Consider the following 51,701-nt stretch of genomic DNA (forward strand, 5'->3'; position numbering starts at 1 on the left):
GTTTGTCTCTATTTTACCCAGCACTGGGTTGTATTTAACCCAGCATTTTGAGTGTACTGACAACGATTCATGTTAAACTAAAGTATGCTTTAAAGTTATTTCTACTGAAATTTGCTTGTCATGCAAGTAAATATATTTGTAGTTACACATTTACTGTATAAATTATGTAGTGATGATGATTATTAACTGTAAATGTAATTTATTAATACACTGCAGTTAAAGTTATAATCAAGTGCTTTACATATGATTTAGTGTGTTTGTGAATGCATCAAAATAAGTGTACTATTAAAAATGGTTTGTTTAAATGTATTTACGTTATTTTAGTATTTTATTTTCCCTAACCCCAAGTTTTAAATAAAGATTATTGGAGTATGTTTTAAAAGAAAATACTATTTTGGTCTGTCTGCTTCAAAATCTCACATTTAATTCAGTGTGCTGCTCATACACATACACATACACACACACACACAGTGGGTACGGAAAGTATTCAGACCCCCTTAGAGGCAGCAAGCCCAGAGTGCAGCTGAGTGTCTGTAGCGGTTTTAGAGGCTGACTGTGAAATTTGATGTTTGAAATTATTTTCTGACCTCTTGATACACACTGTAAATGACAGCGTGGTGTCGCTGGCCTGTTCTTCACAACAGATGTTTGGCTTCTGTGTTTAGTGCCAATTAGAAACATCCTATTGACTCCCATTTGAATCAAAACATCAATTTGTCTTAAAATATGAAATTTTGTTTGCTCTAGCTCTGAAAACTCTTGCTGTAGCACTCTGGTCCTTCATCATCTCCTGAGGTATAATTTGCAGCTGTTTAGGTGATCATTATTTATGCAGAAAAGCATTATATGCAGATGATTTCACGTCACAGATGAAAATTACAGAGTTTTTCCCTATGTTTCTCGGGATAAGAGGTTGTGTTAAATGCAAATGTATATATATTTTTTGTTTACCAGACTCTGGTAACTAACTGGTATACATGGTATTTATTTCATAGGGGAAGATTTCTGTACACCTAAAAATAACCTAATTCATCTAGTTATTCCAAAAAATGACATTGTTCACATCACCTCATTTATTTTATTAAATATTTTCATTTCTATCTACAGTATTTGTTGCGCTTCTTGTTGCCAATACGGATCACAAATTATTCAGTGATGTTGTTTACCAGACTCTGGTAACTAACTGGTATACATGGTATTTATTTCATAGGGGAAGATTTCTGTACATAAGACAAATTTTCAAAAAAGAGAAAAAAAAATAAATAAAAAAGTTAATACTTCTCAGCTGTCGGATGAGTCAGCCTGGTTTTAAATATATGGAAATGGTTGTAAGTTGTTACAGATTCTGCTTGCCTCAAACTTTAAACTTGATCACACAAAATTTGACTTTATCCCATGATTACCCTAAAAATAACCTAATTCATCTAGTTATTCCAAAAAATGACATTGTTCACATCACCTCATTTATTTTATTAAATATTTTCATTTCTATCTACAGTATTTGTTGCGCTTCTTGTTGCCAATACGGATCACAAATTATTCAGTGATGCTTATCAAATTACTCTTCAAATATATGAATTCATTTTAAGGTTATTGCTGCTATTCAATGCCCTATTTATAACAACCCTCATTTTCAACCTTGTTTTTGTGGGGAAGCAGCGATGCTAAAGCTTTTAAAGACCTTTTTGTGGTCTATGTTTGCCACATTCAAGTCAGGCAGTTTTAGGCATTTTCTTTCCTTATCGTTGGTCTAATCCTGGAAAAGCTTGTTTAAAAATCAAATCAGCAAGGATTTATTTTGCAGTTATACAACATCACCTTGTTGCTTCATATTGTTCTCTATATCTACTGTTCGAAAGTCTGGGGTAAGTACGGTATTTATGGTTTTGACTAATTTTGTGAAATATTAATGCAATTTAAAAAGAATAAAGGTCACCAAATGACAAAATGGTTTGCTTTAGCTTTAAGGGTCAACCCAAAATTGACGTGTGACCGGTCAAGATCAAGGAGGAGTATAATGTCTGGGCAAAGCTATAGGTTTCTGTAATGAGTAGTCCACTGAACAGCAAGTTGAGGATGAACCCAAGTGCACCAAAGTGATCCAAAATTCAAACAATAAAAACAGACTTGAAGTAGCATGAAAAGACTAGACTCACCGACAGCAGGTACATACATTCAATACACAACGAGAGACAATGGCAACATGATGGCTACTTATAGCAAACAATACAGGTCACATGACAAGAACCAACCAATGAGAGACAGGACACATGACTAGGATAACCAATCAGAACATGACACAATGAACAGAGGAACCAATAACAAACCCCAAAACCCCACGTTACAGTTAGCATTCAAGGTCATCTCAATCGAAGTTGCTTGACTGATGCATGACCCTAGAAGAATGCAATTTGAAAAGTTCCCTCTTTGCTCATGTGCACGTAATTTACAGTAAGCAAATTTCACACTTGTAAAAACCATGTGAAAAAGAATTGGGGACTGTCTGATAATTTACTCACTCCCGTGTCATCCAAGATGATCATGTCTTTCTTTTTTCAGTCACAAAGAAATTTAGGTTTTTGAGGAAAACATTCCAGGATTTTTACTCAATATAATGGACTTCAATGGTGGCCAACGGGCTGAAGGTCCAAACTGCAGTTTCAATGCAGCTTCAAAGGGCTCTACACGATCCCAGCCAAGGAATAAGTGTCTTATCTAGCGGAACGATCATCTTTTTCTTTAAAAAAATAAAAATAAAATAAAATAAATAAAAATTCACATACTTTTTAACCACAAATGCTGGTCTTGTTGAAAAAAGAAATGACAAAAAGCATCCCATCTGTAAAACCGCCATATTGTGCACATTAAATATTAATATTCTCTACATATAATAATTTATAAAATAAATAACAGCAATTGGCCAATCAGAGCTCTGCGAGCGAGCTCACGCATATTTTCGTCATTTTTCACGCAAAATGTTTCAAGCGCAACTTCTGACGTTCTTTAAAAAGAAGACAACATAATAAGGTATAATATGATTAGAGTTTAAAGACGTTCACCTGACGTAACGTTATTATGCTGCTGTACGTGTAACTGTGAGGACGAGGGACGACACTGAGGGGAAGCGTTCATTCAGAAACTATGACCCTGTTCTAATTCACGCTACCTGACATTATCAAGTAGCCTATGCTATATCAGTGACTTTGCAAAAAAAAAAAAAAGCATTCATTACATGAAGCCTAATAGAATGCAGTTAGAATGCCTCTATAATTCAAATAATGAAAGAAAAAATATCCCTGTTTGAGTTATTGTTTTTTTTTTATCTTTATAGTTAAGATATAATGTAACTGTGAGGACGAGGGACGACACTGAGGGGAAGCGTTCATTCAGAAACTATGACCCTGTTCTAATTCACGCTACCTGACATTATCAAGTAGCCTATGCTATATCAGTGACTTTGCAAAAAAAAAAAAAGCATTCATTACATGAAGCCTAATAGAATGCAGTTAGAATGCCTCTATAATTCAAATAATGAAAGAAAAAATATCCCTGTTTGAGTTATTGTTTTTTTTTTATCTTTATAGTTAAGATATAGTTAAGTTGATATAGTTAATATCACACAGGAATCAGCACGTGCGTGATCGCTAATGTCAAATTAATTTTATACAGCAGTTCAACAGACAAGAAGTTAATTGAGTGAGTTATATTTTAGACACATTTTGTATTTTTTCCTGTTTTGCAAATGAAATAGATCAAAACAAAGCTGAGCTGTTGTGCGTCTCAGAGCAATACTGTTTCTTTCCTGAATTAAGTGAGCCAATTATTCAATGATCCATTCATAAAGACGATTCAATCGATCAATCGATTCTAATTGAATCAGCCATTTTGAACGAATCGTTTGATTGAAGGATTCAATAAATCATTCATTAAAGCAGACACTTGCCGCCACCTACTGGCGGTTTTAGTGTCATACTTATTTATACATGACAAGCCTAAACCAGCACAAAAACACACTCTGCAAAATATTAATTATCGTTATTGACAAAAATCCCCCCAGAAATATAATAGAATTTTTGTCAATATCGCACACTCATAAATAAGGGGCATCATTTAGGTCATCTGGCACACAGACAGAGAGAGAGTGAGTGTGTGTGTATGTGTGTGTGTGCATGTGTGTGTGAGCACGGTTTGATTTAACCATTGTGTGAACCAAATGCACCCCCCCCCCAAAACCATTTTACATTGTGGGGCCTGAAATGGAAAATAGCTCATAGACCATAGTTCATTTACTATAGCTTACTTTTGGTAAATAAAAACGTCTTTAAAAATCATGTGTAATCTGTCACCGTGTGTTCATCCTCATGTTGTTTTAGATAAAACCTTTATGAGTTTCCCATGTATATCAAATATATAAAGATATGTTTTTATAAAGAGATATATAAATATATAACTCTCTGAAGATATATTGTTTCTTAATGTCTGCAATTTTAATTCTCAAGGGTAGTAAATGGCACGAAAAAAATGCAAATTTTTGGATGAAATATCCATTAGCTTTGCACCATGCTGTAGGTTATTGTTTGCATGTTTCAATGCACAGCAGCGGTATATAACTGGAGGCCACAGAGGTTTGGTTGAAGAGTCCCCGACACATCAGGGTCATTGCTAAACATCAACATGTATTGATGGTGTCAGTTGGTACCATTAATAAAGCTGGCCCCTATGTGTCAAGAATTTGAACTGTTCCAGTAAATTAGTAGAAAGGTGTTTTCTTCAGGTGTCATATCCCTGAAAACCCCTACTCATATTGATAATGGCTTGCTGGTATCTACTATACATCTCTAATTTCTTTACAGTTTTCTGTGAGAAAAACCCTGCATCCTGCCTAGTGAGTAATTTTTGTATCCAAGTCTGTCAAGTGTGTTGTTAAGGAAGTGACGTCACTTGAAGTTGACTGTCTTTTATGTTGTTGTTAAGCAGGTGTCTGGGGTTATTTTGAACTGCTAGGGAAATGGATTTACTGAAAGTCACTGCTTTTCTCATCAGCGCGCAGAGGATCATAACACAAATATTATTTCAAATAACAAATTATTTCTTTTTCAAAGTCTGATGCTATAATATCGGAAGATTTGTCATTTACACACTTGAATGAAGGAGCCTTTGCTACGATTGACTGAATCAGTACACTAAATAACATAGCAGTACCATGTTTTTTTCTCTTTTTTTTGCACTTTGGGTCATGGTATCCTTGGAGGTACCATGAAAATGCCATAGTGCAGAAATATGGTAATCATTTAGTGCTATATTATATATCATAACATCATTTTTTACCACTACAGGACATTTTTATAAAGATATGGCGAACATGAATTCAGTTTACCTTCTGCTTTACCTTCAGCTTTCCTTTAAATTGGAATGAACTGAAAATTCACACAAATATGTAAAAGTCATATGTTGTTTCAGAATAATGAATGGCAAATAATATTTAAAGCAGCTGATGACTCATGAATGTAAATCAAGTCAGGGCTTGAATTCCCTCGGTCGAACCCATGCCCTACTGACAGCCCTGTTTGCCTTCAATCAGCATGTGTGACGGGCAGAAAAAGAATGCTCAAACAAACGCATGATGAAAAGGTAGTTGCAGAGAAAGGAGACAGTGGGAAGTCTACCATCACAGATGCTATAGTGCTACTTGGATAGATGAGAGCAGAGGGCCAGACTCTACCACATGAGGGTCCTTTTAACAACAGGCCACTAACCATTCAGTTTGAAGCCACTTCTGCTCTTGGAGGAATGAAAGTGATCCGCTGAGGAACAAGCTCTTTTAGTACTGGAAAAAAATATGGATGTACTGGATGGTATTACCACATCAGTGTTCAAAGTCTTGTCTGTGGCAAAAGAACAGTCTGCTCAGATCTCCTCAAGATCTAATATTCAGAATTTAAGAATCAGCTTCCTGTCAGTTCATGAGTCTTAATTTACTGAATTGGCTACAACACACAGAAATTGAATGGGGGGTGGGGGGGGGGAATTGTAATTCAAAATTGCAAGCGCAAAAAGTAAACTGATAATAATAATAATAATAATAATAATAATAATTTATTATTATTATTATTATTGTTATTATCATTATTGTGCACACTTTTTATTTATGTTGATTAACTTCCAATATTATATAGTAGTCCAATACTGGCAATTAAAATAAAACAGATTTGAATTTAATTCAGGATTGAAATCCAGCACTATTATTATTATTATTATTCACATTTGTAAACTGATTAACTTATTCAATTTAACTCTGTTCTGATATTGACAATTAGCACAAAACAGATTTAAACCAAATTAAAAATTACAACATAAATAAAAGCAGCCACAACAAATAATAATAATATAATAATAATAATAATAATAATAATAATAATAATAATAATAATAATAATAATAATAATAATAATAATAATAATAATAATAATAATAATAATAATAATAATAATAATAATAATAATAATAATAATAATAATAATAATAATAATAATAATAATAATAATAATAATAATAATAATAATAATAATAATAATAATAATAATAATTTTTGGCAGTTTTAAAAAATGAATGAAATTTAATTTTAGACTATACACACACACACACACACACATATATATATATATATATATATATATATATGATGAAGAAAATGTATTATTTACAGCAGTTATATGAAATTCTTAGAATTTTAGAATTTCACATCTTACTTCCTTAAATTTAAATTGGAATGAATGCATCATTTTTGCTGGCTGAATCCAGATTCAGTTCAGGAAGTGAACTGGAATTTGAAAGGCATTTGAAAGAAATCCTGAAACTCCTAAACTTGATGAACTCACTGCAGTTGGAATGCAAATCAGGTGTCAAAGGGCATGTGTCGATGTCAGTACATGTGTTTTCGCCAGCGTTAAAGACAGGAAGTCGCTCTTCTCATCAGCACATTTCACTTTCAATTTCTGTCTGTCTCGTGTTCCCCTTTTTTGTCAAGAGCTTATGAGAATCTGATGGTTATAACAAATGATTCATGCTTGAGTAAAAGTAAAAAGTAGTCTCAAGCTACTACTTCGTCATAAAAACACATTACTTATGATAATACTCATTGACAGATTAAAATTGCTCATAACCTTGCCAATCAAGCCCCCAAAAGTGTGTGGGGGTTTTTTTATGCAAGTGTTCCATTTTTAATATATTTTCAATTTACATATATTTTTAGAGTCCCAAATGTAAAAAAAAATAATAATAATAATAATAATGCATTTTTGCATTTACCCAAGATGACAAAAAAAAAAGATAAAAAATATATATATTCGTTTTCTAGCTCTTTGAAGAACATTTTGTAATACATAGGCCTACCTATTAGCATTTAATTTATTGGCCTATCTATATATTTTCAATTTTAAAACATATTTCTGTAAGCTGTTCTGTTTCAGAAATGTTATATTTGAATATTCTTGACATTTATTTCGATGAATGAGCTGGCCTGGCCTAGAAGTAACTAAAGATGGCAGAAACTGTTCTATTTGTCAGCAAGTAAAGAGTGTTTAATTCTGCAAATGTGTGAATGGTTGATGTCTCTGTATGCAAATTGAAGAGTTTTACTAACTGCTGCCCAAATCCTTTAAAGGGGTCATATGATGTTGCTAAAAAGAACATTATTTTGTGTATTTGGTGTAATGAAATGTGTTTATGCGGTGTAAGGTTCAAAAAACACATTATTTTCAACATACTGTACATTATTGTTTCTCCTCTATGCCCCGCCTTTCTGAAACACTCGATTTTTACAAAGCTCATCGGTCTGAAAAGCTAGGTGTGCTCTGATTGGCCAGCAATCCAGTGCGTTGTGATTGGCCGAATACCTCAAGCGTGTGACGGAAATGTTACGCTCCTTACCATACTGTGATGCCGTGTCTGGCCGGAGCGTAACATAAAACCATGTCTGCATTTGTGATCGGAGAAATGACAAACAACAAGTGCTACTCTACACTGTCCAAAAAACTTGCGTTTGAATCATCAGTGGCAAATTCTTTAAATATAAAAAAACTTACTTACAGTCTGTGAGTCAGAACAGCCGGCATTGTAGTCTACTCTCCCAGGATCAGGAAACGGTCCTCCATGAAATGCGCTGCACACATCTGAATATTTGGGTTGAACTGTTCTGGAAGAACGGCACGGCCGGCGGATTCGACGAAGGAGTGGCCGGCGGGCTTGCGGCAACCACATGTGACGACCCCGGGCTGGACTCCGCTTCGTCCACGGTGAAAGCCGATCCGGCAATCCACAGCACGAAGTTGATGTATTCTTACATTGTAGTACCTTATCATATAATTACCTTATAATAATAATAAAAATAATTAGTATTATTGTTGTTGTTGTTGTTTATTATGCATATGTTTTATTTAAACTGATTAACTTCAAATACAAATTTCTATAGGTGCCATTCAGAACTGATTATTAAGATCATCTAAAATTCTGGAAATACACCATATGTTGCATGACAGCATGTTTATATGTATTTATATATATATATATATATATATATATATATATATATATATATATATAATGAAGAAAATGTATTATTTACAGCAGTTATATGAAATTCTTAGAATTTCACCCATTTTAATCTTACTTCCTTAAATTTAAATTGGAATGAATGCATCATTTTTGCTGGCTGAATCCAGATTCAGTTCAGGAAGTGAACTGGAATTTGAAAGGCATTTGAAAGAAATCCTGAAACTCCTAAACTTGATGAACTCACTGCAGTTGGAATGCAAATCAGGTGTCAAAGGGCATGTGTCGATGTCAGTACATGTGTTTTCGCCAGCGTTAAAGACAGGAAGTCGCTCTTCTCATCAGCACATTTCACTTTCAATTTCTGTCTGTCTCGTGTTCCCCTTTTTTGTCAAGAGCTTATGAGAATCTGATGGTTATAACAAATGATTCATGCTTGAGTAAAAGTAAAAAGTAGTCTCAAGCTACTACTTCGTCATAAAAACACATTACTTATGATAATACTCATTGACAGATTAAAATTGCTCATAACCTTGCCAATCAAGCCCCCAAAAGTGTGTGGGGGTTTTTTTATGCAAGTGTTCCATTTTTAATATATTTTCAATTTACATATATTTTTAGAGTCCCAAATGTAAAAAAAAATAATAATAATAATAATAATGCATTTTTGCATTTACCCAAGATGACAAAAAAAAAAGATAAAAAATATATATATTCGTTTTCTAGCTCTTTGAAGAACATTTTGTAATACATAGGCCTACCTATTAGCATTTAATTTATTGGCCTATCTATATATTTTCAATTTTAAAACATATTTCTGTAAGCTGTTCTGTTTCAGAAATGTTATATTTGAATATTCTTGACATTTATTTCGATGAATGAGCTGGCCTGGCCTAGAAGTAACTAAAGATGGCAGAAACGGTTCTATTTGTCAGCAAGTAAAGAGTGTTTAATTCTGCAAATGTGTGAATGGTTGATGTCTCTGTATGCAAATTGAAGAGTTTTACTAACTGCTGCCCAAATCCTTTAAAGGGGTCATATGATGTTGCTAAAAAGAACATTATTTTGTGTATTTGGTGTAATGAAATGTGTTTATGCGGTGTAAGGTTCAAAAAACACATTATTTTCAACATACTGTACATTATTGTTTCTCCTCTATGCCCCGCCTTTCTGAAACACTCGATTTTTACAAAGCTCATCGGTCTGAAAAGCTAGGTGTGCTCTGATTGGCCAGCAATCCAGTGCGTTGTGATTGGCCGAATACCTCAAGCGTGTGACGGAAATGTTACGCTCCTTACCATACTGTGATGCCGTGTCTGGCCGGAGCGTAACATAAAACCATGTCTGCATTTGTGATCGGAGAAATGACAAACAACAAGTGCTACTCTACACTGTCCAAAAAACTTGCGTTTGAATCATCAGTGGCAAATTCTTTAAATATAAAAAAACTTACTTACAGTCTGTGAGTCAGAACAGCCGGCATTGTAGTCTACTCTCCCAGGATCAGGAAACGGTCCTCCATGAAATGCGCTGCACACATCTGAATATTTGGGTTGAACTGTTCTGGAAGAACGGCACGGCCGGCGGATTCGACGAAGGAGTGGCCGGCGGGCTTGCGGCAACCACATGTGACGACCCCGGGCTGGACTCCGCTTCGTCCACGGTGAAAGCCGATCCGGCAATCCACAGCACGAAGTTGATGTATTTCCTCGGCGACCAGCACGGATCAGCTCCAGGCATGACGAAGCGGATATCGTCCTCTTTTGGAAGGCCAAACAAAGTAGTTTCGCTTTCACAACAAAACACATTGCCTTCTCAACATGGCGGCGGCGGCAACAACAATACTACAGCGAGAATAAAAGTTACGCCTTCTTTCTTTGCGTGAACATTTGGGCGGCGTTATGCAAATCTTCTCACATCATGACGTAGACATGTGGGGGCGTGTTAGAACGAGACGTTTTAGGTAGGCGTGGTTGACTCTTAACTTTTATAAAGAATATCTCTTTGGATTTGAGACTTTGGTCTTTGCAACTTTACAGATCTTCTTTAGGCACCAAGAGCTTGTAACACTCCAAAGAGAAAGGAAAAATTGAAATCGCATCATATGACCCCTTTAAGTGATGCACTTGAGATCCTGCCCTCAAAAGGACACTCTGAGGATTGTGTGGTTTTGTTTGTGAGCCTCTACGGCTGTTGATTAAATGAAGATGTCACCCTTGTCTCTGTCTGAGGACATTTCTATTCCCTCCTGTCATTTATTGTGCCGAAACGGATTTGTCCATCATTATAATGACTCTGCAGAGGCAACAGCCACAGTAGGTATACAGAGTGTGTCTTTCTCGACCGTTTCGTTGGTCTTTTAACTAACGCTAGGATTAGTTTCAGCCAACTCTGAAATCTTCAGAAGACCTCTCGAATATCTCGAAAAAATATAGTGATAATTCACATTATGTCTTGATAATTTATTAATAAAATCATTACAATTGCAACAGACTTACATAATTGTTGATGATAAAAATGACCAAAAATGTAAAAATGTATTGGTATAATATCATATCATATCATATTATATGTGACCCTGGACCACAAAACCAGTCTTAAGTGTAAATTTTTCGAAATTGAGATTTATACATCATCTGAATAAATAAGCGTACCATTGATGTATGGTTTGTTAGGATAGGGTAATATTTGGCCGAGATACAACTATTTGAAAATCTGGAATCTGAGGGTGCAAAAAAATCTAAATATTGAGAAAATCGCCTTTAAAGTTGTCCAAATGAAGTCCTTAGCAATGCATATTACTAATCAAAAATAAAGTTTTGATATATTTACAGTAGGAAATTTGCTAAATATCTTCATGGAACATGATCCTAATGATTTTTGGCATAAAAGAATATATGAATAAATATATGAATAAATAATTTTGACCCATACAATGTATTTTTGGCTATTGCTACAAATATACCCCAATGACTTAAGACTGGTTTTGTGGTCCAGGGTCACATATCATATCATATCATATCATATCATGTCATGTTATATCATATACAGAGAACACCCTGTAGCCATTCATTTTCACTTTTAGATTTTTTTATATTTCGATGCAAAAAAAAAAAACATGATATCTGATGATATATATATAAGTTTTCCTGGGTTATGCCATGTTAAAGTATTTATTTAAAAAAAATTGCAAGGTATATTTGATACGATTAAGATGTGTAAAAGCTTTTTTTTTGTACTTTATAATTGCACCACCTGGCATTTTAGTAATTAAATAAAACATTTGTTGAAGATTACTTGGATGAATACATGCATACAGTGCATTTCTAAGAACAGGAAAAGGATTTAGATTGTTTTCAGACATCCATACTTTTCATTCCCCTTTACATAAGTCATAGCAGAAGTCTGCTGATTAGTTGGAAAACCTAACACAGTCCTCACAGGGTCTTCAGACCTCCCTCTGAGTACTTCAGAAACCTCTGGCCACACACTGACAAGCCACCATCCTGTTGTCACTTAGAAGGAAGTAGGATGTTAAGTAAAACCTGCCTGAAGCATATTGCCTGAAAATAAATGTAAAAAGATGTAAACTGTGCTAGCAGATGGACGTCCTACAGCAAGGAAACCCAGGCAGTGAGATATTACAGTAAACGGCGGGTAGTTTCCCTGACAGGAAGTCATCTTAACAGGTATGGGAAATGACCTCTTAACACACTTAACACACAAATATGAGCTTCAGTGTTTGGTCGATTACATTAGACTGAGGACCTGCTGTGTTGATGTGTGAGTGTCAACAAGAGGGAAGAGCATGAAGATTTTTGTGTTTCTGTTTCCTCAGTTTAACTTCTCTGCCCCAAAGGAGGAAGCATATTTCAAAATGCTCAGTGAGGACGAGCTGCTCGCCTGCAGAATGAAAGAGACCCACTTGAGGTACAGTTTTCTCATATTAGCACTGAAAGCATTGGGGGGCGGGGGGTAGATGTTGTCTTGCGCATTCACCCTCTCGGGTTTGTGAACATTCTTTTAGCAAGTGCATTGAAATTAAGTTTGGGTAGTTTTCTCTTCGTTGTTTGAGACTTCCTTTATTTCTGGAGCTCATCGTTGTGACCAAACACGAATCAGTTTGTCTTTCATCTTTGTAATGTTGCACCTTTGGGATGTAGTAAAGCAACCTTTTATTCGATTCAGTGAAGAAGAAGAAAAAGGCTAAGAGAACAAATCGTCCTACACCAGAGAACATAAATCAGTGTACAATACACCTGCTGTTGTGTCTGCTTCACATGTTAGACTTACAGCATGTACCTTGTTTTATGAATATATCTTATATTAAGAACAATGGTAGTATCTCAGTGCTGAACCAGAGATATGTCTAAAACCTTTCTTTGCTAAGATGATTATAGTGAGAAACAAAAGTAAAACTATTGGTGTAAATAGAAATGCATGAGAGGTAAATATAAAAACAATAGACATTGTGTGTGTTTCACCAGAACTACCGTGTTGTTCTTATAACTGTTGATCAGACTGACTTTTGTGCTTCAGTACCTATAGCTAGCACTGTGTTAACACTTCCCCTTATAGCTGTCACGATTCTTTGGTTTAGTGCCTGGTTGAAGTAACACATGCAATTTAATGCATGCATATGTATACATTTATGCACAACGCAATATGATGCCATAGATCAGGGTTGGCGAACGTCGGTCCTGGAGAGCCGCAGCCCTGCAGAGTTTTGCTTCAACCCTAATCAAACACACCTGAACAAGCTAATCAAGGTCTGAACAGTTACTAGGAAGCGACAGGCAGGTGAGTTTTAATTAGGGTTGGAGCTGAACTCTGCAGGGCTGCGGCTCTCCAGGACCGGAGTTCGCCACCCCTGCCATAGATAGATAGATAGATAGATAGATAGATAGATAGATAGATAGATAGATAGATAGATAGATAGATAGATAGATAGATAGATAGACTGATTGATTGATTGATTGATTTTGCTTTTTCTCTTTGCAGGAATAAGGATAAAAAAAGTAGACTCAGTCTTCTTCTGGCAAAGTCTGGATCGCATGAAAATGTCAGTCCTGAAAAGAAGCCACCAGCTAAAACTAACCAGTAAGCTTTTAGCATGTATACACATACACATACACATTCACATACACATACACGATTCACTATTTTGTTTAATCAATAAAATGAGAAGTATTTATTGAACTGCAGTATTGTCAAAGTGTCACTGTTTAACATCGAGAGGACGATTCAGATAAATGTGACACTATTCATGAAGCACCTTTCCAACACTTAAAGTATTTACTGATGAATGTGATTTGAACAGCATCGCACCGGACGTGGCTCTGAGATGGGGTGATTCATTTGAGGAGCTGCTGAGTCACTCAGGTATGATCTCTTTGTCTTGGGAGTGTACTGTAGTTAGCATACTGGATGTTTCTCAATGTCATATTGAGCTGAAGTAGAAGTGTGCATCTCATTGTAACCATAGGATCATCACCTGCTTGTGACTACACAGGGTTCTGAAGATCAGACTGACTTTTGTGCTTCAGTACCTATAGCTAGCACTGTGGTAACACTTCCTCTTAAAGCTACACAGGGTTCTGAACTTTCTGGTTTGCATGTCATTCTAACCTATTGAACTCTATTGAATAGTTTGATTCAAAAAACATACACACACACACACACACACACTTTGATTTGTGCCACCTGGAATGTGCTTTGTCTGTCTGTGTTGATGTCTTTGTGCGTGTAAGTCTAGCATAGTTGTATAGATTAGATAATAATAAATATAGCTGCAAACAGCTATTATGGGCCCTCCGACTGGACATTGTAACGATGTGCGGATTTGGTCATTGCATTGCAGATGGTGAATTTAAGAAAAGTAGTTCAAATTTCCCAGTAACACTTTACAGTACGATTCCATTTGTTAACATTAGTTAACTAACATTAACAAAGATTAATAAAAACTGTAACAAAAATATTTCTCATTCCTAGTTAATGCATTACCAATTTACCACTATACAAAGTTGTATTATTTTGGACCAGTCGGTTGTACTGCAACCAAGTTTGCATTGTATTTACACTTTAATGTGGCTAAATGATTTTTAGAACAGTCTGTGTCAGTATACAAAAGTGTAATTACAGATATAATGCCTCACTTCCTGTTTGATGTCTTGGTGAGCAAACTTGTGAAGGTTTTTCTGGAGAATCATGTGGAACGCCAATAATTCCATATGTGACTGAACATTTTTGGTGATCTGAGACAATTTTACAGAAATTAGTTTTATGCTCTTTAGCCAGTATGTTTCATATATAACAACTGTAGGATGGGTTTGAAGAAGGAAGATCTAATGAGGCAGAAATTATATTATTGAAATCTGTATAATTCAAGTAACTGGACAAAGAAATGAATCACTTTAGGCTAGTCAGTTCAAAATGTATTAGCAGAAACGTGCAACCTTGCCTGTGGTTGCCGGAATTTTACCGTAAAAATTACGGTAGCAACGGTTTAGGTTTTACGGTTTGAACTTAAATTTACAATTAAATACCGTAATTTCATTAACTGATATAATGTTAATACACCAACCTTATGGAAGTACTGAAATCTGTTTTGTACCTTTGTAATACACTGATAACCACCAAAAGCAGGAGATGATGAGAAAGTCACATGATGAACCAAAGCCCATCACAAGCAGCTTTTAAATAATAACATATATAGAAGGTGCACAGTGTCATTCACACAAACACCAAACACCATCATGGTAACACACGTAAAACTGAAATAATGCAATAAACATTCATTTAACAACATTAGGTGTAGCACAAAACCCTAATATACAAAACTGATAAGAAAAAGCTAAGAAAAAACATAGTTATTTCAACAAAAAAACATCACATTTGAAATGTAACGCAGGGATTTCATGGAATGTCAATTTACAGTTATTCACTGTAAATTATACGGTCTTTTTCACTTCCAAAAATGGTATGTTACCGTAAAATTAATCTCCAATACATGTAATGTCCAATAAAGTTTTTCACCATATATAGTAGGGGAATTTACTGTTAACCATTTAACAGGTTTTTACTGTAGCATTTTTACAGTCTTTTACCGTTAAATTCACGGTCATTTTTTACAGTGTACAGCTGCTATAGTCTATTGCATAGATATTCCAATGCAAAAAAAGATGTGGAAGAACATGAAGAAGAATACTAACAGATACTTGCACAAATTGTTTTGTCCATTTAAATTTACTCATCTGTAACTCATTCATTTAGTGATTAATGTTTCATCTTGTTTCAGGTGGGGTAGAAGTCTTCACACAGTTTCTGCGCACTCAGTTCAGTGAGGAGAACATTGAGTTTTGGTTAGCCTGTGAAGACTTTAAGACCACCGAGTCTGCAACCAAACTGCAGTCTAAAGCCAAACAGATACATGTAATTTTCATCGACAAGGAAGCCCCCAAAGAGGTATATACACATTTGCATTTTGAACAGTAAGGACAGGGTAGATACAGTTTTTAATTTTGCACAAATGCATATGTAAAGGATAGAAACAGTCATTTCAATGAGATGTACCTGTTCTGTTTGCACTTTGACAGATTTTTGAGAAATCCTAGTGGACAAAAAAACTGTAGAAACCCTTCATGTTATTCCAAACTTTCTTGCTTCTATGGAACACAAAAGGATAATTAAAAAAAAATGTGCTGTTTGCTCTTTTCCATACACTCTAAAAAATGCTGGGTTAAATACAACCCCAGTGCTGGGTAAAATAGGGACAAACCCAGCAATTGGGTTGTTTTGACCCAGTGGTTGGGTTACTACCCAGAAGGTTGGGTTAAACATTTAACCCAACCGCTGGGTCAAAACAGCCCAATTGCTGGGTTTGTCCCTATTTTACCCAGCACTGGGTTGAATTTAGCCCAGCATTTTTTAGAGTGCGCCAATCATTCAATATGTGACTGAACGTTTTGGGTGATTTGAGACAATTTTACAGAAAAGAACGACACATGAAATGACATAAAATGACATTATTCCAAATGATGTTATGCATAACATTATTCCAAAATTATAGCATTTTTGCCTATATCTTATGCTCTTTAGCCCGTATTTTGCCAATAAAACAACAGTAGGATGAATTTGAACAAGGAAGATCTAGTCAGGCAGAAATCTATCATTGAAATCTGCACTATTCAAGGAACTGAACAAAGAAATTAGCCATTTAGGCTATTCAGTTCCAAAGCTATAAGCAGAAAACTTTGGGCTGTTGCACTATATTCCAAGCACAAACACAGTACAAGTTACACGAGTTACGTAATCAGATAACTTTTTTTCAACTGACTAGTAAAGCAAAGCATTACTTTTAAATTTTACTTTTACAAATAAGTAACGCAAGTTACTTTGTTTTCCCATTTATTCACTGACAGCTCTCCTGTCCCGTGTTGAGAGAAATTGGGAGTGAGGTGCAGAGACAGAGGCTCTTGCTTCAGCCTGAGGTTTATTAATTTCACTTTTAGTGTGAAAGGGCTTTTACAATTGCCACAAATATAACTTCTAGGTTTTTGTTTTTTTGTTATTAAAAATAAAAAAGCAAGCCGAGCCCAGGTGACAAAAAAGTAACACAATGCATTACTTTCCATAAAAAGTAACTAAGTAACACAATTAGTTACTTTTATGGAGTAACACGATATTGTAATGCATTACTTTTAAAAGTAACTTTCCCCAACACTGGTTCCAAGTATTCTGAATTTTCATTACGCCACTACAACCTGTTTATCAGACCCCACAACAAATAAACACAAGCTATTTAGAAAAGCACCTTATTGATGGTGACGAATAAAGCTGCACTTTGGTTAACCTTAGTGAGAGTCACATTAAAAACAAACATGGCTCCGTTAAATGATGTCTGTGGTGTAGTGCTGTGCTGCATCACCATCAAAGACCTGCCATTGTGTTTGCGCAGAGGCCATTGTCGGCCCCCGGTCACATGACTGGGGCAGATATGTGACCGTGTGGTTTTCCTGCTTTTGGCTGCAAACTCCCCCTCAGCCACCCACACAGCTGAGAAAATAGACTCTGAAAAGCTGAGAAGTGAAAATGAGGCAGGGACCACTCACTCTAGTCTGACCGAAGAACGAAAAGCAACTAAGAATGGAAGGTAGCACTGCTGAAAGTCAGCTTTATCTTGTTTTAAAAGTTTTCAAAAAATACTAAAACTTTATTTCCAGATTTCCAAGATTTTCACTCTGGTCTCAGACTTTTACAGTGCATTTTTGCACATGAAAAACAAGAATTCTAAAAAATAGACTGAAAGGGCTGAAAGACAAGCCGCGAATCTCCTGCTCATAAGATTATTCTAAAGCAGAAGAAAACACAGATCAGCAATATGGCGAAATCATAGTTGGCCTTACGACATCGTTTTTCATCTTGCATAACTTCATGTATCTTGTATTTCATCATAGTGCACAATTATTGAAAACTCATTTTTTTTGACGTCCTCATGTTTTACGTTTTGCTCTTTTTCCCCTCAGATCAACATCGACTACTCAACCAAGGCAACCATTGAGAAGAACATCCTTAAGCCCACTAGGTCCTGCTTTGATGCAGCACAAAATAAAATCTACAGCTTAATGAAAAGAGACTGCTACCCACGATTCCTCACCTCCGATACCTACTTGGCCCTGACCAAGAGAGCAGGCCCTCCCACTATGACCAGGAGAAGGTCCCGCTCCTTTGTTTTTAATGAACGTCCTGAAGGCACAGCGGCCTGGTTGTAGATTTGTGATGCTATAGGTTTTGTTGTTGTTGTTGTTGTATATTGTCAATAGCACTTGATCATGTGACACCTCTTAGCTATTTATTAACATTAGATCCTGTGGGCTGGTATTTAAATACTAATCATTCTGTCATGATTGTCAAATGCTCGATTATGCTTGAAGGATTTCGTGCCAAGCTTAATTTAATCTACATGTTTAGAATGCCTAAACATTGTAAATACCTGTTTAAGGATTAATTTCTGTATAATAAACTGTATATAAATGTATTTTAATTTGGCCTACAGCTAACTGTAACAATGGCCACAGTTGCGTCACTCTCAAAGACAGTAAAGAGAGCAAAACCTTGAAAGAACTTTGAAGAATTGAACAATAAAAACACATTTCTGAGGAAAAAGTGGGATGGGACTTTTTCCAAAAATCCATGTTTAGGATGGAGTTTGATTGTGTAGCCAGACTTTTGGTTATCAATTTAAAGTCTGGTCCAATAGAGCACTACACTGATCAGGTATTTTTGTAGGCTGACATTGAAACCCCAGTAGGATTTTTCCATTGGTTTTTGTGTTATTGCAGAAAAGAAACTCTGTGACCAACAAAAGTTTACGATTCTTACACATTACACAAAAAAAACGTTATAGGGGTCCAATTATGGCCTTTTATGAAATCTTGATTTAGTTTTTGGGGTGTACTAGAATAGGTCTTCATGCTTGATTGTTCCAAAAACAGATTATTTTTCACATATTTTACATTATTACAGCACCTCTCTTCCTATTCTGTCTCAAACACCCTATTTAGTTCCCGTTTCGATGAAACCCCTCCTTCCGAAATACGAAATGTGCTCTGACTGGTTAGCTAGCCCAGTGCGTTGTGATTGGCAAACCGCTTAGAGCGTGCTCTGGAAATGACACAGCCTTTACCATAACTGCAAATTTCATCTGCTCAGCTGTAAATATTAATGATGGTGTCAATTTTGCCATACTGCTGTCCTCCATAAAATGTGCAGCACACAGATAAACGATGGGGTTATAATGTTCAGGAACAATGAAAATAAGTTTGTCCGCCTTATGAAGGCCAAACAAAGGGGTTTTGGAATCAGGGTTGAAAAAAACGGTGTGCATAAAGTTGCAAACTAAAGTCGAGGACCGCTTTAATGAATTTCGAAGCTTACTGTCACCAAAAGCTAAAAACAAACTACACCACAGTTGCATGACTTCAATGTCTCCACCATTAAGCTTCAACAACACTTTTTTTTTAATAGTTAGAATAGTTTGCCAGAGCATTATTATAAATACAACGAGGCTGTGAAAGCGAGTAGTGAGTAGATGGGTTTTCCTGTTTTGCATAATGACTTTTAATGTCCCTGTCAACCTCTGTAGTCCCATTTAGCCACTTATGAGCAATTTTGTCCAGACAAGTAAAAGCTTTAAAAATCCTGAGGGGATATCTTGAGCTTGAGCTGTGTTAACCAGACATTATTTCAAGCATTTAACCAAAAATCCATTCAAAAAACATATTGACTTCTGGCCGATAAAACTGGAAGTGCTAAAATGCTAACTCATTTCCAGGTTTTGGCATACAAAAATGTGTCATCCCTGCAACACAGCTCATTTTAGTCAAGAACCGCCCACTTTGACCACCGAATGAAATCTGTTTGGAGCTTGCAGTGGTTTCGCATGCACTCTGCAGACAGATTTTGGGAGGTCCGCGGGTGTGTCGCTCGAGGCTGACACTAGTTGTGCTATGCAGACATGGCTAACAGGTACTCAGTGTTTGCAATTTGTCGAGATTTCATCCCAGTGATGTATTCTTTTTTTCCCCACAAATCATTTTCTCCAAGATGGCCACATCTACCTCCTGATGCGAGTCATTAGAGCTCATGTCAGACTTCCAGCTGTCTTCAGCGAGACCCACGTCTGATCCACTGTCATCCTATCAAACCAGACTGCTAGTGTCTCATAGCAGTCATCAATTATGCATGCGCAGACAGGCTACTGGAATGCATAATGTCTAACTTTGGGTGCCACCAAGCAGAACGCAGTCAAAGATGGAATTTAAAATATGTATATCCAACATTTTACTAAATTTATATTTGGAGCATGAACCTGCAGAATAATTTTGCTCCATAAACCAAACCGTTTACTTGAATAAGTGCATTATGGTTTCAAAAAGAAAATACTATTTTTATATATATATATATATATATATATATATATATATATATATGTAATGCATGAAGGCCCATCCCTAAACATAACTGGGCATGTAAGTAGTTTGCACGCAAAACTTATGAATGAGATCATACAAAATCATACAAATTAGCCACCAATTAGCCAAAACGTAAAATATTTTGTAAAATAGTAACTTTACTAGTAACTGTTACTAACTTTACTAATATTTTTGTTTAAGATGTCTTTGCTACAGTGTGATTATACATTTAAGTAGTGAGTAATATTAACAGTGTGCAACATTCAGGTTACGGAAGTATAAATATGATTAATTTTCTCCATAGGGAAATTGATTTTTAACGATAACCTACAAACCTTTCAAGACAATCTTATTGTGAGCTGTTTGAATTATCCCTGGTAAAAAAAATAAAAATAATAAAATAAAAACTACATTTCCCATGATGCTGTAAATAAAATTCAAATTTCCACCAATCAGAGAGTCACAGCGAGCAAATTGCACCAAATGAGCGTTGAGCTCCTCCCACTCCCATGAAGTTTAAAGTTGTTGATTGTATATGTCAAAACAATGTATTTTAAGTAAATGGATAGTTTTATATTTCTCCATTGTTTTTAATTTGATTATGTCATACGCAGTGGTTCGTGGGATTGTAGTTCTTTCCCTCGCCGTACACACAGTCTTCTCCTTTTGTCTTTTTGTCCGATTTTCAAATACTTTTTTGCTTCAAATAAAAGTTTGTAATGTTGTTACTCATCTCATCTCAGGTCTGGTTAGTCATATAGGAAAAAATGAATGGAAAAAATACTTAAAATACTAAAAAAGTGGGCAGGCACTAATGCACTCTATTAACAATATTCACTTACTAAATGGTTAAAATTAGGTTTGGGTTTACATTTGGTTGTACTTTTTGGTAACACTTTATTTTAAGGTGTCCTTGTTTCACATGTTACATGTACTTACTATTATAATAACAATTAATTATGCATAATTACATGTAAGTAACCCTAAGCCGAACCCTAACCTTATAGTAAATACATGTAGTTAATTAATATTACTCAGTGCTTAAATGTATAATTACACTGTTACAAGGACACCTTCAAATAAAGTGTAACCCACTTTTTATACATAATTTATTGTTATATAGTAAGTACATGTAACGTTTAAAAAGGACACGGTAAAATCTGTACCGTTCCCATTGCTATAAATTTCCCAAATTTTCCCCATTAGACACTCAAGAATGCAGTCCACAAATTTTTAAGAAACCTTAAGCGTTATCAATCTTAAAGTTAATCAGACTAACACCATCAAACCATAATGATCATAATTAGCCCTAAAATTGAGCATCTTGGTAGAACGATTATTTTAATAGCTATTAAAGTGAAAGAACTGAGGTTTCATGAATTATAAATGGATGTTGACTAATGAACTGTTTCATGAGCTGTGTCAGATCGAGCAGAAATGTGTCATCATTACAAACATAGAAGACTGATCATTGTTCTGACTGTACAGAAGATGTCTTATACCATAAGGTAACCCAAATGGACGCTTGCTCTATATTACCATATGGAAACAAAGCATGTGTGGTATAACACTTGTTATGGGAAAATGTAATACAGACAAGTGTTAGAGTGGCATGATCAAATGTGTTGTTGTGTTTAACACCCCACAGTGCTACTTTGAGATACACCAGATGTTTCTGCAAAAGCATTTGACCCTGACGGGAAAGAGAAGCTAGTCTTAAAGGGATAGTTCACCAAAAATGAAAATACTGTCATTTATTCATCCTTATGTTGTTCCAAACTTGTTTGACTTTACTACTTCCTTTGAACATGAAAAATATATTTAGTACACACACACACACACACACAGTGTACTGTGTTAATAAGATAATATTGTTAATAGTGATAATAATAATATAGATTTTTTTAATTGTGTTGTGTTTTAGGGTTGAAGGAAACCTTGGTAAAATAAATGGAAAATGTACTGGTCATTTCCCACCAGGACATTATCTGTTTTTCTACAGATTTTTATTTTTTTTCTTACAGTGCACAGTGAATGTCAGTGGGGTCCAGTGCTGTTTGGACCCCATTGACTTTCATTGTATGAAACATTCTTCAAAACACCTTTGTTTGTGTTCTGCAGAAGAAAGTCATACATGTTCGGAATGACATGAGGGTGAGTAAATAATGATAGAATTATAATTTTCTAGAAGACAAAAATAGGATTCAGCAGTATGCCTGTAATAAAATGATATGATTTGAATAAATGAATCTTATTTGAAATATCCTCTCTGCTTTGTGAAATGAAAGCAAAAGTATTTACTCCTTCAAATGACATATAAACCACCATCTTGCTATGCTACACAAATGACAAAATGTGGAAAGGATTATGGGTGTTTTTGCTGTCATCCTAGAGCAGACTAATAAACACTTACAGCACATCATCTCTCCATGTCGCCATTATACAGCCATGCAGCAGAATATAGTTAGTTATTGTTATCTTTTAGCTGACACTAACAGGAAAACAACATAGAAGAAGTTGAAGTGTATGTATGTGTGTCACCACAGCCTGACTGACGGCATGGCAGCGTGTGAAGATTTGGCACTGATAACACAAATTCATCCCTGTTGATGCTTGTAAGAGTGGTGGGGGTGTTTTGCACTTGGATGCTTGGTGTGCAGCAGGCCAGGAGGAACAGAGGTGAGAGGAAGTTCATTTAGGAACCACAGCTCCCCCTGCTGGATGACAGAGTTTGTCAATTTTGACACATGATGTGAAATGAAAATGAAAATTATGTCATCATTTACTCACCCTCCACTTGTTCCAAAACTGTTTGAGTTTTTTCTTCTTCTGAACACAAAAGAAGACATTTTAAATAATGTTGGTATTAAACAGTTGATGGTAGCCATTGACTTCCGTAGTATTTTGTTTTTTCCATACTATGGAAACCAATGGCTACCGTCAACTGTTTGGTTACCAACATTCTTCAAAATATCTTCTTTTGTGTTCAACAGCTGAAATAAATTCAAACCGGTTTGGAACAACTTGAGGGTGAGTAAATTATTTATATATATATATACAGTGGTGTGAAAAGGTTTTTGCCCCCCTTCCTGTTTTTTTTATTTTTTTGCATATTTGTCACACTTAAAAGATTTCAAAATTTTCTAATGTTTTCGAAAGAAGTATCTTAGTTTCGCCAAAGCTGCATTTATTTGATACACTAAAAACAGCAATACTGTGAAATTGTATTACAATTTACAATAACTGTTTTCTATTTTGATGACAAAGCTGAATATTCAGTGTCACATGATCCTTCAGAGATCTTTCTAATATGCTGATTTGGAGATCAAGAAACATTTTCTATTATTATCAATGTTGAAAACAGTTGTTGATGCTTAATATTTTTGTAATATAATACTTTTTCCAGGATTCTTTGATGAATTGAAAGTTCAAAATAACATATTTTATTTGATATAGAAATTTGATATAACATTATAAATGTCTTTACTGTCACTTTTGACCGATTTAATGCGTCCTTGCTGAATATAAGTATTAATATAAGTATTAAAGTTCCTTCAAGGTATCTTGGAGAGGTGAGGTGTCCAAGTCGCAACATCTAGCTACTGGTGTGCCTCAGGGCTCAGTACTTGGACCATTCTCTTCTCTGTCAACATGGCATCACTAGGTTCTGTCATTCCGAAACATGGCTTTTCATATCACTGCTATGCTGATGACACTCAACTCTACCTCTCATTCCATCCTGATGATCCGACAATAGCTGCTCGCATCTCAGCATGTCTAACAGACATTTCTTGTTGGATGACGGACCATCACCTTCAACTCAACCTGGCTAAGACAGAATTGCTTATGGTTTCAACAAACCCATCACTTTATCAAAATTTCAGCATCCAGTTAGACTTATCAACCATAACTCCTTCAAAAACAGCTAGAAACCTTGGACTTGTGATTGATGATAAGGTGAATTTCTCAGACCACATTGCTAAAACTGCCCGGTCCTGCAGATTTGCTTTATACAACATTAGGAAGATTGGGCCCTTTCTTTCAGAACATGCAACACAACACCTTGTTCAAGCTCTTGTTCTATACCTCATGTTACTACCCAGCTTTTTCAGTCTACACTAGTTTGATTCATGGAAGGCTTTTTATCTGGATTCTCCCAAAGAGAATTCTAAATATAGTGTCTCGTTTTCAAGCTTGACAAAGGGAATGCCTGATCTTGCTGACCCTGTCGAACACAAAAAACACACAGACATCAGACACACACATGCACAGGTGCTACAAGCAAATTACACAGACAAATGAGTCAGTCTCAAGAACAACGAGACTGTTTTCAGCTCTGCGGTCCCTTCACAGCCCAATGTGAACGTAATGATGCATCACAGTCAATTCTACCCAGTCTGGAAATATGAAAATATGAATTATTAATGTTGTTACAGTTTTCTGAAACTGTGCTCTCATCTCTTCTTTCAGTTTTGTGGACGAATCAGAGTATGAACAGAAGTGTAGATGAACACAAAGTAGACTGAATACAAAGCAAAGGGACAAATAAAGTTGAATGTATGTGTTCTTGTGGGTCACAGTGAATGAATAACTTTGATTTCAGGAGTCAACACATGTGAGTGTGTCCTCGCCCTTGCCAGCTTTTTTGGAAACCAAATGATCCTGGTCATGTGTAAGTCATTATGCATGCAAATCCGTCAGAGGATTTTCCATTGCTTCTGGAGATTTACATAGCCACTGACAGACTGAGACAACACTAAAGGAGAGCACAGAGGGGAGCACGTAGAAACCTTTCTTTCTTTTTTTTCAGTGATGACATTCAGATAAAGGTTAGATAGGTGATTCATTTACAGGTGTGGTACTTTGTTATGTCCAAAATTAGAAAAAGTGATCAACAAGGTTGAAAAAAGGGATATGCATCTGTTCCCCAACCTTCAGATCTAGTGTTACCTGTGAATCAAACCATAACCTGTGGTAGGAAGTTTAAATACCACTTTTCCACTGGCCGCACAAAGCCCTCACTCTAAATTTCCAATAAAAAGGACTCTTTAGCTTTGGTGTAGCAACCCACATCCCACAGTATTCAAAATCACAACTCATTACCCAGTGAACTAGATAGAAACACACACAATCAAATGGTAGAAGTAGTTGAACATGTAAGCCACACACACACACACACACACACACACACACACACAAAGTCAACGTCAAAAGCAGAACAAGCACACTTCTGCATTATTTAGCATTAAAGCATTGTACAAAACTAAACAAAAGTAAACAACAGACCTACTGTTCAAAACGAAGATGTATTGTGATGCTTGCTTGTCAAAAGTTGATCACGTTCATAGTTAATGTGATGAAGTACACCTGTGGTTAGTCTGTTAGGAGAACTGACGTCATACAGTACATCCACTAAAATCACCTTGAAACCAGTCTGTTACAAATCATTGCAAAAATGGCTTGAGTTCTGAAAAAAGCTCCAGAATCATTTGTTTACAGATGCCTTGGTGTTTTGTATCTAATGCAATTACTTTCTGACATTTCTAAGTGCTTCTCAAACATCCAAATACTTGTTGGTATTATTGTGTGTTATATGATATTTGAGATGTGCTAAGTTTTGTAGCTTTGATTGTGGGAAATGATGGAAAATTAAACAGGAGATAGACAGGTATTCTGGTACCATTAAAAGGATTAGATCATAAATAATAGGCAAATGCTTAAATTTAGGTCTATTTCAACCACATGTTATTTGGTTATGGCAGGATTTCCATTCTGTAATTTCAATATTGTGGATAAATGTGGTGATGAACTAATGGAGACCCACCTGGACCATCACACAGGCAGGTGTTGCTGTGGTACCAACCAGATCTGAATGTGAGCAATTTCAAACATATGCGCTAGTAGCACTACTTAGTATTTGAGCATATAACCTTATGTGAAAAAGTAATCAATGATTGAGTGAAATATGAAATCAATTAAATTTGATAAATGTATAATATTTATCAAAATATGTCATATGTATCAAATGTGTCAACATCAAATTATTTCACATATATTATATAATTAAATGAAAATGAATTGATTAATTTCATTCTAAATAAATGTCATAATAAATTTAAATAAATAATATGAAATTTTCCAACTTGAGTATTAAAAAGTACTTATTGCCCCTGACTAATTTTAGATGTAGTTATAGATGTAGAATATTTTTATTTGCATATTTATATATACTATTTAATATATTATTTAACATTTAACATTAATATATTTTATATTTATATAAACTTGTTTACAAATTTGCAAAGTTTATTGGATCAATGGATCCGATGTTATATTATGCAACTACACCTACACATTGCTTATGAGAGATTTTGACCTATTATCATTGCCTTTAAAGGGATAGTTCACCTTAAAATGAAAATGTTGTCATCATTTGCCCCCATATCGTTCCAAATCTTTATTATGTCTGTGGTATTTTGAATCATGCCTCTGATTTTTTTTTCAATGCTTTGAATTTTAGCAGCATTTCCAGCCATGGATGTTCCTTGCCTCATCTAGATACTTCATGTAATTTATGTATTTCCACAATTTATTATTTGTAATTAGTGCCTCAGCTGGGTTTTTTTTTTATCAAATAGTTTTCATTATATATACTAAATGTGTCATTAAAATCACATTTTTGATTATATTTTCACAGATTTACACAGGAAAGCATATATCAAAATATGATCATTAACTTGCATTATCTCACAACACAAAAAGTCATAAAGCAAAGTTAAATAGTTGACTGATGAGCAGGCCACCACCTCTACGCTGAAGATGTTTTCTTCATGACCTTACAGACTGAGGAGGTGACCCTGCCCAAAGCTTTGCATGCTGATTTCCATGTGTTCTATTCATGCCAGTAAATGTGTTTAGACCCTCCAGAGCCACACAGAATCAGAGAGTGAAGGAGACTCCATGCAGAGGACGCTGCTGTCAGAGATGGCCATAAAGTGAGTCCCTGATTATTAATGATTCCATCCGCATTTTTATTTTTAAATGATATTAACGACTATTATGCTTGGATTTACTGGTCACAAGGAATTTCAGATTCTAAGGATTTAAAGTTATAGGAATATTATTGGCAGAATGCAATTGGATTGAAATGCTGGGTTTCTATATTAAATATATTTGAAATCTGTATCATAATCAGCTTCACCAGTGAAGGATCTCCATGTAATTTTCAAGGGTAGATTTTGTTGCTTTTCTCAGGAACCCATTGATGATGTGGACTCTTGGGGTGAGTCCATCGAGAAGCTTCTGTCCTGTAAAAGTAAGAAAATTCAGCTCTGAATATTCTGTTAATACTGGAAATAATCAAGTTTTAAATCAGCAAAAATAAACAAATAAATAAAAGAATTCACATTTGTTTTTAAAAGATTATTCTAAAAAAAATCTAAATAACAGAACAAAAATAATTCTCTCTCTCTCTCTCTCTCTCTCTATATATATATATATATATATATATATATATTATAGCCATATTTATTGAGAAAAATATTCAGTACATTCTTTATACAGGTAATATATTTAGACAATGATTTGTAGATTTATTACAGTTTACTTACTGTCTATTGAAAGCAAAAGAAGATACTTATGGATTACCTGCAGTTGATTTGTCAGGCATTAGAGATCGATGGCATAATGCAAATGTTAAAAAAAAAAATAATGAGTTACTCTGTCATTTGTAAACACTAGTCAAATTATGTTTGAATGAAGTCAGTGGTTCATGTTGAAGGGATACATCTCAATCGCATTGCTGTATAAAGATGTATTCAATATTATATCAATCTTATATGAATTGTAGCTGCTTAAATTATGTTCAATTATTCATTTTTAAATTTCAGTTTCAACATCTAAATCGGAGAAGTAACACTTAACTATTTGTCCTAATAAACTCTCATATTGGTGTCATGCTGCAGTGGGACAGATGGCTTTACAGGACTTCCTAAAGTCGGAATACAGTGAGGAAAATATTCTGTTCTGGCTGGCATGTGAAGAATACAAAAAGATCACGAGCACACCAGAGATGATCAGCAGGGCAAACCAAATCTACACTGAGTTTGTGCAAACGGAAGCACCCAGACAGGTGAATCACACCCCTCTGACTGAACTGTGCTGAACTCCTGTAATGTCCTACTGAAAGAATCGATTATTGGGGGGTGGGGGGGGGGGATTCTGCATTTTAAGATAGAAATCAGATATTACTTTCATTCATTCTAAAAAATGTGTTGCCTTATTTTCAGGTAAACATTGATTCTGGGACTCGCACAAATATTACAAACAACATCTCGGAGCCAACCCTCAACTCATTTGATACGGCACAGAAGATGATCTTCAGTCTAATGGCGAGAGACTGCTATCCCCGGTTTCTGAAGTCCGACATCTACCAGTCCATTCTGCAAAATCATGGAAAGAGTTGACTTCATAATGACTAATGATTAATGTACATCAAGTTTAACTATTGCCAGAAACTTTTTCATTTAATTTTTAATTTTATATTTGGTAAGCATGACCTTTTTAGTTTTGGACTGAAATAGCTCATCAGTTTTCTTTATTATGTCGCTATATAAAGCTTTTTGAAGGAAAAACATGTTTACAGTGTCACACTAGGATCTGTTCTGATTGTTTGTATTCTGCTGTTGCCTTTTGTTTTATTTTTCCTGCTCACAGAAAACTAGACCAAATAACTACATCTCATTTTAAACATAAAAAATTAATGCATCACAAAAATGTTAGAAATCATTCTATATGGGATTAAAAGGATTTGGTATGGGATTTGTAACAAATTCAATAATTTCCTGGTTATCAGCATACTGTTGAGAAATCAAGAATAGTAAGAAAGTGATAATTTGAATGCTGCTTTTTAAACACAGCTTGTATAGCCAATTTCTTTAATAGTGCAACTTATTGGTCAGACATTTTTTTTCAAACAAGTTATTATTATTATGATGATAATGATTATATATGAAAATTATGATATGTAATTTTTTTATTATCAAGAAACATTATTGTTTAGGTTTTCTTATGATTGATGTTATGATTGTCAGGAGGAAATTTGTAAAATTGTTATTTTAAAGAACCATTTAAATAAGACCACTTTTATGCAGGCACATCCTGGATTGCTTATATAAAAAATTATTTATATATATAAATTAAATAAATGCACATAAAACATGAAACATTGTGTGAGCACTTTATATAGAATTTATATTCTAATTAATTATCATTCATAATGCCACAGAAGAAAATTTAAAAAAAATGAAAGAAAGAAAATCTGTGTGGGCTTTGTGTCTGACCATTTCACAGATGTAACTCAGAAAACAGTGTGGACCTGTTTTAGGTCCTAGATATCTACTTGCTACTCACAAAAAACTCAGAACCTGGACCAGAAGTTTCATATCAGCAATCAGTAAATGTGTAAAGTTCTTGTCTTTTTGTGAGTAACAAGCATCAGACTCACATGTTCAGCATAGATCACTCATTCTTTACTCCCTATGTACTACATAGCCTACTGTAATTCCCTATATAGGGAAAAAGTGAATACATTAGCCAGAGAGGACTGGTGGACTGGTTGCAAAAACAACTGTCACATTAAGTTCTCTTTCATCATCTCGTGTTCGGGATCTACCTATGGCAAGGGCATCCGTGCCTGACCTCTGCAGAAGCATCCAATTGCACCAAGTCTGGCTTGACAGACAGGAGCTTGTGCTCAATGTCAGGTAAGGGACCGCCCCTTATCCGAGCACATAAAGCCCCTGCATGCGCTACCTTTCCTCAGTTGACATTCACGTCTCGTGACCTCTGGACATTTATTCACAGCTCATTTGTTTGACTTCACTATTGTCTACAGGAGGACACATCTTTGGATCAGCCTCCACCAGACATCCTTTTTTACCAGGTTAGCGGTTTTATTATGTAAGCTGCACACGCTCGCACTTGTTACTAGGCTGCCCACCTCTTACCTCACCTTTTCCTCTCTCCATCTACTATTCGCTACTCATGGCTCTTTCAAAATTGAATCCGGCTACCACTGTGGACAACCAGTCGCGAGCCTGCCCAGCCGTGTGCGGCGCCCTCATCGCCGCTAGGGATCCCCATCCCTTTTCCATTGTTTGCATGGGTCTTAGACACTCTCAAGAAGCCATCGATTTCCCAGAAAACTGTAGCTATTGCTTAGTGTTCCCTAAGAAGCTCCTGCGTCGGAGGCTCAAGGTGGCCGCTACTCAGAGCATCGACTTGCGATTGTCTGACTAGGATGGGGAAAAAGGTGACACCGGCTTGCTCCTGGGGGCCTCCTGTGGTGCTGCCTCTCCGAGCTGGGTCGAACAATGTGACCTGTCCCCATTTGAGGATATTTTGTCAGCTGATCCCAATTTCATAGATGGGCCGCCTGGCTCCGGGGACGAGGACGATGCAGGCCTTCTGGATGGCTCGGAGACGAGGAGGCCATCCTGTCATCCGTAGCCCCTCAGGCTAATGCTCCCTCTGCCCGACCCCAATCAGTCCTCCTCGAGTTTAGTGAGCGAGTGGCTGCTCACCTCAATTTTGAATGGCCGGCAGTAAGCCACCGGTGCAGCAGAGTGAGTCCCCACCTGCTAAACCATGGGGGGAAATGTTCTTCGCCACAGCCGCGGTCAAAAAAACCCTGAACCCCACTCCCAATGACTCGAAAACCAAGCGGCGTGCCTGATGCACGGCCACGGGGCTTTGAGTCCAAGTTCATGGGCAGCCAGCCCTCCGGACACCAGTTCTGCCCCTCTTATTCCTCCGTTCAAAATACAGAGGTTATCTGTCAGAGGGGTCAGCACCCCCTCCCCCTGCCAGTGGGTACCCATTCAGAGTTGGCATAGGCGTCATTCTTCCCCGTGTTGCCCAGTGTGTGTTTCCCCGTTCCAGAGGGGAACATAATGAGAAAAAGTGCACAAGTAGTGTCACCACACAGCTCCCTTAACTAATCTCTCACAAGTTCAATAAAGGCTTCACCCCAAGTGTTGGCCAAAAAGCAAACGAATCATATTAATTCGTTAGTAAGAGAGAACATCTCTTTACAACCCCATATGTTGCCCCTACGTTGTCCACGAGATAGCGCCATTGTACTACAAATGAGCATACCGGCCAAATTAGCAGCTCTAAGCAGTTCTCCGGTTTGTGTGGGGACTGTCTGTGTCAGATCCCAAATGGGTGATTCACACAATAATGAAGGGGTACAGACTCTCTTCTCATATGGAAGAGAGCTCTGCTCACATTCTGAAAGACGAAATCTCCTCCCTCCTTGAGAAGGGGGTGGTTTGAATGGTACCCCCACAATCAGGGGTTTTACTCTTGTTATTTCCTAGTTCCAAAGAAGGATGGTTCTCTCTGTCCTATTCTGGATCTCAGAGTGTTGAACAAACATTTGAGGAAATACAATTTCAGAATGTTATGGTTCTCTCTCACGGAGCCCCACACATGGCATACAGGAAAAAAGTAGTAGGCTAAATCGTGTGCACGATTTACTATTTCGTTCCCTCGATTTATAAATTGTGCTCACGATATACTAATTTGTTCCCTCGATTTGTTAAATCGTGCACTCGATTTATAAATCGAGAGAATGAATTAGTAAATTGTGCACACGATTTAGCAAATCGAGGGAACGAATGAGCAAAATCGAAGGAACGAAGTAGTAATCATGTGCACATTTTAGTACATCGCGGGAACGAATTAGTAAATCGTGAGCACAATTTATTTATTTATTCTTGCATGTCATGTGCAGGGCTCCATACTCTCTTATTTTCAGTAAATCAGAAAGATTGGTTCACATCTGATCGATCTGAGAGATACTTTTTTCAAATAAGCATTTATTCTCCACACAGGAAATTCCTTTGTTTCGCCTACCAAGGCATGTGCTAAGAATTCACAGTCCCCCCCTTTGGGCTCGCTTTAAGCCCAAGGACTTTTTGTCTGTGCTTGGAGGCAGGCCTGGCCCCGAATAGCAGGTCTCAGGATCTCTGACATATGTAGACGATTAACTGATTATAGTTGATTCAAGAGAGACAGTGATGCAAAATTTCACTCCTGCCCAGAATGTGATATTTCTAGGTCTGGAGCTGAATTCCATTATGATGTGCACGTGACTAATGCAAGAGCACATTCTCTCCTGCCTCTCACAATTCAGGGAAGAAGCGAGGGTACAGTATTGCACGTCTCAGACTACAGGGTCTTATGGCTTCGGCTGTCCATGTCCTGCCTCTGGGCCTTCTGAGAATGAAGTGTGTTTTATCTCTTCATCTCAGTCCATTATGTGATCTCTGCCCCTCTGTCACAGTGATCCACTCATCCACAGCAGTGCTTCGCCACTAGAGAAGTGCAAAGTTTTACACTCAGGGGACCCCCCTCGTGGCCATCAAGTTGCGGAAAGTCGTGACGACAGACGGATGGGAAGCCACCCAGGAGGGTAGAACAGTGAACGGTGTGTGACCGAGCACACTCCACTCAGCCCACTTCACGAGTTCACACGTACAGGAAATTGAAATATATAATTTAAGTGTATTTGGCATGCTGTCCGGGGGGAAGGCTCCAAGCCTGGAATTGGCCCGAACCCAGAGCACCCCCCCCCTCTTTGACTGGGATAGAAACCTGCCAAGAGAGAGGCGATGGGGTGGTGGAGGGATGATGTGAAACTTGTAGTGAGACAAAGGAGAGACTGCTATATTTACCGACTTTCTCTTGCGCTGATTGGATGATTACCTGAACGTGCTCCTCCCGAACTTTGTTACATAAAACTTCAAATAAATTATTTGGAGCTTCTTACTGTTTGGAAGGCCCTGCCTGCAGGGGAATCACATGCTGGTGCGTTGCGACAACACTACAGCCATGGCACATATCAACCGCCAAGGGGGGATGCTCTCCTCCAAGCTTCATGCTCTAGCTCAGAAGCTGTTAGTACGGAGCAGGCGGCACTTTCTGTCATTACGGGTGACCCATGTCCCAGGCATTCTGAACAGGGGCACAGGCCATTTGTTGAAGGGGAACTCACTCTACGAAGAGTGGTTCCTCCAGCCTCAGATCTGCTATGGAAGAGGTTCAGTCAGGCGGCCATCGATCTCTTCTTCTCACATGAAAACCCCCATTGTCTTATGTTCTTTTCACAATTAGCTAAAAATGCACACATCGGTGTGGACGCACTGGCCCACCCATGGCCCAATGTGCTTCTCTATGCATTTCCTCCACTCTGCCTAATAACTTCTACTCTGGTCAGGGTGCAAGAACAGAGCCTGACTCTGATTTTGATAGCACCCAGATGGCCCAAATCTCCATATGGCTTGCAGAGATAATCCCTCTTCTGTATGCCCAGCTGTGGCCCCTCCCATTACACACGGACCTCCTGTCCCAAGCGAACGGTGAAATCTACCATCCTCACAGACAGGGTGGCCCTCTGGGCCTGGCCCGTGAGCGGACAAACTTAAAAACATTAGGGAACCCCCCACATATTGTTGCTACCATGCAGAATGCTAGAGCCTCTTCTACACGCACCCTTTATGATTGCAAGAGGCGTGTGTTTGAGGAGTGGTGCAAGCTGATATCATATCAGTGCCCTTTCGATGACATTTTGGGCTTTTTGCAAGACCTTTTTGATGGTGGGAAATCCTTTTCCACTATTAAGGTCTACTTAGTGGCTATCATTGCATGTCATGTTGGGTTTAATGGCACTACAGTACACCCCCTTATTCGTAGATTTTTACCTTCCAGTCACTAGAAGAGTAGTTCCAGGATGGGACCACTCCATGGTGCTGGAGGCCTTGTCTCAACAGCTTTTGAGCCCGTGGGAGATATCTCCCTTAAGCTTCTGTCTTTCAAGACAGCTCTGATCCTGGCACAGCACTTACAAACACACCGCATCTTACCTCATTCCTCCTCCATAATTCCCTGCTGAGGCAATGTGGGTGCACACACATGCCATTCCCTGCAAACAAGCTTGCACTGGCAATGATACGGGCCCACTTAGGGCTAGCCTTAGGGCCCCCAATGGGCTGCCAGTGCAGGGCCCCTGAGAATTTGCTCATTGGCAAAACGTTGGCCCCTTAGCACTGGCCCTGCACGGGCAGCCCTCACTTACCCCACAGGAAGCCCACACAGGGCCCGCACTATTAATCTACAACAATACATCTGTTTCACTTTAAATACTTTCCAGCTACTATAACTTAAGTCTTTGTGAAAAACTGTTATTATACATCTTAAATGGATGCAGTCACCACATAACTAATGTCTGTATTGTCAAAAATGTATAGTAGTCAAAGGGATTTCAAATAAATTTATTAAATACAAAATAGAAAATACACAAAAGTACGCAAACAAAGCAATGTAAGACTGTAGGATTACGTAATGTGTAATGTGTGCAGAAGTCTCATCTGTAGTAAATCAATGTCCAAACACTGTCCGTAGCTGAAGTTGGCTGATAGCAAATTAATAACCCAACCTCTCGTAATGAAAACATGTGACAGCTCTCAAACTCTAGACTCTTCCTTAACAGGAACTGTCAAAAAAAGTCCAGACTATGGTCCCACGTCGAAAAGAACTTTAAATCCATATTCATACTGGACCATGATGTGGTAACCTCGCCAATAAAGAGTCCTTCTAAAATGCATACAAATACACTGTCTTAAACTCTTAGCATCAATCCAAACATAGGCCATATATACATGTAACATCTCTGCAAAAAACATCAGCAATGTACACTTAAAAAAAACAAAACTCCTTACTTTAGACTGGGCTTGAAATGACACATTTCTCAACCAGGACATAGGCCATGCTGGCTACTGCTGCTTGTTATTGTAGCCACCTAAATCATCATAACGCTGACTTAAACCATTGCTGTGTCTCATTTAGAAGGCTGCACCCTCCGGAGGTCGAATCCTCTGTAGGATGCATATACGAAGTGTCCTCAACCTAGAATTAAACGAGACGGCCTTCGTAGGACGGGCGGAAAAGGAAACCGGAAGTATCGCGTTGCTATGCCAACACATTTAGAGCATCGTTGCGCTCTCACACTACTTAAATGAAGGAAAATTATTTCTAAATTTGGAAAGTAATTTGAAAAAAAAAATGCTTTTACTTGTTATATTTTGTTCAATGTTTGAGGAGCTGCAGCGTACGTACAGCAGGCATCTATTAGAGAAAAAAAGGAGGAGGATATTAAAAACAAAATTTATCCGTTTTTACCGAGGCGATTTAAGGTAAGTTGTAAACACCACATCTGCGCTTGTGTGTACGTTACATCTGCCGGCGCCGGCCTTTTTCAAATTAACAATGGTTGTTCACGGCGACGCAAAGAATTGTGGGTTATCTGTAGCAGCGAAGGATACACCTCATGCATCCTCCGAATTCCTTTGAAAGAAGGTCGCATTCGAAGGTCGCATTCGGAGTGTCCTACTTGCTTTTCTGAAATGAGAGCCTCGATGACGTATGCAGCCTTCGAATGCGACCTCCGGAGGACGCAGCCTTCTAAATGAGACACAGCTCATATATACTGTTGCTTCTTCTTCTTCTTCTTCTTCTTTCTTTTCCTGGCAACCGCACTTAACAGTGCATTACTGCCATCATCAGGTAGCTTGGATCAGAAACATTTCCTCTATCTCTTAACATTTTCCCCATAAAAAAAAGCTTCAGCTTCTCCAGTTTCCACCCCAATTCCCTTTAAATCCTAGTATCCCACTGTATCCCTATTTAACCTTCAGATATACTTTCCCTTCTACCCACACTATATCAGTATCTTACCCACATCTTCTACCTCTCTATATATACTTATCCTACATTCTCTTCATTAAACCCGTATTATTCAGAAACTGAAACAACACATTTACCGTACTATTTCCTATATCTGAGTCTAAGATATTCTTTAATGTTAACTCTTTTCCTTCATTCTTCCATACTTCTTCTCTTAGCACTTCTCTTTCTTCATCATAACCCTTACAATTAATAATCACATGTTCTACAGTTTCACCCTGTCCACATTTCTCACACAATCCCGTTGGATGTTTAGATATTAAATGTAATGTTTTATTCAAACCTGTATGTCCCATTCTTAGTCTTGTATTTATACTTTCCTCTTATTGCTAACTCCCTCTACCCACATGGCTTTACCTAAGGAAACCTAAAACACCCTAGCACCCCTAGTGGTAAGGAAGAAAACTGCCCACCCCACAAAATTCTTATGGCTTGTGTCTGTTACACCTCACATATGGCTCATGTGACCCACTTTCCTGCAAAGTTCAGCTCCAACTTTGATCAAACTCACCCAACTGTGATTTTCTAATGATCCTGAAGACATTGATTAGCATGCTCAGGTGTGTTTGATTAAGGTTAGAACTAAACTCTGCAGGAAAGTGGATCTCGTGAGCCAGATTTGAGGATCCCTGGCATATATGAAACAACATATTCTGAAAAGTTGCTCTGGGCCCGAACAGGCTGGCCCACACTGGGCCATCATAGGATTAATATGGACAGTCCACTAGTGTGGGCTGGCCCTAGCCCACTGTGCCCGCAAAAAGCCAGCATGGGCCCCACAGGGACATGTTTGCAGGGTTAGCATACTGGTTTCTCATACACGCAAATATATTCACTCCATTTCCATCCCCTGACAGTAATCCACGCTGCGCTTAACATCACATACACATCACATACACATGCATATTTTGGAGTTGACCTTAGGTTTTGTTTTTTGTTTTTGATTTGTGTTCAGTGTTTGCCAGTGTCTGTGTAGTCAGTCTTTCACATTGCTTTTCCTCCATTGGCTGGCCAAACCCGATCACCCAGTGGCCTGGCTATATAGTTCCAGAGTTGTGGTGCACTGGTGCGAAGCAACTGGAAGCCGACGAGTCCATTGTGTCACGGCGCAGTAAGGGAACACACCATGTAAACAGGGGTCTGGGTCCAAATGCAGGTCTTTATTAACTTAAGGGCAAACAAAGTAAAAACCAAAACGGAAACACAAACAGTGCTTCAGAAGCTTTGCGAGCAGACACCGCCGCCTTGGGGGCTCTGCGAGCAGACCACGCGGCTCGCACCGACATCAGCGGAGGTTCCTGGACGCTGCGTATAAGCCCGCGACGCTCCAGGAACGGGCGTGAGGTACTGGGTGCGGCAGACGAGGCCTCTGACGACCCTTGAATTGCCGCTTCGGGAGAATTGTGAGCAGGCTCCACCCTGACGGATGAGCCGCTCAACTGCAGAGCCAGGTTGATGTAGTCCTCCAGCGCCTCCTCGGGGTGCCAGAATGGCATAAGGGATTTGAAGGGCTCGGTTAGGCCACCCCAGAAAAAGACCATTAGGCAGGTCTTCTCCGTAGCCGACTGGCGAGCCACTCCCACAAAGTCCCTGACGTAATCATCAATGCACCGGTCTCCCTGGCGGACGTTGAGGAACTTTCCTGCTGGACCCATGTTTGGATTATTCTGTCACGGCACGGTAAGGGAACACACCGTGTAAACAGGGGTCTCGGTCCAAATGCAGGTCTTTATTAACTTAAGGGCAAACAAAGTAAAAACCAAAATGGAAACACAAACAGATATCAGAATCTGACAACAGGCTCAAAACAGAAACAGGGATATGACACAACTACAGCAACTTAGTGCTTGCATCAGTCCACATATCAACAACTAATAATCCAGCCCAGAGAGGTGTGGGGAAGGTGTATAAATATCCATCAGGAATCAGGATGGGCAACAGCTGTGTGTGTGTTAGTAGGTGAACAGGTGTGTGGAGTTAAGGTAAAGGAGTCCGGGAGGATGGGAAATGGTGACCTCTGGTGGTGAGAGGGAGAAACACCAGACCCAGACCCCTGACACATTGTGTGTCTTAAAGGGTTGTTCACCCCAAAATGAAAATTATTTCACTAATCACTCACCCTCATGACGTTCCAAACCCGTAAGACCTTCGTTCATCTTCGGAACACGAATGAAGATATTTTTGATGAAATGTGAGAGCTCTCAGACCCTGCATAGACAGCAACGCAACTTTAATTTTCCCAGGTCCATAAACGTAGTAAGGACATCTGTAAAACAGTTCATGTGACATCAGTGGCTCAACTTCAGTTTTGCGACTCTACGAGAATAGATCACAAAGAAAACAAAAATAATCATAATTTATTTAACAATTCTTCTCCCCCGAGTCTTTCTCCATTTTGGAGAGTATCCAAGAACGTAATCGATGTAATCAGCATTGTTTACGTTCGGGGGAGAAAGCGCGCGCATGAACATAATCTGCATAATCAACGTTGTTTATGCTTAGGGGAAAACCTGCGTATGCATTGTGATACTCTCTAAAATGGCGATGTAATCAGCATTGTTTACGTTCGGGGGAGAAAGCGCGCGCATGAACGTAATCTGCATAATCAGCGTTGTTTACGCTTTGGGGAAAGTGCGTATGCATTGTGATACTCTCTAAAATGGCAGAAGACGTCTATGCAGGGTCTGAGAGCTCACACATTCAAAATATTTTAATTTGTGTTCCGAAGATGAACAAAGGTCTTACGCGTTTGGAGCGACATGAGGGTGAGTAATTAATGACAGAATTTTCATTTTTGGGTGAACTATCCCTTTAACAGGGAATTATGAAATGTTATTGTAATATGTTTATTTCTGTATATATATATTTTATAGAGTAAAGATATGTATATGTGGAGTAGATGTTATGTTTATATGTATAGTTATGTGTTATTGTAAATATGTACATACTTACTTTTTATACTTTAATATATACATATATATGGTTTAATCCAAAGGGGCGTAGCTTGGGCTATAAAAAAGAGCCCCAAACCAGTGTGTGTTGTCAGTTTACCTGGGGAGCAAGTGGGCTGTGGTGCTGTGAGCAATTCTTACCAACACTGCAGTTTGCGTCTGTTGTCAGGTTTTTTATGCATGTTACCACGTCATTTCTTTTATGGCTGGTATTGCATTCTCACTTTGTGTGGGGTCTGATACCTGGTGAAGTGTCAAGCACCGCCTTTCTAGGTGACCATCCTCTGGCTTTACAGGGCCTCGCTGTGAGTGTATTGGACAACCGGGGGAGTTCAAATCTCCATAGGTGGATCTCAAACACGACATGATGAAAGAGAACAATAGGTTAATGTTTGTAACCCCGGTTCTCTAAAACATCGAGTGGAGAGATCCACCAAGTATGCCCCTCTTGCTGCATGAGAAGCGAATATGCTCACTGAGGAAATGTAGCCTGTTCAGGGTTTTTGTATATACCTAATTTTGGGAAATTATTATGATAACAAAAAAAATTACTTTGTAATGATTTTTTTTTAAATATATAGGTTACTTGTTCAGAATGATTACAATATAAGGACAATTTAAACTGTAAACAAGAATCAACACATGGACAAGCATTCTTTATTTAATATCTAACATAAAATATATAAATAACAGCCTGTACATTATATTTAATAGGAACTCTCTGGGAAGTTAAGAAGTTTTACTTCACCAGACCATGAACTTATGAGGCTAATAAAGTTCATGGATACTTAATATTATAATTATAATAATAGCAGTATTAGTAATTGATTTAAAACTATTGCTGTAAAAATCTGTGGAAAATGTCATGACAGAAAAGTAACTGTAGCCTACGCATTATATAATGTTTGCAGACATTTCCTTCAACCTTAAACAAAACACTATGAAATATCAGTAAAATCAATATGGAAAATTTCTTAAAATGAACAAGGTACACTGGGCCATATTTTACAGACTTTTCTTAAGGTGATGATACACGGGGCAATGTCGCCAAGTGATGTTGCTTGGGCACTTTCCTATTGAGAATGAGCAACAAATTTTCTATCTGGATACTTTAGATCGGTCGTGGGCCCCGTTTCTCACCTGGTTGCCCATTGACGGCAACATTATTGGAAATATAACTTCAGTGTGTGTTCATAGATCCACAGGGTGTTTTCATATTAACAGGGTGTGTTCATATTAACAGGAGAACGCTATCCAGGAGTGACTTTGGACACAGCTATATGAGCAGTGAATGAACTGTGGGCAGTCTGAGATTGAGGTTAGAGCAGCAATTTATTTTTTGAAAAATGGATGGTCACATATACTTGACCACTAGGTGACGACAGAGAGCTACAATGAATTCTGTACTACAGCAACATCAAGCTGAACTGAATCACAGGAGTTGACCCTCTAACAGTCTCTTCTCAACAGTCAAATTGTGTAAAATATCAATGTTTCTTTGTCATCCATAGACTTTTTGAATTCTAGCACAGTCATTTCAAATATTAATGGAGAAGATGGCCTGCCGGAATGCAAGGCCTACTGTTATTTTTAGCCCTTGCTAAACATAATTTTTTTCTTTACCCATTTTACAAAAGACATGCGTACATAGAAGGTATGGAGAAAATGTTATATCCTCAATAACAATACACACTGTTATCAGACTTTCCTATTCAAATGCATCTTATGAGAAAACGTGCCTGTTTTTACGTACAAATTATTTTAGAAAACATTTGCATGGGTTACAATATAGACATTGGCATGCAAAATACGTGGCTGTTTTTACATCAGCACACCTAGAAACTGCAGAACAGTCACATATGAAACCTGTAACAACGTCATGTGCTTTCGACCCAAAAAGAGAACATAATTCCATCAACATACCTAAATTAGGTGCGAGTAGCTGCTTCAATAGCAACTTGTGAGGCTTGAAAATAATAAAGTAGCAGTCTTAGCAACAGTATATATGGTTTAAGTCAGCGTTATGATGATTTAGGTGGCTAATTTTTGATTATTATACAGTCAACTTGTTCTTAAATTGTTTGGAGGTTCAAGATTAAATAAGTCTGAGGCAACTAAGAGAGACAGTTGAGGGTTTGCACAACGCTAAAAGTTTAAAAGGTTTAGTTTTTTTGCCTTAGTGGTTGGCATCATGACAGAAAGACGTTGCATGTCTTTCTGTGTGGGTGTGTTTGTACCCTCTGTGCACCACAGTGAATTCCTTTTCTGTGCTTATCTTTTTTTTTTTTCAGAGTACATTCATATCCAAAGGGGAAATGTTAGCTTCATCAACATGAGAACATGATGTTTCAGTAGACATGATGTCATGCAGATGTCATACATGCTTTTTCCACAGAGCCCTCTTTATCAGTGTAATATTCATTATAGCATTGTCTTATTGGCAATGAAACATTACTGGCAATGACTAAAGTATTACTGTTCATTTGGATTTTTATTCATTTATTTATTTATTTACTTTTTGTCAATCATTGTCATCCTTTATAATTCACATTTTTTTTATTTTTGTAATTAGCAAAAAAAAAAAAAAAACTCATGGGCCACTTGGAATCCTCCACAAAACATATTTGAGAATCTCTGATCTGTGGAAGTGGCCCACCTAGACTGATGACTGGTCCACCTACAATAAAGCTGCCGGAATGGTGATGTGGAAATAAAACACAACTGTAAAATAACCACATCTGTTGTGTACAGTGTCGGGGAGCAACTAGTTACATGTAACGGAATTACGTAATTTAATTACAAAATAAATGTAATTGTAATCAGTTACAATTACTGAGAAAAAATGTGTAAAGATCTCAAAGTAAAAAGATGTGCTAAAGTCTGATTTTGTGGTGGCTGTGCTTTAAAATTAAATTATTATTCAACTTAATTCAAATCATGAAGGCTTTTGAAAGTCTGACAGGAGTCCGTCTTGAGTGCTACTTTAGCCCTGCCTGGTTTAAATGTTTGAAAATGATTACTAATGAATGAAAAATCAGTTACATTACTTTAATAAAGTAATTGAAACAGTTACACTTCTTATTACATTTTAAATATGGTAACTTGAAATCTGTAACCTATTCCTTTCCAAAGTAAACTTCCCAACATTGGTTGTGTATATAGTTTATAACGTGTATTTTTACAAATAAGTAATCATTTTATTTTGCCCCTTGTAACGAATCTGAGAGATGCGACCACTATTTCTATAAATGCAGCATGCAGTAAAATTAGCACTGTATTGCAGCTATTGCTGTTTTAATTGTATTTTTTCGTTAAAAAAAAAATATATATAAATATTATAATTGATAGAGGCACAGAATAGAGGCTTACCCTATTTCATCAAGATACACCCACTTGGAAATTTAAACTAAACAGCCACAACAACACCACTGACAGGTAAAGCGAATAACATTTATTATATTGTTACAGTGGCACCTGACAAGGGGTGGGATACATTAGACAACAAGTGACGAGTCAATTCTTGAATTTAATTTGTTGGAAGCAAATGGGCAAGCGAAAAGATCTGAGTGACTTTGACCAGGGCTAAATTGTGAGCGCTAGAGCATCTCCAAATGACTTTTTGGGTGGTTAGTATCCACTAAAAGTGGTACAAGGAATGACAAACGTTAAACCGCCATTAGGGTCCTGGGCACCCAAGGCTCATTGATGCATGTGGGGAGTGAAAGAAATCCCATCTAGTTCAATCACTCAGACGAGCTTCTGTAGCTGGAAGAGATGCACTATGGGAAGAAGGCAGGCTGGTAGAGGCAGTGTGATGCTCTGGGCAATATTTGCTGGGAAACCTTGGGTCCTGTTATTCATGTGAATGCTACTTTGACACTTAAAGGGTTAGTTCACCCAAAAATGAAAATTCTGTCATTAATTACTCACCCTCGTGTTGTTCCAAACCCGTAAGACCTTCGTTCATCTTCGGAACACAATTTAAGGTATTTTTGATGAAATCTGAGGACATCAAAAATATCTTAAATTGTGTTCCGAAGATGGACAGAATGACAGAATTTTCATTTTTGGGTGAACTAACCCTTTAACACCTACCTAAAGATTGTTTCAGACCACATACGCCCGTTCATGCAATGGTGTTTCCTGATGGCAGTGGCCTCTTTCAGAAGGATAATGGACTCGCCACACTGCAAAAAATTGTTCAGGAATGGTTTGAGGAGCACGTCAAGAGTTCAATGAGTTACCTCCAAATTCCCAGATCTCAATCTGATTGTGTCTATGGGATGTGCTGGACCAACAAATCTAATCCATAGAGGTCCCACCTTGCAACTTGCAGGACTTAAAGGATCTGCTGCTAATGTCTTGGTGCCAAAAACCACAGGACACATTCAGAGGTCTTATGGAGTCCATGCCTCAGTGCATCAGGGCTGTTTTGGCAGCACAAGGAGGTCTTACACAATATTAGGCAGGTGGTTTTATTGTTGTGGCTGCTCAGCATATGGTCTCACCACTGGTCTATGTGATTTATTTTTATTGTTTATTTATTTTTTATTTATTTTTGTTTGCTTTTTGCTTTTGTTGTTGTCTGCCAGGCAAAAATCCATGTCTGTTTTTGAGGTCTAGGGGCTGAAGTGTCATACTTTTTATATTTTGACAATATTTTTTTTAATGTTTTTATATTTGAAAGTTAGCACAAATGCATCCATATGTAAAGTTATAGATATTTTCTCGCAGCACGTGTACAGAGAGTTCTGCTTTGCATCAAGTACAGAGAACATTTCCATATTTGCGCCTTAGGCAAGAACAGTGTCACCTCCTGTGAAACTGTCTGATACTGTGTAATGATTTTTTTTTGTTTGTTTGTTTTTTGCTTTTGTTGTTGTCTGCCAGGCAAAAATCCATGTCTGTTTTTGAGGTCTAGGGGCTGAAGTGTCATACTTTTTATATTTTGACAATATTTTTTTTTAATGTTTTTATATTTGAAATTTAGCACAAATGCATCCATATGTAAAGTTATAGATATTTTCTCGCAGCACGTGTACAGAGAGTTCTGCTTTGCATCAAGTACAGAGAACATTTCCATGTTTGCGCCTTAGGCAAGAACAGTGTCACCTCCTGTGAAACTGTCTGATACTGTGTAATGGACAAATCAATGCAAACAGCATCTGATACCAGAAATGTGATTTTGTCTGCTCATATAGTTTTTTCTAAGATGATACAATCACTGGAGTTCTGAGAACACACGGGCTTATCAGTGTATACAATGGCAGTCTTACCAGGGACGCGGGAAGTAGGGGTGCTGAGGGGGCTGCTGCACCCCCTGTTTTCACATGGTTGCAAATGCAATGCCAAGTTTGTAAGCTAGCAAATATTAATTGCTTGAGAGAGATTCTAATATGAACATGCAGAAGCTGCAGTCTGCCTGTTGGTCGTGATATACATCTCATTATATACAAACCTTTTGAAGGGTCGCAGGGATGCTGAAGCCTATGCACAGCCTGAATGTTTTTTAAGACTGTAAATGCATTTTATTGTCCCTTCAAGTACAATTGTTTTGGTATTTTTTTCAAGCCATGCTCCTTACAACAGATATTTAGTATATGTTTTGAAATATATGTTGTCTCTATATATACATATTTGTCATAACAAGTAAGGTTTTAGGAAACAAAAACAGAAGTGATACCGTTGAATTGAATTGGGGCTTTCTGTTGTGTTACAGTGACATGCCTCAGTAGACAATACATTATTTTCCTCTGCAAAAATCCCTAAGCATCGGGACAGCTTATTTTACAATTTTACTTTTAATTTGACCATTTCTGCAAAATCTGGTTTCTTACGAACCAAGCAAACGACTCTGCAACTTCAGGGGTTAGCTGACTATCTGTTTCTGTTGTTATACCTTTGCTAACCATGGTGAAACTCTCTGGAAATCAGCACTGAATAAGCACCTTTGGATATTTTGAGAGATTGCAAACAATTTTTTTTTCCCTGTGTGAAAGCTGCATTTGGAAACTCTTCCCTAATTCCAGTATAATGCACTGTTTACTCCTTCGGATAGCAAACAGTTATCCTCTAGCATAGTGCTAAATGGTTATTAAAAGTTATTTTGAATCGCTACAACAAGCTATCACTTGACACCTATTACAAAGACACTATTAACACTTGCAAGGTTTTATAAAACTATATTGCAGGCTAAGGGTGTCTTCTAGGTACTTTCAGATGCCTGTTGAACATTAAATGCATTTTGTTGAGGCTTGAAAATAGGATACAGCAAAATATATTAGCACTATTTAAAACATTAAAGATGTTTTTTGACTGTATCATACAGTTGGCTATTGTAGCTATCAGTTCAGATGGCCTATTTCCTAAAATTACACCATAGTATATTAATGATTGAAAAGGCAATAATACTTGCAAACAAGACTTTTATATCAAAGCACAGCCATTGTTTGTTTGCCAAACACAAACACAGAGCTTGAATATAAGAGATCTGATGCAAAAGTCAGCATTTGCTTATCTGTCCATAAACTTTCCAGTCTGATTTGCATCTCTGCAGCTACACAGCCTTGCTGAAGCTGGCTTCGTAGACAGAAGCACTATTGCGCCTGTCTAAGCTGGTTAGCGTCACCCCAAATACTTCCTCTTTCATTGTGGTTAAGTGATACTAAACTGATGACGCCCAGACAAGACGGTATAAGAGTTGTGAAAACAGCCCGCTCGTAATAACTGAAATAACCGAAGCACATCAGCACGCCAACACATATCAGCACCAGAAAAGTTTTGAAGATGCCAACCATAATGTCATCTTCAACTGAAATAAAGAACATGAACAAGGAGGATAAACCAGTCAATTCCAGGTAAGTGATGTTTATTGTTGAAGATACTTTTAAAATGTTAGTGTGGGTTAAAAACAGCGTATATCATAGTACTGGTGCTTTTGGCATTCAAATTTAATGAGACTAAAAATTCTCCCTCCTCAGGAGACTAGACAAGTGGCGGTTTTGTCGCCCGTTGACAGACAAGTAAGCTACTTTCATTTGAGTTTTTCTTTTAGTCACTATTGCGTTAGAATTGCATTTGAACGTCCACTCATTATGTTTTATTCAAACAGATTGAACCCTAGTGAGTCCCTGCTGTGGTCCCAGTCACTGGAAAACCTCCTTAGATCCAAATGTAAGTAGCATACACATGAGTTAATTATTTGTTAACTCTAATACGCTTGACATTATCCATAAATACCAGTGTTAATTTTGTATTTATAAATACATGTTATCCCAGCATTCACGACCACTGCTTTTCCATTGTGGTTTTAATTGACGTTATATAGTTTAGGGCAAAAATGCACAGACAAAGCCTACACTGTTTACTAGATGGTCAGATAGACTGATCAAGCAACTGACCTTAACTGGTGGTATATGTATGCAAAACAAAGGAGAAAAGCAGCTATTTTACAAAAGCTATTTGGACAGGTAAGCCACACATAAATAATAATAACTCAAAAATAATGCTAAATAATAAATCAAAAATATACTTTTATTTAGGGTGCATTAAACTGATCAAAAGCGACAGTCAAGACATTTGTTACAACAGATATTGAAATAAATGCTGTTGTTTTTTGTTTTTTTACTTTCTATTTGTCAAAGAATCCTTTAAAAAAATATATACATCATGGTTTTCACAAAAAATATTAACCAGCACAACTGTTTTCAACAATGATAATAATAAGAAATGTTCCTTGAGCACCACATTAGTGTATTGTAATGATTTCTGAAGGATCATGTGACACTAAATTGATGCTAATTGAAAGTAATGATGCTGAAAATTCAGGTTTTGATCACAGGAATAAATAATATTTTAAAATGTATTCAAATAGAAAACGGTTATTATTGATTGTAATAATATTTCACATTTCGCAATTATTATTTTTACTGTATTTATATCAAGTAAATGCTGCCTTTTAAAAAGAAATCTCGAAAATTTGACAAACTTTTCTATTTTAATGCTTCTTAATGGCCAAACAGCTGTTTTTGTCTTTTGATTTGTATTTTAGACATCATATTTGCAGACATAAATTTCTTGGTTTGGATCTCTTTTTTTGTATATATAGTGAGAGAGAGCAAAAAATATCACCAAGCATGGAATAAATTCTAATATCAAGTGAAGATGTGTATTCATTATAAAGGACAAGCACTTAGGGCTCATAAAAAAAAGTTAGTTTTGAGAAAAGCACATTTTTTTGTAGCTGCCACTTGATTTTTTTTATACTCATTTTGTATCCATTGCGATGAAATTCAGTTTCCAGGATAATTTAGGTGTCCAAACACTTATTGAGGCCCAGTAGCTCTTGCACTGACGTAAAACACATGCAGTCACATTGAGCAACACATTAACCCTGCGGTTTGTTCTTATAGATGGCATGGCAACATTCCACACCTTCCTCAAATCTGAGTTCAGCGATGAGAACATTGAATTTTGGCTGGTTTGCGAAGACTTCAAAAAAATCAGAAGTTCGTCTGGCATTCAAATTTAATGAGACTAAAAATTCTCCCTCCTCAGGAGACTAGACAAGTGGCGGTTTTGTCGCCCGTTGACAGACAAGTAAGCTACTTTCATTTGAGTTTTTCTTTTAGTCACTATTGCGTTAGAATTGCATTTGAACGTCCACTCATTATGTTTTATTCAAACAGATTGAACCCTAGTGAGTCCCTGCTGTGGTCCCAGTCACTGGAAAACCTCCTTAGATCCAAATGTAAGTAGCATACACATGAGTTAATTATTTGTTAACTCTAATACGCTTGACATTATCCATAAATACCAGTGTTAATTTTGTATTTATAAATACATGTTATCCCTGCATTCACGACCACTGCTTTTCCATTGTGGTTTTAATTGACGTTATATAGTTCAGGGCAAAAATGCACAGACAAAGCCTACACTGTTTACTAGATGGTCAGATAGACTGATCAAGCAACTGACCTTAACTGGTGGTATATGTATGCAAAACAAAGGAGAAAAGCAGCTATTTTACAAAAGCTATTTGGACAGGTAAGCCACACATAAATAATAATAACTCAAAAATAATGCTAAATAATAAATCAAAAATATACTTTTATTTAGGGTGCATTAAACTGATCAAAAGCGACAGTCAAGACATTTGTTACAACAGATATTGAAATAAATGCTGTTGTTTTTTGTTTTTTTACTTTCTATTTGTCAAAGAATCCTTTAAAAAAATATATACATCATGGTTTTCACAAAAAATATTAACCAGCACAACTGTTTTCAACAATGATAATAATAAGAAATGTTCCTTGAGCACCACATTAGTGTATTGTAATGATTTCTGAAGGATCATGTGACACTAAATTGATGCTAATTGAAAGTAATGATGCTGAAAATTCAGGTTTTGATCACAGGAATAAATAATATTTTAAAATGTATTCAAATAGAAAACGGTTATTATTGATTGTAATAATATTTCACATTTCGCAATTATTATTTTTACTGTATTTATATCAAGTAAATGCTGCCTTTTAAAAAGAAATCTCGAAAATTTGACAAACTTTTCTATTTTAATGCTTCTTAATGGCCAAACAGCTGTTTTTGTCTTTTGATTTGTATTTTAGACATCATATTTGCAGACATAAATTTCTTGGTTTGGATCTCTTTTTTTGTATATATAGTGAGAGAGAGCAAAAAATATCACCAAGCATGGAATAAATTCTAATATCAAGTGAAGATGTGTATTCATTATAAAGGACAAGCACTTAGGGCTCATAAAAAAAAGTTAGTTTTGAGAAAAGCACATTTTTTTGTAGCTGCCACTTGATTTTTTTTATACTCATTTTGTATCCATTGCGATGAAATTCAGTTTCCAGGATAATTTAGGTGTCCAAACACTTATTGAGGCCCAGTAGCTCTTGCACTGACGTAAAACACATGCAGTCACATTGAGCAACACATTAACCCTGCGGTTTGTTCTTATAGATGGCATGGCAACATTCCACACCTTCCTCAAATCTGAGTTCAGCGATGAGAACATTGAATTTTGGCTGGTTTGCGAAGACTTCAAAAAAATCAGAAGTTCGTCCAGACTATGCTCAAGGGCCAAGAAGATATTTGAGCATTACATCACGGCAGAAGCTCCCAAAGAGGTAAGAACAGTGTGAACTGAAGATCTCCATGTGGTTTTATTCATCGATAGAGTAATCGATCAACGTCAATATGCTTCTCCGTCAATCTCTCCTCAGATAAACATCGACCACATCACGAGAGAGCTTATCAAGCAGAACGTCCAAGCTCCCACTAGAGTGTGTTTCGATGAAGCTCAGAGGATTGTCTACGGTCTTATGGAGAGGGATTCCTATCCCAGGTTTCTTCGCTCGGACATGTACAGATCACTTCTGGAATCAGTCTCACATAGGATTAAGGTCTGAAAACATCTTGAATGAGGGACTTTAGGACTCCAAACACATCTGTGGGACCGATGACCGTGAAGTAATCAGGCTTTGTTGAGATGCAGGCCTGGACTCGGGCTGCACCGGACATTGTGATCCACATAAAAGCTTGAATAAGCTATTGTTTATATGTACTGTATTACACTGTTCGATTGTTCTGCGTGGCTGTGGGATATACAAAGACAAATGAGCTTTCTGTACAGCTCACCTGTGATGAACCATTGAAATGTGCCGCAAACACAGGAACACCATATGGACGTTATTTCATTTTATTACTTTGAAGAGTGTCAAATCTGATTAGCATGAGATGCCTTGGGAATAATACTAATGACATTTTAATATTAACTCATAACTCAATGAGCAACAACAATTTCGTGTGACATGAAATGATCTGTAAACATATAACACAGAGCAAATGTAAATCCCACAGTTTTTGTGTCCAGTGGGGAACTTATAGGGATATTCTCACAATAATATGTAGAACACTCCTAGAAATTTCAGCTTTTCTATGATTTGGATATTATTTCAGGAGGTCAGCAGGTAAAAGAGTGTGGCTTGTGTTCTATGGATGCATCAAAATGCCACTGATTTCTAAATGACAAATTAGTGTGAGACATGTGAATTCCAGGTTGTCTGGATGTTCATTTTTAAGAGCCGTTTAATAACTTAATAAACACAACTGCAAAGAGGAAGTCATTTCTTTTTGTTGCTGTTTTAAATTTGGGGAGGCCTAAAGATGCATTTGGAAGCCAAGATTAAAGGTGCGACTGGCACTGCATTAGATAAAGAACATATTGAGCCAAGTGACATTTATTTTAAAGGAAGAAAATGAGGTTTGTTAAGTTTGAAATGATGTTGGAATGACAATTGATATTCTGCTCATTGCAAAAATTCAGGTTGTCTGGATGTTTATTTTAAAGAGCAATTTAATAACTTAACAAATAAAAATGCAAAAAGAAAGTAATTTGTTGTTGTTGTTGTTGTTGTTGTTTAAAAAAAGGGGGAGGACTCAAAAATTCTCAAAATTCCAAAACTTCTCCAAAATGTTAAGGTAGAAAAAACATTGAATTAACTGACAATTGTTTTTAAAAAATAATTATTGCTTATTAATAGTTAGTAAGTTATGTGTTAGGTTTAGGCATGGGGTAGCATAAAATATGCTAAAATATGCTTTATAATTACACATAAACAGTCAATATGCTAGTAATATGCATTTTTGTGTATTTGAACCCTTTCCAAAAATGGCTGAATGATTTTGAGATCCATCTTTTCACACTGAGGACAACTGAGGGGCTCATATGCAACTATTACAAAAGGCTGACTGATGCTCAAGAAGGAAAAACAATGCATTAAGAGCCAGGGGTGTAAACTTTTGAACAGAATGAAGATGTGTACATTTTTCTTGTTTTGCCTAAATATCTTCTTCTTTTTTCTTCATTTAGTGCTGCCCTTCAGAAGCTACAGACGATACTTACATGTTTCCCAGAAGACAAAATAAGTTACATTTACCCTGATCTTCAAATTCAAAAAGTTTTCACCTCCAGGATCTTAATGCATCGTTTTTTCTTCTTCTGAGGCATCAGTGATTCATTGAAACTTTTGTATTAGTTGCATATGAGTCCCTCAGTTGTCCTTAGTGTGAAAAGATGGAAATCATACAGTCATTGTTGGGAATGGTTCAAATATACAAAAGATGCCGGAAAACCAAAGAATTTGTGGGACCTGAAGGATTTTTCTGAAGAGCAGCAGGCAGTTTAACTGTTCAGGACAAACAAGGGACTCATGAAAAACATCTGTGGATCATCCAGATAACAACACAGTATTAAGAATCAAGCGTATGTAAACTTTTGAATGGGGTTATTTTTATAAATTCAACTATTATTTTCTCTTGTGGACTATATAGTGCATGTGTGTGTGCGCGCATTTATATATATATATATATATATATATATATATATATATAT

The 51,701-nt window shown here is 37.1% G+C and overlaps 3 protein-coding genes across 4 annotated transcripts; all 3 read left to right on the forward strand.

Moving 5' to 3' along the window:
• The first annotated feature begins 12,114 nt into the window (after positions 1-12,114).
• On the forward strand, positions 12,115-18,565 carry rgs18 (regulator of G protein signaling 18). 2 transcript variants are annotated; one of them, XM_016245044.1, is made up of 6 exons: positions 12,115-12,239; positions 12,389-12,480; positions 13,552-13,650; positions 13,871-13,932; positions 15,848-16,014; positions 18,075-18,565. In XM_016245044.1, the coding sequence occupies exons 2-6, from the start codon at positions 12,428-12,430 to the stop codon at positions 18,318-18,320; spliced, it is 627 nt and encodes a 208-aa protein (XP_016100530.1). In that variant the 5' UTR covers positions 12,115-12,239; positions 12,389-12,427; the 3' UTR covers positions 18,321-18,565. The 2 variants fall into 2 exon arrangements, with proteins under 2 accessions (XP_016100530.1, XP_016100529.1); XM_016245043.1 differs by lacking the exon at positions 12,115-12,239 and having other exon boundaries at positions 12,307-12,480.
• An 8,907-nt stretch (positions 18,566-27,472) lies between these two features.
• On the forward strand, positions 27,473-29,072 carry rgs1 (regulator of G protein signaling 1). Its single transcript, XM_016245047.1, has 4 exons — positions 27,473-27,517; positions 27,777-27,837; positions 28,487-28,653; positions 28,811-29,072. Coding segments are annotated over exons 2-4 (345 nt in total). The 5' UTR covers positions 27,473-27,517; positions 27,777-27,836; the 3' UTR covers positions 28,988-29,072.
• Positions 29,073-45,898: 16,826 nt separating this feature from the next.
• Positions 45,899-50,565, forward strand: rgs13a (regulator of G protein signaling 13a). Its single transcript, XM_016245051.1, has 5 exons — positions 45,899-46,137; positions 46,261-46,302; positions 46,392-46,453; positions 49,268-49,434; positions 49,531-50,565. The coding sequence occupies exons 1-5, from the start codon at positions 46,067-46,069 to the stop codon at positions 49,714-49,716; spliced, it is 528 nt and encodes a 175-aa protein (XP_016100537.1). The 5' UTR covers positions 45,899-46,066; the 3' UTR covers positions 49,717-50,565.
• Positions 50,566-51,701: the final 1,136 nt, after the last annotated feature.

Source organism: Sinocyclocheilus grahami, unplaced genomic scaffold (genome assembly GCF_001515645.1).
Source record: "Sinocyclocheilus grahami isolate Dianchi unplaced genomic scaffold, SAMN03320097.WGS_v1.1 scaffold742.1, whole genome shotgun sequence".
NCBI lineage: Eukaryota > Metazoa > Chordata > Actinopteri > Cypriniformes > Cyprinidae > Sinocyclocheilus > Sinocyclocheilus grahami.

Bases quoted from the DNA above. Each gene is read 5' to 3' on its own strand.
- rgs1 (XM_016245047.1), top strand. The intron at 28,654-28,810 runs GTGAATCACACC...CCTTATTTTCAG, and splicing joins AAACGGAAGCACCCAGACAG to GTAAACATTGATTCTGGGAC.
- rgs13a (XM_016245051.1), top strand. From the start codon at position 46,067: ATGCCAACCATAATGTCATCTTCAACTGAAATAAAGAACATGAACAAG. The intron at 46,303-46,391 runs GTAAGCTACTTT...TTATTCAAACAG, and splicing joins TGTCGCCCGTTGACAGACAA to ATTGAACCCTAGTGAGTCCC. The intron at 49,435-49,530 runs GTAAGAACAGTG...ATCTCTCCTCAG, and splicing joins CGGCAGAAGCTCCCAAAGAG to ATAAACATCGACCACATCAC.
- rgs18 (XM_016245043.1), top strand. From the start codon at position 12,359: ATGAAGATTTTTGTGTTTCTGTTTCCTCAGTTTAACTTCTCTGCCCCA. The intron at 13,651-13,870 runs GTAAGCTTTTAG...TGATTTGAACAG, and splicing joins CCACCAGCTAAAACTAACCA to CATCGCACCGGACGTGGCTC. The intron at 16,015-18,074 runs GTATATACACAT...TTTTCCCCTCAG, and splicing joins ACAAGGAAGCCCCCAAAGAG to ATCAACATCGACTACTCAAC.